Genomic DNA, 60,948 nt, shown 5'->3' on the forward strand with positions numbered 1-60,948 from the left:
ATGGGTATGAATGGAATGCTTATGTTACTAACATAAGTGTGTGTGTGTACTTTCGAACAGCTACACTGCTGTAAGCCTATAGTCAACAACGTGAGCAGAGCAGCACAACAACCAGAGTACTTTTTTTAAAGTTGCACCCTTTAAGTCTGCAAACTAGTAGGGTTATAAGTGCATGTTTATAGTTGGCTCTTGTTCTGGCAAGAGGAACCATGTTATGGGTACAGGCTTTAATTCTGTATGACGAGGCTTTTCTTTACATGTACAGTGCCTATAGAAAGTCTACACCCATGTGAACCTTTTTCACATTTTGCTGCCCCAAAAAGGGATTTGATTTTAGTTCCCTACAGATCTACACAACCTACTCCACATTTTAAGTGGCGTAGGTTGTGTAGCTCTCTGTCCATCAATGATCCCCAACCAAATTGACTGAGCACGAGTATAGGAGTGGGAGGGCCAAGAGACCAGAGGTGGCAGAACGGATTGCTCGGGTTTGGCCCCCCCTCTGAAAGACACACACATAATACAGAGGTGAACGAGGGCGAGAACATAGAAAGCTGCAGAGAAAATTATAGAAATGAATACGAATATTAGCACTACCACTTGAGAGTTCATTGGGGAGGTTGGAGGAGGATTTAAAATGACTAGGTGAGCATTTCTGCACATCCGGTTTGTTCTTTTACGCGGTACACAACCCGGCACGGTCACGAGCCAGCCTCCCTAGACCTCTTATTATGCACATGACGATCACTGCCCACTGATGAAGTGCCCTGACTACCAATATCATGTGTATAAGGAGCACAGTGTTCCCCTCAACAGACCTAGGCCATTCAGTCCCACAAGCAAGCATACAAGGCCCTCCATCATCCCCGCCTTTGACAAATCAGATCATGACTCTATACTCCTGCTTCCTATTTACAAGCAAAAGCTCAAACAGGAAGTACCTGTGACGCGCTCTGTTGAGAAATGGGCCTTCTTTTCGGTGGGTATGCTACAAGACTGCTTTGCTAGAGCTGACTGGAATATGTTCCGGGACTTCGCCGATAGCATTCACGAGCTAACCACTTCCGTCACCGGCTTCGTTAGAAAATGCATCGCCAACGTTGTCCCCAGAGTGAAGGTTTGCTGTTTCCGCAATAAAAAGCCCTGGATTAACACTGAGGTTGTCGCACAGCCAACCCAGAGGCTATGGCTCAGAAAACTAATAAGTACAAGAAGTCCTGCTGTGACCTCCGCAGAGCCATCAAACAAGCAAAATAACAATATAGGAACAAGGTGGAATCCTATTACACAGGCTTCAATGCCAGACACGTGGCAGGGGCTATAGTCCATTACGGATTAGAAAGGAAGACCCAGCTGTGATCTGCCAAATGATGCCTCTACGAACGCAATTCATTTTATGAACACTTCAACAAAAACAACACCAAGCCATACACTAGGGCCCTCGCTGACCGAGGGGACTGGGTGATCTCGCTTTCCGAAGCCGACGTAAGGTTTTCAATCAGTTCAACACTTGTAAGGCTGCAGGTCCGGACGGAATTCCAGGGCGTGTTTTCAGAGCATGCGCAGAACGGCTGTCGGGAATATTCAGTCACCTTCAACCTCTCCTTGTCCCAGTCTGTAATCCCCACGTCTCAAGCTGACAACATCATTCTAGTTCCCAAGAACTCTAAGGCTACCTGCCACAATGACTACCACCCTGTTGCACTCACATCTGTAATCATGAAATGCTTCGAGAGGCTGGTTATGGCACACATCAATTCCATCATCCCAGACACCCTAGACCCACTCCAATTTGCATACTGCCTCAACAGATCCATAGACGATGAAATCTAAATTGCACTCCACACTGCCGTCTCCCACCTAGATAAGAGAAATACATGACCTATGTGAGAATGCTGTTCATTGATTACAGCTCAGTGTTCAACACAAGTCCCCTCCAAGCTCGTCACCAAGCTTGGGATCCTGGGTTTGAAAACCTGCCTCTGCAACTGTATCCCGGACTTCCTGATGGGCCGACCCCAGGTGGTGAAGGTAGACAATATTACCTCCGCCACACTGATCCTCAACACGGGGCCCCACAGGGGTGTGTGCTTAGTCCCCTCCTGTACTCTCTGTTTACCCACGACTGTGTGGCCACGTATGACTCCTACACCATTAAGTTTGCTGACGACAAGACAGTGGTAGGCCTGATCACCGATGATGATGAGACCAAGGAGCTGATCGTGAAATACGGGGAGGGGAGAGCACGCCCCCTTCCGCATCGACGGGGTTGTAGTGGAGCGGGTCGAGAGCTTGAAGTTCCTCTGTGTCCAAATCAGTAAGGACTTAAAATGGTCCACACAAACAGTCGTGAAGAAGGCACAACAGAACTTCTTATCCCTCAGGAGGTTGAAAAGATTTGGCATGGGCCCTCAAATCATGAAAAAGTTCTACAGCTGCACCATTGAGAGCAACTTGACTGGCTGCATCACTACTTGGTATGGCAACTGCACCGCCCTCGATCGCATGGCTCTACAGAGGGTGGTGTGGACAGCCCAGTACATCATTGGAGCCGAGCTCCATGCCATCCAGGACCCCTATAACAGGCGGTGTGAAACGAAGGCCCGGGAAAATTGTTAGACTCCAGCCACCCAAGCCATAGACGGTTCTCTCTGCTTCCGCACGGCAAGCGGTGCCAGAGCATCAAGTCTTATACCACAGCTTCTATCCCCAAGCTATAAGACTGCTAAATAGTTAACAGCTACACGAACGATCTGCATTGACCCTTCTATTTTATTTTTGTACTGTCTCTATGCACACTCACTCTATGCACAATCTACACACTCTCTACCCATATTCTACTGCATTGTTGTGGAAGAGCAAGCAAGAAAGGCATTTCACTGTGCTAGTGCACGTGCCAATAAAAACAGAAACTACACTGTAGCACAGCACCATTCTACAGACACTCAATGAAGAGGGGATAGATATCTTCCTCTCCTCCCTCTATCTGTTAATATAACTGAGGATAGTCTTTACTGACCGACATAACGTCTGAGTGTGTAATATAACAGGAAACAGGTCTGACAGTTCATTCCCTCTGAGCGGTCTAGTGCAATGAAAGATAAAACAAAGTGAGGGATGAAACGGAGGATACAACCAAGAGGTGGGCAAAAGAACAACAGGTGTGCTCCTAGCTGGTCATGTGACAGATGTCACGAGCCGCCAGTCGTGGAGCAGCTGGTAGAGGAAAGAAAGACACAGACCCCCCACAGTGCACACACACCTCCTCAGAACTCTTTGTTCTGTCTGCAATAATGTCACCGTTACCTGGCAACAGACAGACATTTGCACAAAGAGCAGAGGAAGACTGCCCCCCTCTCCCTCTCTTTTCATCTGCTGATGTTTTTCCTCGTACAGTGGGAGTGGTTACGCAGAGGGGAGAGGGGGTGGCAGAGTCCAATTCAGTTTCAATAGGGCAAATGCAACACAGTCATAAAAACCCCTCTGTTCTCCCCCTCCTCCTTGGCTCTGGCCATGTTAACTGGCGGTGTGATTTCTCCTGTTACACAAGAGCAGCTGCACAGAGACACTGGGTGGAGGAGGGGCAGGGGAGAGGGGGCATATGGTCATGAGGCTGTCTGCTAGCAGGCTTAAGTCCTGCCCCCTCCCCTTAACACCACTCATACCCCAGAAGGCCCCATATTCAGAGGGTGGATGGTGTGTGTGTGTGTACTGTATGTGCGACTTTGTGTGAGCATGCCTCTATGTTTGTGTGAGGGCATTGTGCAGTGGTCAGCAGTCTTTTGGCACCAGGGAATGCACAGCCAGCCAGCAGTGTGAAAGTGCGAGGGGTGGGGGGGCACCTGCTAGTGTACATAGGAACACGGCTATATCATACTAACAACTCAATTAGCTCCGGTCTCCAGGGCCTCAAATACATCAAGGGGCGGATATGGTGATTTCACAGCTTGTAGTGTGTGGGTTGTGCTTGCCTCTGTCTTTATGCAGCCCACATCAGTCTGAGATGCTGCTGAGTCCAGCTCACCACTGGCACAACACAGTGTGTTGTAGGGACTGTGACTGACACAGCTAGCTACAGTATGTCTCATCTCCAGCCCCACAGAGGGGCAAGGCTGTTCCCCTGCTGGTCTTCCTACATTCATCCTCAACTCCCTGGGAGGGGGCATGGCATCTGATTTGGTGAACTTGTGACCCTCTGCAACCTTCACTGCCACCACTCGACAGATCAGATCGCTCCGATATTCTCCAGGGTGCGGACACCGGCCTCACAAGTGTACCTGCATACACACACACACAGTTCAGCTAGCATCAGCATCAATCATGATGGGAAAAATGACTGAGTGTGATGTGTTTGAGACAACAGTATTTAATAATGGAACACCACAGTCTCCCCCCAGGCCATGTCTGATAGGTACTGGCCCCATCTGCAGCATGCTCTGACCTCCACTCTCTTTGTTCTTCAGCCAGCCAACCCCAGTGGCCTTCTTTCTTCTATGCCCAACTACTCACATTTAATGAAGCTACGGTGGAGGTACGTATGTAAAGATGTCTGGACTGAACCGGGAATGTATGACTCTATACTGACAGCCCCTGTTGTTTATGTTAACATTATGACTCAAGTCCATCTGGGTCTACTGGGGTGTCTCTAGGTTTATTACTGTACTGCCAATCTATTTGTTTTGGTCTAATTATCTGTCTGTGTGTCTGTCAGTATGTACCAGTAGGTGCCCTCTGTGACCCGTCTTAAACTGTCTGGCTCTGGTAATCTCCCCCTTCTGTCCTGCTAGAAAGATAATCACTCCCCTCATCCTGTCTTTGACCTACCGCTCCCCTATGGTGCGTGCGTGCGTTTATGTTTGTGTCTGCATACCTGCTAATGATGTCCTGAGGTATCTGGAGCGGTTGGGGGGTGAGACCATGCTGTTGTAGCTCGTCGTTACCTGATTCCCCATCAGCTATCTCCACCGTCTCCTCCTGAATGTACATTGAGAGGACATTATACACATCCATACAATAATCTAATACACACTTCTTCCTGACAGTCCATTACCATATTTATCCAGGTTAACATCTTATCAATCTGAGGGGATCTACCAATGCCATGAAGTGTGCTATTCGTCTGTTAATAATCAGTTACATTAATTATACATAAATCAATAGCTAAGACATGTTCCGTGCCTCTTTAGCTGACCAACCTGAACCTTGACCATTGACCCCTGGCTTTTGACCTTACACCTGTAGGACCTCCTTCCGGTCACGTTAAGGTAGTGGTCTGTGAAGCTGTGGTTCTGCTCTTGGTCCAGGACCTGGTGGTAGTCAGGACAAAGAACAAATTGACTACAAGGAACAATGCATATTTCAATGTACTCAACTGGTTAGTGACTGTCTAGTCATGCGTTGCCACACTTGCAAGTCTAGTCTTCTTTCGGTTATTTAGCACAGTAATAACTCATATTTCAATATATGCAACTGGTTAGCGACTGTTACTAATGACCTGCATGTCTACCAGCTGCAGTTGTAGAAACACTGACACTGTGTGTGTCTGTGTATATGTGTGTTGTTGGGTCAGACTTCACACTGCCTGAGGCAATTTACAAATCATTCTGCCTTGCTTCCTCTGCCATGTCCCTTCTGTTCCTCCCTGCTATGCCTCTCTCTCTCTCTCCCTCTGGGCAGCCAAGCGGTGAGGGAGAGACAGAGCAGAAGAAGGAGAGAGTAAGAGGCAGAGCGGGAGAGGAAAAGTGGGAGTATCAAATCAAAATCAAATCAAATTTTGGAATAAGGCGGTGGAATGCAGCAGAACACGGTGCACCTGGTGGGTAATTCTGCGACTGAGCCTGAGATTTCGGTTTGGCTGTGCCGTGGTCTGCACACACTGCCTCCTCAGAAAGCATGACTACATAACCACACACGTCAATATATAAGAGGATTAAAGCAAAACCAAACAACACCAAACAAACAGACCTACAGAGGGAGCCTGTAGAAGCATGCCATAGTGTGTTTGAACTAGGAATGTGCAAGTGTGTGTGTGTGTGTGTAACTGAGAGAGACAGTGTGTGTGTGAGACATGTCTGAGTAGTGAGCACCATTCCTACTGGAGGGTCAAGCTTAGGCTTGAGGCTAGTGGGGCTGTTATCTTAACTAGCTGTAAGCATTCTTACTGAGATTAGTCTTCTATCACACTGCTGGAAGGTAGGTATCCCTCACCTAAATACATCGTCTTCAGACCATCTGTGACTCAACATTCAGTGCCTTCAGAAAGTATTCACATCCCTTGACTTTTTCCACATTTTGTTGTTACAGCCTGAATTTAAAATTGAAATTAATAGATTTTTTACACAGAATAAACCATAATGTCAAAGTATTTTTTTTATAAATGTTCAATCACCGAGACTAGGGAGGGTTTCAAATACCTCACAAAGGGCACCTACTGCATTGGTAGATGGCTAAAAACAAAAAAGCAGACATTGCATATCCCTTTGAGTATGGTTATTAATTACACTTTGTATGGTGTATCAATACACCAAGTCACTACAAAGATACAGGCCCCCTTCCTAACTCGGTTGCCAGAGAGCAAGGAAATCGCTCAGGGATTTCGCCATGAGGCCAATGGTGACTTTAAAACAGTTACAGAGTTGGCTGTGATAGGAGAAAACTGGGGATGGATCAACAACATTTTAGTTACTCCACAATACTAACCTAAATGAGAGAGTGAAAAGAAGGAAGCCTGTACAGAATAAAAATATTGCAAATCATGTATCCTGTTTGCAACAAGGCACTGAATGAAAACTGAAAAAACTGTGGTAAAGAAATTCACTTTATGTCCATGGTGGTAGCTGCATCATGTTATGGGTATGCTTGTCATCAGCAAGTACTATGGAGTTTTTTTTATGAAAAGAAATGGAATAGAGCTAAGCACAGGCAAAATCCTAGAGGAAAACCTGGTTAAGTCTGCTTTCTAACAGACACTGGGAAACAAATGTACCTTTCAGCAGGACAATAACCTAAAACACAAGGTCAAATATACACTGGAGTTGCTTACCAAGACGACATTGAATGTTAACTTAAATTAGCTTGAATATCTATGGCAAAACTTGAAAAAGGCTATCTAGCAATGATCAACAACCAACTTGACAGAGCTTGAAGAATTAAAAAAAGAATAATGTGCTAATATTGTACAATCCAGGTGTGCAAATCTCTTAGAGACTTACCCAGAAAGACTCACAGCTGTAATCGCTACCAAAGGTGATTCGAACATGTATTGACTCAGGAGTGTGAATACTTATGTGAATTAGATATTTCTGTATTTCATCTTCAATAAATGTGCAAACATTTCTAAAAACATGTAAATTAGTGAGAGAAAAAAATCAATTGAATCCATTTAGAATTCAGGCTGTAACAGGTCAAGGGGTATGAATACTTTCTGAAGACACTCAGTGGTGTGTATATGTGGACACTATAGCATGTGTGTGGGAATGGGGATACCTAGTCAGTTGCACAACTGAATGCATTCTACCGAAATGCGTCTTCTGCATTTAACCCAAACCCTCTGAATCAGGGAGGTGCTGGGGGATGCCTTAATCAACGTCCACGGCACCAGTTGTTGGGGGTTAACTGCCTTGTTCAAGGGCAGATTTTTCCACCTTGCCGGCTCAGGGATTCAAACGAGCAACCTTTCGGTTACTGGCCCAGCTCTTTTAACCGCTAGGCTACCTGCCACCCGTGTGGAGACTACAGTGCTCATGTTCTCTGTCCATCACTGCGATGGGGATTCTTAATGCCCCCTCCCCTATTGTGTTTCCAGGAAGTGTTTTGTCCATTGTGTTTTGCTACACTCGCATTAACATCTGCTAACCATGTGTATGTGACCAATAAAATTTGATTTGAAGTGAATTGGAACAGTGATGCACCATGGGAGCTGTTAACTCCAACAGGAAGTGGAGCAGGTCCAGTTGAACCAGACCAGGTCACATACCTACCTCCAGTGGGCTACTGGGTCTTTCCAGAGATCAGACAGATTTTGACTTCTTACGTGCAAACTTTTTGTTTACTCCATCCTCCTCTATGATGGTATTATCTCTCTCTGCCTGCCTATCTGGCTGTGTCTCCTGTCTCTCCCTGTATCACTCAATCCCGCTCTCTTTTCCTAGCAGCAGTCAACCTCCTCCTCCCTGTCCTCTCCATATGTTTTGTATCAGAGAGACTACTAGGCTGCCCCCTGATCTGGTTACTAGTCCCATGTGTCTCACTTCCTGCAGGCCAGAGGCAGGGTCTCCCTGCAGACTATTGCCCAGCTTGTCCACCTCATCCAGCAGGAAGACAGGGTTGTTGACTCCCACCGTCTTCAGCACGTTGATGATGTGGCCGGGCATGCTGCCCACGTAAGTCCTCCTGCAGCCAGAGGGAGTCAGGGCACGTCAGACACAGAGAACAGTGCAGCGTGGAGAGAAAATAGGGCACAGAAAGGAAATGAGAGGAAAAGAGGTGAAAGGAGGGAGAAAAATAGAGGTAGATAAGGGAAAGGAAGCAAAATGAGAAAGATGTGCTTTGAGATAGGAGAAAATCAATGGAAGGGGAATAATAAAATAATGTGGAAAGATTAAAAACAAGGAAGGTTAAGGCCAAAACAGGATGTGAAAAAGCTCATTCTTCATCGTTAAGTTAATAGCACTTGTTCTGAGGTGTCACAGCAGCAGCACCCAAGAATAGTTCCTACAGACACAGACAAGACAGTAAGGTACAGTTGAAGTGGGAAGTTTACATACACCTTAGCCAAATACATTTAAACTCAGTTTTTCACAATTCCTGACATTTAATCCTAGTAAAAATGATCTGTCTTAGGTCAGGTAGGATCACCACTTTATTTTAAGAATTTGAAATGTCAGAATAATAGTAGAGAGAATGATTCATCTAGAAGTCTTTGCTAGGTAAAGCCCCGCCTTGTCAGCTCACTGGTCACCATAGCAGCACCCACCCAAAGCATGAGCTCCAGCAGGTATATTTCACTGGTCACCCCCAAAGCCAACTCCTCCTTTTCCCATCTTTCCTTCCAGTTCTCTGTTGCCAATGACTGGAACTAATTGCAAAAATCACTGAAGCTGGAGACTCATATCTCCCTCACTAACTTTAAGCATCAGCTGTCAGAGCAGCTTACAGATCATCGCACCTGTACATAGCCCATCTGTAAATAGCCCACCCAACTACCTCATCCCCATAGTGTTCTTTTTTTTCTCCTTTGCACCCCAGTATCTCTACTTGCACATTCATATTCTGCACATCTATCACTCCAGTGTTTAATTGCTATATTGTAATTATTTCACCACTATGGCCTATTTATTGCCTTACCTCCCTAATCTTACTTCATTTGCACACACTGTATATAGACTTTCTATTGTGTTATTGACTGTACCTTTGTTTATTCCATGTGTAACTCTGTGTTGTTTGTGTCGCACTGCTTTGCTTTATCTTGGCCAGGTTGCAGTTGTAAATGAGAACTTGTTCTCAACTGGCCTACCTGGTTAAATAAAGGTGAAATAAATAAACAAAACATTGATTTCAGCTTTTATTTCGTTCATCACATTCCCAGTGGGTCAGAAGTTGACGTACACTCAATTAGTATTTGGTAGCATTGCCTTTAAATTGTTTCACTTGGGTCAAAAGTTTTGGGTAGCCTTCCACAAGCTTCCCACAATAAGTTGGGTGAATTTTGGCCCATTCCTCATGACAGAGCTGGTGTAACTGAGTCAGGTTTGTAGGCCTCCTTGCTCGCACACGCTTTTTCAATTCTGTCCACAAATTGTCTATAGGAATGAGGTCAGGGCTTTGTGATGGCCACTCCAATACCTTGCCTTTGTTGTCCTTAAGCCATTTTGCCACAACTTTGGAAGTATGCTTGGACTCATTGTTCATTTGGAAGACCCATTTGCGACCAAGCTTTAACTTCATGACTGATGTCTTGAGATGTTGCTTCAATATATCCACACAATTTTCCTGCCTCATGATGCCATCTATTTTGTGAAGTGCACCAGTCCCTCCTGCACCAAAGCACCCCCACAACATGATGCTGCCACCCCTGTGCTTCACGGTTGGGATGGTGTTCTTCGGCTTGCAAGCCTCCCCCTTTTCCCTCCAAACATAACGATGGTCATTATGTCCAAACAGTTCTATTTTTGTTTCATCAGACCAGAGGACATTTCTCCAAAAAGTGCAATCTTTGTCCCCAAGTGCAGTTGCAAACCGTAGTCTGGCTTTTTTATGGCGGCTTTGGAGCAGTGGCTTCTTCCTTGCTGAGCGGCCTTTCAGGTTATGTCGATATAGGACTCATTTTACTGTGGATATAGATACTTTTGTACCGGTTTCCTCCAGCATCTTCACAAGGTCCTTTGCTGCTGTTCTGGGATTGATTTGCATTTTTCACACCAAAGTACATTCATCTCTAGGAGACAGAACGGGTCTCCTTCCTTAGCGGTATGATGGCTGCATGGTCCCATGGTGTTTATACTTGCGTACTATTGTTTGTACAGATGAACGTGGTGCCTTCAGGTGTTTGGAAATTGCTCCCAAGGATGAACCAGACTTCTGAGGTCTTGGCTGATTTATTTTGATTTTCCCATGATGTCAAGCAAAGAGGCACTGAGTTTGAAGGTAGGCCTTGAAATACATCCACAGGTACACCTCAAATGATGTCAATTAGCCTATCAGAAGCTTCTTAAGCCATGACATCATTTTCTGCAATTTTCCAAGCTGTTTAAAGGCACGTCAACTTATTGTATGTAAATTAATGACCCACTGGAATGAAATAATCTGTAAACAATTGTTGGAAAAATTACTTGTGCCATGCATAAAGTTGATATCTTAACCGACTTTCCAAAACTATAGTTTGTTAACAAGACATTTGTGGAGTGGTTGAAAAACGAGTTTTAATGACTCCAACCTAAGTGTATGTAAACTTCCGACTACAACTGTATATTTGGAAGAGAAACCACAAGAGGAAGACTAACATAGAGGTCTCCTCCCACACATGTCTGGCCCTGGGGCTCCAAAGACAGGATGGAGAAAGGCAGGAAGCAGATTAAAGCTAATTAGAGACATGAGGGGGCAACACAACACGGATATCATTAGACTTCACTCAGACACTACACTACACTACACCACACAAACCCTACTAGATGAGCCTGAACCAGCATGAACCCGGTTCCTCCCTTACACACTTATTAGGATATACACACACACTAAGCACACCTGAAACCACATCAAAACACACAACAGGCAGCTTCCTAAACTGCAGTGGTGGGTGGTGTTGTGTGGTGTCACGGTTAATGTATGAGACTGGAGGCTAGGGGTTATGGATGAACTCAGAGACTGGCTGAGAGACACAGGATGGACATGCCCGGGCCTGTAGGCCATGATGTCATCGCCCCACCGAGTCTCCATAGTGACAGGAGATCAAAGGAACATGAAAGATGACATCATGCTCCCACTCCTATGTTTCACTCTCAGGTTTACTCACCTTGCAGAGGGCGGTATGTAACGTCTAGACAGATAGCACTATTCTACCTGAACCTTTTTATCTGCTGCTGTTGACCCACGTCTGTCTCCACCTATCAACCATGACCACTGGTGAGTTAGTCAAGGCTTCACACATGTTGAACTACTTGTACCTTGACAAGTACTGCCTTCTGGACAAATCATGTCAGTACCTTCGTTATTATGATATACAGTGAGCTCCAAAAGTATTGGGAGAGTGACACATTTGTTGTTGTTTTGGCTATGTACTCCAGTACTTTGAATTTTAAATGATACAATAACCATGAGGTTAAAGTGCAGGCTGTCAGCTTTAAGTTGAGGGTATTTTCATCAATCGTGAATAATGATGAGTGAGAAAGTTACAGAGGTATAAATATCATACCCCCCAAAAAAATACTAACCTCCCCTGTTATTGTAATGGTGAGAGGTTAGCATGTCTTGGGGGTATGATATTTGTGCATCTGTAACTTTCTCACTCATCATTATTCACGATTCATTCAGGATTATCTGTAATCATGGTAGCATCCACATTAATGTAGAGGTGATTATAAACATTGTATATTCTTATTTACAATAAAAGTGACTCCACAATGATACAATACATTATTTATCATTAATTTATATTGGGCACAAAAGTTTGTAGAGTCACAAGCTTGATGTAATCATTGAGTACAAGGAATATGGGACCAAATAATAAACTTTTAATTATATACTTGAATACACATAAGTGAATTTGTCCCAATACTTTTGGTCCCCTAAAATGGGGGGACTATGTACAAAAAGTGCTATAATTTCTAAACGGTTCACCTGATATGGATGAAAATACTCTCAAATTAAAGCGGACAGTATCCACTTAATTTCAAGGGCCCACACTGGTCTTTCCCACCCCTGGTGGACCCACGAAGCACAGAATGGGCCCCTTCAGGGTGCTCTCTAGCTGGCTCCCAGCCAGGTTCTCCAGCTTCTCCATGGCATAGTTTTCATTCTTCAGCACCTGAGCAGTGAGGATATCAAGACAGTCTGCAAAGACAGGAGAATGGCTTAATTCTCACACCATAAACATTGTAACTTTATCTAATGTAAATCAAGTGTTTCAATTAATCACTTTTTTTACTATTTAATTAAAAAGAGTTTTAGCCAAGATGGAAATAAAATAATTGACTAACGGAGGGGTTAGGTCATGAATGTACATATTTAAGCAGATGTACAGTTATGGACTCCCCCATGCGGTAATGCTGTATTATATAAGCACATTTCCAGTGTCTAATTACTAGCTCCCTCTGCTGGTTCTGCTTAGTAGAGAAGACCAAGCAGCCAGTGGAGAATTATGATATGGAGCTCTCGCCAGTGGTAGAAGCCTTCTGTTCCATTTTGAATAGAGTTCAAGAGAGAACTGTGGTGATGGCCTCCCTCTTGTGGTACATAATACATAATTAAATGTCACTTTGGTTACACCTCGCGCAAGAAAATACTCTATCCCGTTACAGAGATTGTTAAGGTATAACCTGAAACGTGAATATGGTGTGCTCTCTGTATTTATGGATGTGTACATCTATGAGTTTAATGAATAAAGTGTATATTAATAAAGACATTAACAGAGATTGTAGTGGTGTACTGCGTATAGAAATCCCACTATAAACTCCAGGTAGTTTCGGGTGAGAGCGTACTCTGGCATGGACTCTGGCATCTTCTTCAATCTGTGAAAAGAGACAGAAGAGAGACTTTGTAAGCATCGTTGCACAGCTGAAGTAGAGGATGAACAGCCCTCCATACTCCACTAATCCAAATATGCTTCATTCAGAGGTATTTATCTCATGAAATTTGTAGAACTAATTGCAGGATTTCTTAAACTACTTGTTGAGAAGAATATCCACTTTTCTGGGAGAAAATGTAGAGACAGTTGCTGCAGAGTATGTCCTGGCCTGTCATACTATTAGGGAGACAACTGTTCCCACCATTTTACACACATGAGCCCTGTAGATTTAATGTCTCAATGTTGCTTGTTTGTTTTATTTTTAGTGTATTGTTATTTCATGTATGTATTAATATTGATATAATATTAATATTGTTGCTCAAATATATTGTTCATTTTTGTAATACTTCATATACATTGCTTATGGTAACAATGACAACAACCATTCATACCAATAAAGCATGAGAGAGCGAGAGAGAGAGCGAGAGAGAGAGCGAGAGAGAGAGCGAGAGAGAGAGCGAGAGAGAGAGCGAGAGAGAGCGAGAGCGAGAGAGCGAGAGAGCGAGAGAGCGAGAGAGCGAGAGCACAAACCCACTGTCGCTGGACCAGACAGGACTGGCAAAAAGTGCTCTTCACTGACGAGTCGCAGTTTTGTCTCACCAGGGGTGATGGTCGGATTTGCGCTTATCGTCGAAGGAATGAGCGTTACACGAGGCCTGTACTCTGGAGTGGGTTCGATTTGGAGGTGGAGGGTCCGTCATGATCTGGGGGCGGTGTGTCACAGCATCATCGGACTGAGCTTGTTGTCATTGCAGGCAATCTCAACGCTGTGCGTTACAGCTCATCCTGACATGACCCTCCAGCATGACAATGCCACCAGTCATACTGCTCGTTCTGTACGTGATTTCCTGCAAGACAGGAATGTCAGTATTCTGCCATGGCCAGCGAAGAGCCCGGCTCTCAATCCCATGGAGGACGTCTGGAACCTGCTGTTTTGTACGGTGAGGGCCAGGGCCATTTCCCCCAGAAATGTCCGGGAACTTGCAGGTGCCTTGGTGGAAGAGTGGGGTAACATCTCACAGCAAGAACTGGCACATCTGGTGCAGTCCATGAGGAGGAGATGCACTGCAGTACTTAATGCAGCTAGTGGCCACACCAGATACTTTTGATACTTTTGATTTTGACCCCCCTTTGTTCATGGGCACATTATTCCATTTCTGTTAGTCACATGTCTGTGGAACATGTTCAGTTTATGTCTCAGTTGTTGAATCTTGTTATGTTCATACAAATATTTACACATGTTAAGTTTGCTGAAAAAAAACGCAGTTGACAGTGAAAGGACGTTTATTTTTTTGCTGAGTTTATATCCCATATCTGCATAAAATTGAAAGCTCTCTCTCACAACCCCTGCTCGCAGACATACAGTACATGGGGTCTGGAATTTGCATTCACTTAACTCCACACTTTTCCAAACATAAAAACACACACCCCACCTTCTATCACAATACACCCGCACATACCGTGCCTTCTATGTCCTCTGTTTGCTGTTTTTATCCCTACCATGTTGATTCTGAGTACTTTTGTTTTCCAGTTCCTTATTTTTGAATATGTATTATTTTGCTAATTATCCTTTCTTCTAATGTTGTCTTATCTATTTATAAAATACTATAAATAGATAGTTGAATAGTAATTATTTTACAACATTCCCTATTTTGAATGGTATAGTGTAGTTGTAGTTTAAATCTGGTTAATTATTTTGGTCATGTTGCTACAGATGTCACCCAATCATTAATTATTTTTGCATAGTTGCTAAGCAAAAGGACTGGTCATCCATTCTAAACAAAATGGTTGCTATGCAGGCTGGATAATGTTTAATGTATTTATTTATTTAACATTTATTTAACCAGGAAGGGCTCATTGAGATTTGAAATCTCTTTTTCAAGAGCATCCTGGCCAAGACAATTACAGACAAACGACATGAAAACTACAGGTAATCTAGTAAAAAAACATAGAATTCACAGGAGTATAACAAAATCATTAAACAGCAAATTAAAAACATTGACAGGTCAAGGAATCAGCCTCAAAATCTTTCATCAATGATTTAAAAATGTCAATTGGGACAAGTTCTTCCAGTTTAAAAGTATTTTGTAATGCGTTCCAAGCCGATGGCACAGAGTACATAAAAGCCCTTTAACCAAATTCAGTTTGGACATTTGGAACAGTTAGCAGGATAAAGTATTGCGAACAAAGAGAGTACCCACCACATTTCTGAACAATAAAAATGCCAAAATAAAATGGTAGTAACCCCATAATGGCTTTGTAAAGAAAAGTATACCTGTGACTGAGCCTACGATTAACTAGAGAAGGCCAGCCAACCCTGGAATATAAAGTGCAGTGGAGCGTAAAGATTTTGCAGTTTAAAATAAATCTCAATGCTCCATGGTAAAGGGTGTCAATTGATCTCAAACACTGAACGGAAACATTCATATATAAAATATCACCATAGTCTAGTATAGGCATAAATGTAGCTGATACTAGCCTCCTTTTGGCTTCAAAAGAAAAACAGGCCTTATTCCTAAAATAAAATCTCAACTGCAATTTAAAAGAGAGGCCGTCATCAATTAAAATGTCAAGATATGAGATTACAGCCTCAATCTCATTGCCCTGACACATAATAGGTGATAAAAGGTCTATTTCTTGCTTTAGAAAACACCATTAGTTTAGCTTTGTCAGCATTGAGGATACACTTTAATTGACACAAGGTATGTCGAACAGTATAAAAAGCAGTTTGCAAGTTCTGGATAGCTTTTGTGAGAGATGAGGCACAACAATATATAATGTATCATCAACATAAAAGTAAAGTTGTGCATTTTGCATATTTTTGTCTAAATTATTTATATAAATAGTAAATAAAAGGGGACCAAGTACAGAGCCCTAGGGCACACCATGACAGACATTTTTAATTTAACACCCGACTCATCCCAAACCATCTCAATTTTGTTGAGGTCGTGGGATTGTGGAGGCCAGGTCATCTGATGCAGCACTCCATCACTCTCATTCTTGGTAAAATAGCCCTTACACAGCCTGGAGGTGTGTTGGGTCATTGTCCTGTTGAAAAACAAATGATAGTCCCACTAAGCCTAAACCAGATGGGATGGCGTATCGCTGCAGAATGCTGTGGTAGCCATGCTGGTTAATTGTGCCTTGAATTCTAAATAAATCACTGACAGCGTCACCAGCAAAGCACCCCCACAACATAACACCTCCTCCTCCATGCTTTATGGTGGGAAATGCACATACGGAGATCATCCGTTCACCCACACCGCATCTCACAAAGACACGGCGGTTGGAACCAAAAATCTCAAATTTGGACTCCAGACGAAATAACAAACTTTCACCGGTCTGATGTCCATTGCTCGTGTTTCTTGGCCCAAGCAAGTCTTTTCTTCTTATTGGTGTCCTTAGGTAGTGGTTTCTTTGCAGTTTCCTCTGAACAGTTGATGTTGAGATGTGTCTGTTACTTGAACTCTGTGAAGCATTTATTTGGGCTGCAATTTCTGAGACCAGTAATTCAAATTAACTTATCCTCTGCAGCAGAGCTAACTCTGGGTCTTCCATTCCATGAGAGCCAGTTTCATCATAGCGCTTGGTGGTTTTTGCGACTGCACTTGAAGAAACTTTTAAAGTTCTTGAAATGTTCCGTATTGATGTCACGAACATCGTCAGGGAAATGACCGGACCAAGGTGCAGTGTGGTGAGCGTACATTTTCTTTTAATGTTATAAATGTCGCCAACAAAAACAAGAAACAACAAAAACGAACGTGAAGCTGACTAGGGCTATACAGGCCACTAACACAGACAACTATCCACAACTAAGGTGAAAAAACAGGCTGCCTAAGTATGATTCCCAATCAGAGACAACGATAGACAGCTGTCCCTGATTGAGAACCATACCCGGCCAAAACATAGAAACAGAAAACATAGAAATAAAGAAACTAGAATGCCCACCCTAGTCACAGTTAACTGACCTTCATGTCTTAAAGTAATGATGGACTGTCATTTCTCTTTGCTTATTTGAGCTATTCTTGCCATAATATGGACTTGATATTTTACCAAATAGGGCTATCTTCTGTATAGCCCCCCTACCTTGTCACAACAAAACTAATTGTCTCAAACGCATTAAGAAGGAAAGAAATTCCACAAATTAACTTTGAACAAGCCACACCTGTTAATTGAAATGCATCCCAGGTGACCACCTCATGAAGCTGGTTGAGAGAATGACAAGAGTGTGCAAAGCTGTCATTAAGGCAAAGGGTGGCTATTTGAAGAATCTCAAATATAAAATATATTTTGATTTGTTTAACACTTTTTTGGTTACTACATGATTCCATACGTGTTATTTAATTGTTTTGATGTCTTCAATGTAGAATATAGTAAAAATTAAGAAAAACCCTTGAATGAGTAGGTGTTCTAAAAGTTTGGACCGGTAGTGTACATATTACCTCAATTACCTTAACTAACCTGTGCCCCTGCACATTGACTCTGTACCGGTACCCCCTGTATATAGACTCGCTATTGTTATTTTACTGCTGCTCTTTAATTATTGGTTACTTTTATTTCTTATTCCTATTTATTTTAGGTATTTCTTTTTTTAAACTGCATTGTTGGTTAAGGGCTTGTAAGTAAGCATTTCACTGTAAGGTCTACACCTTTTGTATTTGGCACATGTGACAAATAAAATTTGATTTGATTAAAGGGGCTATGCTCACTTCAAGGCAAGTAACACTGAAACATGCATGAGAGCATCAGCTGTTCCGGACGACTTGGTGATCACGCTCTCCGCAGCCGATGTGAGTAAGACCTTTAAACAGGTCAAGCTTCACAAGGCCGCAGGGCCAGACGGATTACCAGGACGTGTACTCCGAGCATGCGCTAACCAACTGGCAAGTATCTTCACTGACATTTTCAACCGCTCCCTGTCTGAGTCTGTAATACCAACATGTTTCAAGCAGACCACCATAGTCCCTGTGTCCAAGAAAACTAAGGTAACCTGCCTAAATGACTACCGACCCGTAGCACTCACGTCTGTAGCCATGAAATGCTTTGAAAGGCTGATCATGGCTCACATCAACACCATTATCACAGAAAACCAAGACCCACTCCATTTTGCATACCGCCGTAAATGATACACAGATGATGCCATCTCTATTACACTCCACACTGCCCTTTCCCACCTGGACAAAAATAACACCTATGTGAAAATGCTATTCATTGACTACAGCTCAGCGTTCAACACCATAGTGCCATCAAAGCTCATCACTAAGCTGAGGACCCTGGGACTAACACGTCCCTCTGCAACTGGATCCTGGACTTCCTGACGGGCCGCCCCCAGGTGGTAAGGGTAGGTAACAACACATGCGCCATGCTGATCCTCAACATGGGGGCTTCAGGGGTGTGTGCTCAGTCCCCTCCTCTACTCCCTGTTCACACTGACTGCGTGTCCAAGCACAACTCCAACACCATCATTAAGTTTGCCGATGACTAAACAGTGGTAGGCCTGATCACCGACAACGTCGAAACAGCCTATAGGGAGGAGGTCAGAGAACTGGCTGTGTGGTGCCAGGACAACAACCTCTCCTTCAAAGTGATCAAGACAAAGGAGATGATTGTGGACTACAGGAAAAGGAGGACCGAGCACGCTCCCATTCTCATCGATGGGGCTGTAGTGGAGCAGGTTAAGAGCTTCAAGTTCCTTGGTGTCCACATCACTAACAAACTAACATGGTCCAAGCACACCAAGACAGTCGTGAAGAGGGAACGACAAAACCTATTCCCCCTCAGGAGACTGAAAAGATTTGGCATGGGTCCTCAGATTCTCACCATCGAGAGCATCCTGACCGATTAGCTCACTGCATGGTATGGCAACTGCTCAGGCTCTGACCCCAATGCACTACAGATGTTAGTCTGTACGGCCCAGACTGGGGCCAAGCTTCCTTTCATCCAGGACCTCTATACCAGGTGGTGTCAGAGGAAGGACCTAAAAATTGTCAAAGACTCCAGCCACCCTAGTCATAGGCTGTTCTCTTCCCTCATGGCAAGAGGTACCGGAGCGCCAAGTCTAGGTCCAAGAGGCTTCTAAACAGCTTCTACCCCCAAGCCATGAGACTCCTGAACATCTAATCAAATGGCTACCCAGACTTTTTGCATTGCCCCCCCCCCCCCATATTTTACACTGCTGCTACTCTGTTATCTATGCACAGTCACTTTATTAACTGCACCTACATGTATATATTACCTCAATTACCTTGACTAACCTGTGCCCCGCACATTGACTCTTTACCAGTACCCCCTGTATATAGCCTCGCTACTGTTATTTTACTGCTGCTCTTATTTGTTACTTTTATTTCTTAGTCTTATATTTTTGGGGTATTTTTTTTTTTTAACTGCATTGTTGGTTAAGGGCTTGTAAGTAAGCATTTCACTGTAAGGTCTATACAATTGTATTTGATTTGATTAAAGGGACACATAGAGTGGACTGGGGACATGTTTGCATCGTATCCTGCAGAATGCAAGTTTAAAGTCCAACTGAAGTTTAATCATCCTTTCCAGAACAACTTACAGGAGGGATCAGTGGAAAATGTTTCATTTCAACCTAAAATAATAAAAAGCCCGATTTACCTACCATGTAGGAGTCTTATTTTCAAGAATCAAATTAATTTATTCTGAATATTTGGTATTTTATTAGAATCCCCATTAGCTGATGCGAAAGAAGCAGCTACTCTTCCTGTGTTCCACACAAAACATGACATAATACAGAACATGAATAAACAAGAACAGCTCGAGGACAGAACTACATACATTTAAACAGCACACAGCCTACATATCAATATATACAGACAAAATATCTAGGTCAAATAGGGGATAGGCACTGTGCCGTGAGATGTTGCTTTATCTGTTTTTTTAAACCAGGTCTGCTGTTCATTTGAGCAATTTGAGATGGAAGGGAGTTCCATGCAATAATGGCTCTATATAATACTCTACGCTTTCTTCAATTTGTTCTGGATGGAGTAAGTGTGTGTGTCAGAGTTGTGTGTAAGTTGACTATGCAAACAATTTGGAATTTTCAACACATTGTAACGGTGTTCCTCCTCCTCTTCATACGACGAGGAGGAGTAGTGATTCGACCAAGGCGCAGCGTTGTGATATGACATGATATTTATTTAAACAAGACGAAAACAAACTATACTTGACTAACTAACAAAACAATAAACGATGTAGACTGACCTGAACGTAAGAACTTACATGTAACACGAAGAACGCACGAACCTGGAAAACAGACTACACAAAAACCATACGAACAAACATACCGAAAACAGTCCTGTGTGGCACAACATACACAGACACGGAAGACAATCACCCACAAACTAACAGTGTAAAACAGCCTACCTATATATGATTCTCAATCAGAGGAAATGAATAACACCTGTCCCTGATTGAGAACCATATAAGGCTAATTAACCAACACACTCCCACATAGAACAAACAACACAGACTGCCCATCCCAACTCACGCCCTGACCAACTAAACACATACAAAACAAGAGAAAACAGGTCAGGAACGTGACACACATTCATGTTTCTAAGAAAAATAAGAAGTGGTGTAATCAGTCTCTCCTCATCTCCTAGCCAAGAGAGACTGGCATGCATAGTATTTATACTGAACAAAAATATAAGCATAACATGTAAAGTGTTGGTCCCATGTTTCATAAGGTGAAATAAAAGATCCCAGACATTTTACATACGCACAAAAGGCTTATTACTCTCAATTTGTTTGCACACATTTATTTACATCCCTGTCAGTGAGCATTTATACTTTGCCCTGATAATCCACCTACCTGACAGGTGTGGCATATCAAGAAGCTGATTTAAACAGCATGATCATTACACAGATGCACCTTGTGCTAGGGACAATAGAAGGCCCCTCTAAAATGCGCAGTTTTGTCACACAACACAATGGCACAGATGTCTCAAGTTTTGAGCGAGCATGCAATTGGCATGCTGACTGCAGGAATGTCCACCAGCGCTGTTACCAGATAATTGAATGTTCATTTCTTTACCATAAGCCGTCTTCAATGTCGTTTTTGAGAATTTGGCAGTACGTCCAACTGGCCTTACAACCGCAGACTATGTGTAACCACGCCAACCCAGGACCTCCACATCTGGCATATTTACCTGCGGAATCATCTGAGACCAGCCACCTGGACAGTTGATGAAACTGGGGAGTGTTTCTGTCTGTAATAAAGTCTGTAACGTCTGTAATGTAAAAAACTCCTCATAATTGGCTGGGCCTGGCTCCCCAGTGGGTGGGCCTGGTGCCCAACTGGGTGGGCCTATGCCCTGCACCCCTGCCCAGTCATGTGAAATCCATAGATTACGGCCTAATTTATTTATTTAAATTGACGGATTTCCTTATATGAACTGTAACTCAGTAAAATCATTGAAACTTTAGCTTGTTGCATTTACATTCTTGTTCAATATACATCATATTAGCCTTGTGATTATAATGAAGAGCAAGATGTGCTGCTCTGTTCTGGGCCAGCTGCAGCTTAACTAGGTCTTTCTTTGCAGCACTTGACGACATGGCTAGACAGTAATCAAGATAAGACAATACTAGAGCCTGCAGGACTTGCATTTTGGAATGTGGTGTCAAAAAAGCACAGTGTCTCTTTATTATGGGCAGACCTCTCCCCATCTTTACAACCATTGAATCTATATGTTTTGACCATGACAGTTTACAGTCTAAGGTAACACCAAGTCATTTAGTCACCTCCAAAACTGACTGCAACTCCTTGTTGAGGGTTTCAGTGACTTCATAAGCTGTGGTTGCTGACGTGTATATAGTTGAGTTGAGTTATCAGCATACAGCATACAGCATACATGGACACAGGCTTTATTTAATGCCAGTGGCAGGTCATTGGGGAGGCAGGGTAGCCTAGTGGTAAGAGCGTTGGACTAGTAACTGAAAGGTTGTAAGATCGAATCTCCGAGCTGATCGAATCTGTCGTTCTGCCCCTGAACAAGGCAGTTAACCCACTGTTCCTAGGCTGTCATTGAAAATAACAATTTGTTCTTAACTGACTTGCCTAGTTAAATAAAAAATTGGTAAAAGTAGAGGCCCTAGAGAGCTGCCCTGTGGTACACCACACCCTACATTTTTGACATTAGATAGGCTTCCATTTTTTTTTAAACTCTGAGTTCTATTAGATAGATAGCTCTGAATCCACAATATGGCAGAGGTTGAAAAGCAATAAAACATATGTTTTCTCAACAATAGGTTATGGTCAATAATATCAAAGGCTACACTGAAATCTAACAGTACAGCTCCCACAATATTCTTATCAATTTATTTCAACCAATCATCAATAATTTGTGTCAGTGCAGTACATGTTGGGTGCCTTTAGAAGAATGCTGAAAGTCTGTTGTCAATTTGTTTGAAGAGAAATAGCATTGTATTTGGTCAAACACCATTTTTTCCAACAGTTTGCTAAGAGCTGGCAGCAAGCTGATATGTATGCTGTTATTACCAATAAAGGCCGTTTTACCACTCTTGGGTAGCAGAATGTTTTTGGCTTCCCTCCAGGCTTGAGGACAAACACCTTCCTTAAATATATGATAGATAGGAGTGGCCATAGAGTCAGCTAGCATCCTCAGTAGCTATCCATCTAAGTTGTCAAAGCCAGGAGGTTTGTCATTATTGATCGATAACAATAATTTTTTCACCTCTCCCACACTAACATTATAAAATGTTAACTTACAATGCTTGTCTTTCATTGTTTGTTTTTGTATGCATGAATACAATGTCTCACTGTTCCTTTAGACATAATTTGCCTAAATTTGCCCACTTTGCCAATTGAGAAATTATGTAACTAAACTCAACACAAAGAAGACAAAACTATTATGAAGTCAATATCAGAAGAAAAGCTGCATTATTGTCACGAATCCCGCCGAAGATGGTGCCTCTTCCCGTTCTGGCGGCGCTCGGCGGTCATCATCGCCAGCCTACTAGCTGCCACCGATCCCCTTTTCTGTTTCATTTAGTTGTGTCTGATTTGTTGCACCTGTTTCGTGTTTAGGTTTGATTGTGGGCTATTTAAACCCAGTTGGCCCGCCGACTTTTGTGCGGGCTTGTTTTTCTGTTTGTGGTGTTTCGTTTATTCTTGTGGTGTCTGTTCCTGTTCAGTTTAGTCCTGTTTGTTTGGACTGGGACTTTACGCGCCCTTGTGTGTGTGGCGTGACCACGTCTTTTGAACTACCCTGCTCTCTGCGCCTGACTCCTTCACTCACCACTTTTGAAATCCTGACAATTATCTAACTACAGTTGACAAACAAATGGCCTACCAAACATCAGAAAATATAATATGGCCTACCAAATATCAGAAATTATTAGCAGAAAGTTGTCTAAATTATGGGTGAAAGTAGCCAGTTTGGAGTATCAGCAAAATAAATTATTATGGAATTATGGTGGATTGAACTGCGTAGATAGCTTACTTTTGAAGTGATTTGTTTGACAATCAGAAGAAAACATCACACAACACCCATGATATGCGAAACTGAGCCTGTGCAGACACCGCTAAAAACAGCAGCAAACGGGATTAGATGTTTACATGCCACAGTATCCTGTCTAAAATCAGCAAATCCCAAGCATCTTATCCGAGTTTCTCATAACTGGGATACAAACCTTTTCGGGTTATTGTAAACAGGATATGATGTTTATATGTCAACTCAAAAACAGAATACTTTAACAGGATATTGGTGGACATGTAAACCTGACTATTGAGATAAAATGTGCAGTGCTCAGTGGGAATAACTTTATGCAGTGGAGTTTTGCAATGTTTCTAATTGACTGAAATTGATCCAATGTTCTTTTTTAAATACATGGCCCAATCATAGCTATGTAGGAGACATTAAACTTATTTTTAAACATAAAAAAGAGAACACAATGTCCAGATGGTCAATGGCATGTATTTTTCACAATGGCTGTCACATATTATATTAATAGCTTTCCAAATAAATAACTTGACACTGTCTTGTGTATATAAAAACTCTTTATTTTAATGTAACCATACAAGGAATGCAGCATTTCCCAACTCTCAACATGTTGAACCTGTGAATAGATTGCACAAATAGCTTTTTTTCAGCATCAATAAGCAGTGACAAAACCATGAGTGGCTGGACATTGTTGGAATTCACTGACAAAGCCTGCAAGTCAGCAAAATATCTTAAATCAATTATAAAAACATAGAACAAAGAAATATCATAATTGTCCAAACGTCAAACACATTCACTATAATATTAACGCAACATGTAAAGTGTTGGTCCCATGTTACATGAGCTGAATTAAAAGATCCCATACATTTTCCATACGCACAAAAAGCTTTTTTCGCTCAGATTTTGTGCACAAATTTGTTTACCTCCCTGTTAGTGAGCATTTCTCCTTTTCCCTGAAAATCCATCCACCTGACAGGTGTGGCATATCAAGAAGCTGATTAAACAGCATGGTCATTACACAGGTGCACCTTGTTGTGGGGACAATAAAAGGTGAGTGTGCAATTGACATACTGACTGCAAGAATGTGCACCAGAGCTGTAGCCAGAGAATTTAATGTTAATTTCTCTACCATAAGCCACCTCCAACGTCATTTTAGAGAATTTGGCAGTATGTCCAACTGGCCTCACAACCGCAGACCACGTGTATGGCGTTGTGTGGGCGAGCGGTTTGCTGATGTTAAAGTTGTGAACAGAGTGCCCCATGGTGGCGGTGGGATTAGGGTATGGGCTGGCATAAAATATGGACAATGAACACAATTGCATTTTATCTATGGCAATTTGAATGCACAGAGATCCCGTGACGAGATCCTGAGACCCATTGTCGTGCTATTCACCCGCTGCCATCATCTCATGTTTCAGCATGATAATGCACTGCCCCATGTCGCAAGGATCTGTACGCAATTCCTGGAAGCTGAAAATGACCCAGTTATTCCATGTTGCATGTTGCGTTTATATTTTTGTTCAGTATATGCCATTTAGCGGACGCTTTTATCCAAAGTGACTTACAGTCATGCGTGCATACATTTTAAGTATGGGTGGTCCTGGGAATCAAACCCACTATCCTGACATAGCAAGCGCCATGCTCTAAAAACTGAGCAAAAGAAGACGACAACAGTCTTGAAAGTAGCTATGTTTGTGTTCTGTTCTTATTTTTGAATATATTGGCAACAGTTGCTAATACCTGTCACCAAAAAGTGTTCCCAGATTGCAAAAAAAGGTATAGAAATGCCATACTCTGTAGCTCTCTGCTTGAGCATAGCCACCTGCGCTATACCATACAACTGTCTAAACACATGTAGAAACCACAATCAAAACACAGAACATAAACATCAGCAGACAATATATTATAAGTACACATATGAAAACTATAAAATATCTCTTTCAAAGTACTATACAACATAGGAGGCAAAGTATGATAAGTAAACAAAACTGTAGGCAAGCTGTGACAATAACAGTGAGTGGATAAAGCTGCAAAGTCCACAGGGAATGTATTTACTGTGGCATCCATAGCAACAGATGAAGTTTGGGTTGCATACCGTTGGTAATAGTTTTCAGGGCATATTGTTGGTGCAACAACATCAGAACTTCACACGGGAGGGTTATGACATACAGATCAACTGCAACATTGGACATACAATGAGTGTACAAAACATTATGAACACCTGCTCTTTCCATGACATAGACTGAACAGGTGAATCCAGGTGAAAGCTATGATCCCTTATCGATGTCACGTGTTAGCTAAACCCACTTCAATTAGTGTAGATGAAGGGGAGGAGACAGGTTAAAGAATGATTAAGTCTTGAGACAATTGAGACATTGATTGTATATGTGTGCCATTCAGAGTGTGAATGGACAAGACAAAATATTTAAGTGCCTTTGAACAGGGTATGGTGGTAGGTGCCAGGTGTACCGGTTTGTGTCAAGAACTACAACGCTGCTGGGTTTTTCACGCTCAACAGTTTCTTGTGTGTATCAAGAATGGTTCACCACCCAAAGGACATCCAGCCAACTTGACACAACTGTGGGAGGCATTGGAGTCAACAAGTTCTAACGAATTGAGGCTGTTCTGAGGGCAAAAATGGGTGGGGTGCAACTAAATATTAAAAAGGTGTACTTAATGTTTTTTACACTCAGTGTATATTTGCAGTGTTTGGAAATAGCGTCCTCCTCAGGTTTCCTGTAGTTGTCTCTTTCTGCCCTTCCGCCAGTGAAGAGTGCTACAATCTGAAGTAAGAAAATAGTTTAAGTGACTGAGATCAATCATCTTAAAATCATGTCTAAATATTTCTGATAAAAGCATACCAACTATTTTGAATGATCAGTGACACTTCATTAAACGTTTATGGGCCTGCTTTGAACATCCTAGCCATGAAGTAAGCACTAAACCAATCCAACACGTGTGTTACAACGTTGTTGCTGTTTTTTCTTCTCATCATTTTTTATATTCATGACTCATGTTCTGCACGAGTGCTTTATACTCCTTCATGCCTTACGTTTTCCATATGTAAGGCCTTCTATTAAATTGTTAACAGATGTGCTCTAACCTCAACAACTCTACTGATCTCTCTGTAAAACAAGGAACAAATATACCTTAAGAGGTGCTGATGCAATTAACCTGTGTGGTTAAAAGTGAATGATACAGTCATGTGTTAACCTATATAGGATGTGTATGGGCTAACAGGAGATATCAACAGGCCTGTCCAAGTCCCTCTCCTTTTAAGGCAGAGACCTCATGGGTACCTGTGGCACAGACAACTATCTCTCTTTAAACAGTGTTGAATAAGAACAACTTAGTGTCTACAGACACTGAAGAGATACAATTGACACAACATGCCAAACCAGTTGAGTAGGTTTGTGTTCCTGGGGAAAATACCAACATAGAGAGGTTAGGGTAGAGGTAAGAGAAGACAGGAAATATAATAAAGGAATGAAGTGCACTCACACTCTTGCTCTCCATCTTCACTGGGAAAGCAGTTTTTGAAGAGACAGTGCATTGTCCTATAGCAGTTATCCAACAGGGATTTGGGGGTCACGAACCTCCACCCTTTTGAGTTGGGCTCCTTCACTCGATTGTAGATCTCCTCTATTCGCTCTGGGGGCTCTCTCTGAGAGATAAACATTCAGTACATGACCATTATGAGTTACGTTTGTCCACAGAGAGATGAGCAGAGCAGTGACAGTGACACTATGGCCAGTCTTACACACCTCATCACTCTGTGGTGGGAACACCTGCTGGATCTTCCTGAAGAGATCTTCCAGATCGGAGGTGTACTTGTAGGAGGGATGTCTCTCTGGCAGGACCCTCAAGATCCTCTTCAACACCTCCTGGTTGACCAACAGCCACACATCCTGCAGGTCCCCCTCCTCCAGATCCACCACCCTCGCCCTCTGGAGGGACACAGAAAAGAGATAAAGTGACGTAGTGGGGAGCGGGATAGGAGGAGGAACAGCTAGAGATGTATAGAGTGATAAGAGTGAAGGTTGAAGATAAAGGAAGGAGAATAAGGAAGCAAAGTAGACAAAGGGTGAGTGAGTGGATGGTATGATATGTTGATTTTTCATATGACTAAACAAGTTAGAAGAGTGATAATGATAAGGGTTAGGAAACAAAGGGAGGGACTCACCAGCCTGCTGATGTTGCAGAGTTTGAAGACCTCTTCATAGTGAACTCTGATGGTGTAATTAATGGGGAAATTGTGCTTCTGTTAAAGACAGGAAAGATTTTGGTGTCAGATTGTGTTTGTACAAAGAAATACCACCTTTCTTTTCCACATATACAGTGGGGAGAACAAGTATTTGATACACTGCCGATTTTGCAGGTTTTCCTACTTACAAAGCATGTAGAGGTCTGTAATTTTTATCATGGGTACACTTCAACTGCGAGAGACGGATTCTAAAACAAAAATACAGAAAATCAAATTGTATGATTTTAAAGTAATTAATTTGCATTTTATTGCATGACATAAGAATTTGATCACCTACCAACCAGTAAGAATTCCGGCTCTCACAGACCTGTTAGTTTTTCTTTAAGAAGCCCTCCTGTTCTCCACTCATTACCTGTATTAACTGCACCTGTTTGAACTCGTTACCTGTATAAAAGACACCTGTCCACACACTCAATCAAACAGACTCCAACCTCTCCACAATGGCCAAGACCAGAGAGCTGTGTAAGGACATCAGGGGTAAATTGTAGACCTGCACAAGGCTGGGATGGGCTACAGGACAATAGGCAAGCAGCTTGGTGAGAAGGCAACAACTGTTGGCGCAATTATTAGAAAACGGAAGAAGTTCAAGATGACGGTCAATCACCCTCGGTCTGGGGCTCCATGCAAGATCTCACCTCGTGGGGCATCAATGATCATGAGGAAGGTGAGGGATCAGCCCAGAACTACACGGCAGGACCTGGTCAATGACCTGAAGAGAGCTGGGACCACAGTCTCAAAGAAAACCATTAGTAACACACTACGCCGTCATGGATTAAAATCCTGCAGCGCACGCAAGGTCCCCCTGCTCAAGCCAGCGCATGTCCAGGCCCATCTGAAGTTTGCCAATGACCATCTGGATGATCCAGAGGAGGAATGGGAGAAGGTCATGTGGTCTGATGAGACAAAAATAGAGCTTTTTGGTCTAAACTCCACTCGCCGTGTTTGGAGGAAGAAGAAGGATGAGTACAACCCCAAGAACACCATCCCAACCGTGAAGCATGGAGGTGGAAACATCATTCTTTGGGGATGCTTTTCTGCAAAGGGGACAGGACGACTGCACCGTATTGAGGGGAGGATGGATGGGGTCATGTATCGCGAGATCTTGGCCAACAACCTCCTTCCCTCAGTAAGAGCATTGAAGATGGGTCATGGCTGGGTCTTCCAGCATGACAACGACCCGAAACACACAGCCAGGGCAACTAAGGAGTGGCTCCGTAAGAAGCATCTCAAGGTCCTGGAGTGGCCTAGCCAGTCTCCAGACCTGAACCCAATAGAAAATCTTTGGAGGGAGCTGAAAGTCCGTATTGCCCAGCGACAGCCCCGAAACCTGAAGGATCTGGAGAAGGTCTGTATGGAGGAGTGGGCCAAAATCCCTGCTGCAGTGTGTGCAAACCTGGTCAAGAACTACAGGAAACGTATGATCTCTGTAATTGCAAACAAAGGTTTCTGTACCAAATATTAAGTTCTGCTTTTCTGATGTATCAAATACTAATGTCATGCAATAAAATGCAAATTAATTACTTAAAAATCATACAATGTGATTTTCTGGATTTTTGTTTTAGATTCCGTCTCTCACAGTTGAAGTGTACCTATGATAAAAATTACAGACCTCAACATGCTTTGTAAGTAGGAAAACCTGCAAAATCGGCAGTGTATCAAATACTTGTTCTCCCCACTGTATCAACTTTCAGTAGTCTTCCCTAATGTGTGTCTAATTTCATTCATATTCCAAACTTGCAAGTCACTGTCTTGATATCTTGAACCATTCTTACAAAGTTACGTCTTCTGTCGGTGAGTTTTGTTCCCAACGTCTTCAACGACGTGCACTGGGCCAATGTTGTCGGTGTCATCAAAACCGGTATTACCCACATCAAACCTACAGGGGGCACAACATACATATCATATAATACAGGGCTCTCCAACACTGTTCCTGGATAGCTACAAAAGTATTTTTCTCTGCTCATCCCGGAGTAATAAAGGCCTAGTGCACTAATTTTGTTTTATTTAAAAAAATATTTGTTTTTACCACCACCATTGAAGTGGTATAATGGTGTGAGAATTGAACTCAGATGAGTAAAGACATTGAGACATCTCTCACAGTGCAAAGACAGACCATCACTCCTAGCTAGACCTCTGTGGCTAGCTGGCTACTGTGCTAAAATTAATTACGCTGAAATATGACCTCCTCTTTCCATCAGACTCATTATCTCACTGAGAATCCACCAATCTAAGGGAGAGCCCCATCTGAGCCAGATTATAATACTGAGTAAACACCTTAATTTTCACACAATAATCTCCTCTAAAACGCTTCACCATAATCAATGATGTACACTCTTAGAAAAATGGGTTCAAAAAGGGTTCTTCGGCTGTCCCCATAGGAGAACACTTTTTGGTTCCAGGTAGAACCCTTTTGGGCTCAAGGTATAATAACCCTTTGGGGTTCCGTGTAGAACCCTCTGTGGAAAGGGTTATACGTGAAACCCAAAAGGGTTCTACCTAGTACCAAAAAAGGTTCTACAAAGTGTTACCTTATGGGGACAGCCAAAGAACCCTTTTAGGTTCTAGATAGCAACTTTTGTAGTGGTAAAAAAAAAGCCTGTCGCAGTGGGGAAAAAAGTAGCGCTGCCTAAACTTATACCTATACTTTCAATGCATTTTTCTGCAAAAGGTGGGTAAACTGTTGGGCAAAAAGAAAAGGTGGGTAAACTGTTGGGCAAAAAGAAAAGGTGGGTAAACTGTTGGGCAAAAAGAAAAGGTGGGTAAACTGTTGGGCAAAAAGAAAAGGTGGGTAAACTGTTGGGCAAAAAGAAAAGGTGGGTAAACTGTTGGGCAAAAAGAAAAGGTGGGTAAACTGTTGGGCAAAAAGAAAAGGTGGGTAAACTGTTGGGCAAAAAGAAAAGGTGGGTAAACTGTTGGGCAAAAAGAAAAGGTGGGTAAACTGTTGGGCAAAAGAAAAGGTGGGTAAACTGTTGGGCAAAAGAAAAGTTGGTAAACTCCATTATACCACTGACCATAATCTGCATGTGGTCAAGGGCAGGAGACATCCAATACACAGTCACGGTCAGCAGAACATTCTTGCTATTATGTTTGAGAACACAGGATTGTTCGGTTTGGTCCTGTGGTCTAAACTCAGATTGAGACAGTAGTGCCTATTTTGACGAAAGGGTATTTTTTTCTCAGGAGTAACTAGCTCTGACTGTACATAGCCAGGGGCAGAATGAGTGGTGGCATGCAGTCCAAAGCCAGTCTGTTGTTGATCACTGTGTGGTTAGATACTGTGGGCCAGGGCTTGGATGCAGACGGCTGTATAGAGACTCAGAGTCAGCAAAGTCTCCAAGACCTCACAACACACTTCACAAAGCACTAGGAATATGCCTCACCACACAATCTGTATACACCAAACAAGTCCATGTACAGTCAGGAGCTCAAACATCAGATATTCATATACCTCACTCACCCCACCTCCCCTCTATTGTCTTCAATAATTATACCTTCTTCCTATCTTTCTTTTACTCCTGTATGTGTCTCTCTCTCTCTGTTACAGGACGTGGTTAGATACAAAGATACCAAGATTTAACTGCTATCTTTTTTTTTGCAACAGAAACCGGACCTACGCAATAACTTTTTGGGGGGGGGTTTCTCTATCTGAGATAGGAAATACCCATAGATGTTCTCTACTGTCTCTCTCCTTTGAAACCTTCTAGCTTGAGCTCTTTGCAATATACATTGTTTGTCAGTGATGATTTATGGTAATAGTTCTTCAGTTTACAGAGAGCACTATCATCTCTTAAATCTTAATTAGATTTAGCACTCTCACTCTCCAAAGACAAACTGGGGCTCAGTTGCTCAACGTGCGCATGGTACAAACAATTCTCAATGGTCTCCACTGACAGATGTACTTCCTCACACTATTAAGGGCCTCTTAGCTTTAAACTTATAAGTGGTTGATGTGATGAGGTCTCACCCAGCCCATTTCAACAAAAGCATAACTTATTAATGAAACCAGGAATAACATCCATGATGTTGGAAGCTAGATTATTTCCCAACAATATGTCAAGAAGACGCTAGCCTTTGGCTTGATACGTAATTCTTCACACATGAACATACACCACAGCACTTCTCTTACCGAATAGCCCACCCAGGAGCCAGGCTGTTGGCCGGCCCATACTCCAACTGAGGTCCCTGTCTCAACACGCTGGAGGCCTCCGACTCAGAGCCCACACTGTTCCAGAGCACCACCAGGCCCTTTTCGCTCCTTGTTAGCCTGTAACAGCAACACAGAGAGGCATTTTTAGACATTTCAACATTCACTTTCTTCATTGGTATTAATTCGATTTTTTCTGAATAGCTACAAACACTGTACCCTTGTCAGGTTGAAAGAACAGAGAATACATAAGAAACCCCACACTGTTCTTGCTTGTATCACTGCTCTTTATTACGCTTTATGTATCAGCCTCAAGGCCTTCCTCAGAGATTTTGAGGTTGAACGGACAGGAAATAAGCAATGTACAGTTTAAGCTGATATTTCATGGCAGACACAAGTGTGTACATCTAGGGCACCAACCACTTTATGTCAAAAGGAGACATGGGTCATTAGCTGAGTTTGAACTTTAAAGTACTGCATTGCCAAAACCAGTGCATAAAGAACTCCACTCTAGTAATGACTTTCCCTCACTTAACCAGGAATTATTACAATAAATGTCTGTAAATGCTCTGCCATCTTTGTCAATTAAATAATAATTCGAATAATGTATCTATAACGCACATTCACTTGCAGTAAGGCCAATATAATACGGTTATTACAGACTTATAAATACAACGTTGTTAAGTAAGATTAATATATCAGTGATACAATCTATTAATAATTCATTTGCAATCTAGAGAGACCGTCATCAAGTTCAAATTTGGGTCTGTGTACACCGAATGTGAATGATGTGATTATTCATTCACATGTGAATTTCCATGATCAGTTTCCCCCCCCCCCCCCCCCCCCCCCCCAAAAATATGGAAAATTATAAAATTGTTATCAAGAAAATTAATCACACATCATAGCTGTAATTTATAGAAAGGTGGAGGACAGTGCCAAAATAAATGACACATGTCTGGACACACATGGTACTGTATATAACAATAAAATGCATAGCATAATATCGTCAGCATACACTGGCAAATAACAACGCAACACGCCTCTAAAGAATGAGGGCAAATGTTACATTCTCTATCCAATGGATGGATGGATCCCAGGAGTCTTTATTATATATCCATATAGCCTACAATATCAAAAGACCACCTTCGGGTTTCCAGCGTCAATATTCCGTAATAGCCTGCTAGTCCTATTTATTATCTTTTAATAACAATATGTATGACTGTATAACAAAAGTGGGCAGCGCAGCAGCCTATGAAGCGCAGCAGTTCCAATATTTGCGCAAAGCGTAACAAATTCGAATTCAATATTCAAATTTGCACAATCACACCTGTAACAACCGAAACCCGTCACTTCAACACTCCAGTATCTTCAGAATAACCCGCAGCAGCAACGATCAAAAGCACACATGCCCAGCACAAATGATTTACAAGTCTGGGAAACAACGCATGCGTTAATCCGGTCAGTGACATTGGCACGATGTGTCGTCTTCAACAGATTATCTGAGTGTGGCAACACCCAGAACAAAACCCCGTCTCAGACCAAAGCGAATTTTGGAAAATAACCTCCCTTTCTTGCCCTCTTTGGCCCCCAGCTCTCCAAAATGTGAAAATATTAATTGCGAATCTGTTCGTCTCCAGCAGCAGCTCCGAATGAGGGCAGAGCCTGTTAAAAAAACATGCTTCTACAGGCCCAGATGTCACGGGTTTTTACTTTCACTTTCCAACCAATGCACCTACCTCTCTCCGAAATAATGCTATCTCATCCCTGACCAGACTGCCCTCTGAAACACATTCTTTGCGTTTAATAATTGTAGGTGAGGACAGGACTCCACGTTAGTGTCCATATAGGTTTACAACTTTTAGCATGTGCTCAAAAGTCACTGGTCCAGGCATGTATGCGATGTATTCACAATCACATCATTGCATGACATTCACACATCACTGTCTCGCATCTCTCTCTCTCTCTCTCTCTCTCTCTCTGGCCACCCCGCAGAGGCTGGTTCCTCTCTAGGTGTCATCCTAGGTTCCCGCATTTCTCGGGAGTTTTTACTAGCCCCAGAGCTTCTTCATCTGCGTTGCTTGCTCTTTGGAGTATTAGGCTGGGTTTCTGTATAAGCACTTTGTGACAACTGCTGATGTAAAAGGGCTTTATAAATACAACTCTAGGTCATCTGTGTGGCCAGCATACACTGTCATTTAAAAAAAATAGTTTCAACTAAAATATTATTAAGTAACTGGTTCCACAGCTTTGTTTGTTTACTCAACTTTTCAGTCAAAGTATTACCTGAACTTAAAGGGATACTTTGCCATTTTGGCAATGATGCCATTCATCTACTTCCCCAGAGTCAGATGATACAATTCTTATGTCTATGTGTCCAGTATGAAGGAATTTAGAGGTTGTCTCACGAGTCAATACTAACTAGCGTTGATGCAATGAATGGAAGTCTATGGGCATCTACTAGCATTCCAAACTTAGCTCTAACATGAAGAAATGTAGGAAAGAACATAGGCAAAAATGTAGTCAATTTAAAATTATGTGTTTGCTCAATTTGTCTGATATGTTCATTCACGTATAAATTATTATTTTGGCATCTACACACAGTTACACACACACACACACTAGTTACACACACACAGTTACACACACACACTAGTTACACACACAAACACAGAGCTTTTAACATACAATGTTTTCCATTTTCAATTTACATATTTGAATTCCGAGCCTTTACTTGGTACTTTGTTGAAGCACCTTTGGCAGCGATTACAGCCTTGATTCTTCTTGGGTATGACGCTACAAGCATGACACACTTGTATTTGGGGAGTTTCTCCCATTCTTCTCTGCAGATCCTCTCAAGCTCTGTCAGGTTGGATGGGTAGCGTCACTCCACAGCTATTTTCAGGTCTCTCCAAAGATGTTCAATTGGGTTCAAGACCGGGCTCTGGCTGGGCCACTCAAGGACATTCAGAGACTTGTCCCAAAGCCACTCCTGCATTGTCTAGGCTGTGTGCTTAGGGTCATTGTCTGTGGTCCTAAGTGCTCTAGAACAGGTTTTTGTCAAGGATCTCTCTGTACTTTGCTCCGTTCATCTTTCTCTCAATCCTGAATAGTCTCCCAGGCCCTGCAACTAAAAAACATCCCCAAAGCATGATGCTGCCACCACCATGCTTCACCGTATGGATGGTGCCAGGTTTTCTCCAGAAGTGACGCTTGGTATTCAGGCCAAAGAGTTCAATTTTGGTTTCATCATTCCAGAGAATCTTGTTTCTCATGGTCGGAGTCCTTTAGGTGCCTTTTGGCAAACTTCAAGTGGACTGTCATGTGCCTTTTACCGAGGAGTGGCTTTCATCTAGCCATACCATAAAGGCCAGATTGGTGAGTGCTGCAGATATGGTTGTCCTTCTGGAAGGTTCTCCCATCTCCACAGAGGAACTCTGGAGCTCTATGAGAATGACCATTGGGTTCTTGGTCACCTCCTTGACCAAGGCCCTTCTCCCCCAATTGCTCAGTTTGGCCAGGCAGCCAGCTCTAGGAAGAGTCTTGGTTGTTCCAAACTTATTCAATTTAAGAATAATGGAGGCCACTGTGTTCTTCGGGACCTTCAATGCTGCAGAAACGTTTTTGTACCTTTCCCGAGATCTGTGCCTCGATACAATCTGTCCGGAGCTCTACGGATAATTCCTTTGACCTCATGGTTTGGTTTTTGCTCTGACATGCACTGTCAACTGTGGGACATTTTATAGACAGGTATGTTCCTTTTCAAATCATTTCCAAACAATGAATTTACCACAGGTGGACTCCGATCAAGTTGTAGAAACATCAAGGATGATCAATGAAAACAGGATGCACCTGAGCTCAATTTCGAGTCTCATAGCAAAGGGTCTGAATACTTACGTAAATAAGGTATTTCTGTTTTTTTTGTTTTTTTTTATACATTTGCAAAAAAATGTAAAAACCTGTTTTTCGCTTTGTCATTATGGGGTATTGTGTGTAGATTGATGAGGATAAACAAATATTTTAGCAATTTTAGAATAAGGCTGTAACATAACAGAATGTGGAAAAATTATTAATACTTTCTGAATGCACTGTACAGTCGTGGCCAAAAGTATTGAGAATGACACAAATATTAATATTCACTAAGTTTGCTGCTTCAGTGTCTTTAGATATTTTTGTCAGATGTTACTATGGAATACTGAAGTATAATTACAAGCATTTCATAAGTGTCAAAGGCTTTTATTGACAATTACATGAAGTTGATGCAAAGAGTCAATATTTGCAGTGTTGACCTTTCTTTTTCAAGACCTCTGCAATCCGCCCTGGCATGCTGTCAATTAACTTCTGGGCCACATCCTTACTGATGGCAGCCCATTCTTGCATAATCAATGCTTGGAGTTTGTCAGAATTTGTGAGTTTATGTTTGTCCACCCGCCTCTTGAGGAGTGACCACAAGTTCTCAATGGGATTAAGGTCTGGGGAGTTTCTTGGCCATGGACCCAAAATATCGATGTTTTGTTCCCCGAGCCAATTAGTTATCACTTTTGCCTTATGGCAAGGTGCTCCATCATGCTGGAAAAGGCAATGTTCGTCACCAAACTGTTACTGGATGGTTGGGAGAAGTTGCTCTCGGAGGATGTGTTGGTATTATTCTTTATTCATGGCTGTGTTCTTAGGCAAAATTGTGAGTGAGTCCACTCCCTTAGCTGAGAAGCAACCCCACACATGAATGGTCTCAGGATGCTTTACTGTTGGCATGACACAGGACTGATGGTAGCGCTCACCTTGTCTTCTCCGGACAAGCTTTTTTCCGGATGCCCCAAACAATCGGAAAGGGGATTCATCAGAGAAAATGACTTTACCCCAGTCCTCAGCAGTCCAATCCCTGTACCTTTTACAGAATATCAGTCTGTCCTTGATCTTTTTCCTGGAGAGAAGTGGCTTCTTTGCTGCCGTTCTTGACACCAGGCCATCCTCCAAAAGTCTTCGCCTCACTGTGCATGCAGATACACTCACACCTGCCTGCTGCCATTCCTGAGCAAGCTCTGTACTGGTGGTGCCCCGATCCCGCAGCTGAATCAACTTTAGGAGACGGTCCTGGCGCTTGCTGGACTTTCTTGGGCGCCCTGAAGCCTTCTTCACAACAATTTAACTGCTCTCCTTGAAGTTCTCGATGGTCCGATAAATGGTTGATTTAGGTGAAATCTTACTGCCAGCAATATCCTTTCCTGTGAAGCCCTTTTTGTGCAAAGCAATGATGACGGCACGTGTTTCCTTGCAGGTAACCATGGTTGACAGAGGAAGAACAATGATTCTAAGCACCACCCTCCTTTTGAAGCTTCCAGTCTGTTATTCGAACTCAATCAGCATGACAGAGTGATCTCCAGCCTTGTCCTCGTCAACACTCACACCTGTGTTAACGAGAGAATCACTGACATGATGTCAGCTGATCCTTTTGTGTCAGGGCTGAAATGCAGTGGAAATGTTTTTGGGGGATTCAGTTCATTTGCATGGCAAAAGGGACTTTGCAATTCATTGCAATTCATCTGATCACTCTTCTTAACATTCTGGAGTATATGCAAATTGCCATCATACAAACTGAGGCAGCAGACTTTATGAAAATGTATATTTGTGTCATTCTCAAAACTTTTGTCCACGACTGTACATGATTACATTGTGCATGTTAATTTATACAGTAATTCGTATTCAACATGTCTTCAACTGGGATTTGATCTCACTACCTCTTGGTTCACAGCATTCCAATCTTCCTGCTACGCCACCATGTCTGTATCAATAACTGATGTCATCTGTATTGCTACACTTTGTACTTCGAAGTAAATCTCAGCTCTGTTAAAAGTACACTAAAAAAACTGTTTTATTTATCAGAGTGATTAAGGAGTAACATTAAAACAAATTAATTTGCCCCACTAACATTAGACAACTATACAGAAATAAATGGTACAGTTAGGGTACCAAATTATCCCACCTCAAACACACGTGGATCATTATGGATTCTTTGGCCTTTATCCCGCGGTAGTGAGTTGGGCAGGAATGACAAGATCTGGCAAATAATACAATACCTCAATGGCTTCAGGAGTGGTTAGTTGGTTTTAGTCAAATTTCTAAAGCTGAATGTTGCAGTTTAAGGAATATTCAGTTATTGGCTGAAATGAATTTGCCCTCTGACCCAAGTCCATTCATTATTATAATCCGTTAGTTAGCTGTAAGATCAAAGTCTAGTCATAATTAGAATTTAATAAATGTCATCATCACACTAGTAGGAGTGGGTAGCTAACAGTCTTAAAGTGGCATCATCACCCCCTTGTTTCCTTCCCATCATTTGCTCTGTGTGAAAACATGCTGGTGAAAGCAAACACATCGGATACATAATATTGTTTTATTTTATGTTTTCACATCAAGATCAATGAAAATCAAGGAGAGGAAGCCCCTTTAGACAATTGAGATGCACCCTCATTTGAGATTTCAGGCAGCGGGCCAAGAGACATTCTCTTGACATCATCTGCTAGTCCAGACTAACTGACATCAGGGAAGTCCCAGAAGATGGAGACCAATGACTCTCCAGTGATGGAAATGTCCATCTTCAGCATCCTTACACCCTCAAAATAGGGGCAGGTTCTAAGTGGAACGACCCTGGTGCTCAGTAGTGTAGTTAGTCTTCTAATGTTTGAATTATTGCTTGCAGTTACAACATCAGGAAGTTTGAATAAAATTAAGTTACTTTAGAACACATTGAAGTAAATAAGAAGACACATTATAACCTATTGAACTGAAGAAATGTCTGAGACAGCTTACGAAGTACAACTTTTTATTTCCAAAAATGCATGCATTTGTGCATATTTGGTAAGTCTTTCCCTGGCCAGCAGAAATGATGTTTTAACATAATCTTGAGAGTACACAATGACATGGCACAGATCTGGTGAAGGGTACAAAAACATTTCTGCAGCATTGAAGGTCCCCAAGAAGACAGTGGCCTCCATCATTCTTAAATGGAATACGTTTGGAACAACTAAAACTCTTCCTAGAGGTGGCCGACTGGCCAAACTGAGCAATCGGGGGAGAAGGGCCTTGGTCAGGGAGGTGACCAAGAACCCGATGGTCACTCTGACAGAGCTCCAGAGTTCCTCTGTGGAGTTGGGAGAACCTTCCAGAAGGACGACCATCTCTGCAGCACTTCACCAATCTGACCGTTATGGTAGAGTGGCCAGACTGTGCCTTTTACTGAGGAGTGGCTTCAAAGACAGCCCGCTTGGAGTTTGCCAAAAGGCACCTAAAGGACTCTCAGAACATGAGAAATAAGATTGGTCTGATGAAACTAAGATTCAACTCTTTGGCCTGAATGCCAAGTGTCACATCTGGAGGAAACCTGGCACTATCCCTACGGTGAAGCATGGTGGTGGCAGCATCATACTGTGGGCATGTTTTTTAGCGGCAGGGAGACTAGTCAGGATCGAGGAAAAGATGAATGGAGCAAAATACAGAGATTCTTCATGAAAATCTTCTCCAGAGCACTCAGGACCTCAGACTGTGGCGAAGTTTCATCTTCCAACAGGACAACAACCATAAGCACACAGCCAAGACAACGCAGGAGTGGCTTCGGGACAAGTCTCTGAATGTCAGTGAATGGCCCAGCCAGAGCCCGGACTTGAACATCTCTGGAGAGACCTGAAAATAGCTGTACAATTACGCTCCCCCATCCAACCTGACAGAGCTTGAGAGGATCTGCAGAGAAGAATGGGAGAAACTCCCAAAATTCACGTGTGTTAATCTTGTAGCGTCATACCCAAGAAGAATCAAGGCTGTAATCGCTGCCTAAGGGGCATCAACAAAGTACTCAGTGAAGGTTCTGAATACTTGAGATATGTATTTTTATACATTTGCAAAAATGTATAAAAACCTGTTTTTGCTTTGTCACTATGGGGTATTGTGTGTAGATTGATGAGGGATTTTTTAAAATCCATTTTAAAATAAAACTTGAACATAACATTTGGAAAAAGTAATGGGGTCTGAATACTTTCTTAATGCATTGTATGTTCCTGGAAATCTCACCAGCCTCAAGAATGGCACAACACAAACCTCAACAATGGCATGATAGTATAATGTTCTGCTGTTGAATGACACGTTGAAATGAAAAGGAGAAGTGACTCAGCATAACCCACTGCTAAATCGATGTCAGTATAGTTGTTGGGCATCAGTGCCTTATCTGGAAATATAAAAGATGATATTTGAATGTCCTAATACACGTCACAACATTGACAAATTGCCTTAGTAACACCCACATTGATAATCAAGTTTAAAAAATGTTTTTTTAAGTCACATGCTCTCACATTTGCATTTTATCTGACCTCATGACAATAGGTCTGTGTCGGTAAAATGAATTATGCTAGAAATGTCGGTTGAGACGCTTTAAATGCGCAAATATTTATTTAATAACCATCATATTGAAGTAAACTTGTAGTCGAGGTGACATGTAGTCTTCCCACTATAGCCGTATTTGGACGGGATTACTTTTACTGGGGGAGTTCAGGTAATGTAATTATGTACACAAGCACAAAACACATCTGTAATCTGCCATGTCAGTAATTTTTACATGGCAGGAGAGTTTTGGCAAACTCCAAAGTCCTCTGATAATACTAGTCCAGTGCAAATATACATCCCTATGGTTTGAGAGAAATGCCTGAGTTTGACAGGTGTTTTTCGCGGTTTGAACAAGAAAACAATAACTGAATCAATAAATTGAGGCAAAGTGCTGCGCATATCCTATATATGAATAGTCTACATGTATCAACTTTCAGTGAAGATCACCTCTACCTTACCTGTCACTCTAGACCCACTTCAATCTGCTTATGATGCCATCAATTTGCTTATAATCCACAGACGATGCCATCGCACTGCACACTGCCCTGTCCCATCTGAACAAGAGGAATACCTATGTTAGAATGCTGTTCATTGACTATAGCTCAGCATTCAACACCATAGTACCCTCCAAGCTCATCATTAAGCTTGAGGCCCTGGGTCTTAATCCCGCCCTGTGTAACTGGGTCCTGGACTTCCTGACGGGCCGCCCCTAGGTGGCAAAGGTAGAAAACAACACCTCCACTTCACCGATCCTCAACACTGGGGCTCGTGCTCAGCCCCCTCCTGTACTCCCTGTTCACCCATGACTGCATGGCCACACACGTCTAAACTCAATCATCGAGGTTGCAGACAGTAGTAGGCTTGATTACCAACAATGACCAGACAGCCAACAGGGAAGAGGTGAGGGCTCTGGGAGTGTGGTGCCAAGAATATAACCTCTCACTCAACGTCAACAAAACGAGATGATCGTGGACTTCAGGAAACAGCAAAGGGAGCACCCCCCTATCCACATCGACGGGACCGCAGTGGAGAAGGTGGAAAGCTTCAAGTTCCTCGGCGTACACATCCCTGACAAACTGAAATGGTCCACCCACACAGACAGTGTGGTGAAGACAGCGCCTCTTCAACCTCAGGAGACTGAAGAAATTTGGCTTGGCACCTAAAACCCTCAAAGTTTTACAAATGCACAATTGAGAACATCCTGTTGGGCTGTATCACCGCCTGGTACGGCAACTGTACCGCCCGCAACCACAAGACTCTCCAGAGGGTGGTGCGGTCTGCCAAACGCATCACTGGGGACAAACGACCAGCCCTCCAGGACACCTACAGCATCCGATGTCACAGGAATGCCAAAAAGATCATCAAGGACAACAACCACCCGAGCCACTGCCTGTTCATCCCTCGATCATCCACAATGCCAGGTCAGTACATGTGCATCAAAGCTGGAACTGAGAGACTGAAAAACAGCTTCTATATCAAGGCCATCAGACTGTTAAATAGCCATCACTAGCACAATAGAGCAAGGGGGGGGCAAAGTACAGCCCACGGGCCATATCCGGCCCGCCGGGCACTTCAATCCAGCCCGCGAGACATTACCCCTTTATTGTCCCCAATATCATGGTATCCAATTGGTAGTTCCCGAGTGGGCTCCTGAGTGGCGCAGCGGTCTATGGCACTGCATCTCAGTGCAAGAGGCATCACTGCTGTCCCTGGTTTGAATCCAGGCTGCATCACATCTGGCCGTGATTGGGAGTCCCATAGGGTGACGCACAATTGGCTCACTGTTGTCCGGGGTAGGCCGTCATTGTAAATAAGAATTTGTTCTTAACTGACTTGCCTAGTTAAATAAAGGGAAATTTTTATTTTATTTTTTAAAGTTAGTCTTGTCCCATCGCTGCAACTCCCGTACGGACTCGGCAGAGGTGACGCTCGAGAGCCGTGTGTCCTCTGAAACACGACCCAGCCAAGCCGCACTGCTTAACAGAATGCCCGCTTAACTCGGAAGCCAGCCACATCAATGTATCATCCCTGCAAATTGATTTTAACAATTTGTCCTCAACAAAAATGGGGCCCTCTTGGATTTCAAAATCCCGATGTGGCCCTCGAACCAAAAAGTTTGCCCACCCCTGCATTAGAGGCTGCTGCCTACAGTATACACACTACTGTTCAAAACTTTGGGGTCAGTTATATATACACACACACAACCATTCAAAGGTTTGGGGTCACTTAGAAATGTCCTTGTTTTTGAAAGAAAAGCACCATTTGTCCATTAAAGTTACATCAATTTGATCAGAAACACAGTGTAGACATTGTTCATGTTGTAAATGACTATTGTAGCTGGAAACGGCTGATGTTTTATGGAGTATCTACATAGGCGTACAGAGGCTCATTATCAGCAACCATCACTCCTGTGTTCCAATGGCACGTTGTGTTAGCTAATCCAAGTTTATCATTTCAAAAGGCTAATTGATCATTAGAAAACTCTTTTGCAATTATGTTAGCACAGCTGAAAACTGTTGTCCTGATTAAAGAAGCAATAAAACTGGCCTTCTTTAGACTAGTTGAGTATCTGGAGCATCAGCATTTGTGTGTTCAATAACAGGCTCAAAACGGCCAGAAACAGAGACCTTCTGAAACTCGTCAATCTATTCTTGTTCTGAGAAATGAAGGCTATTCCATGCATTCAGATAGACCAGAGTGGGCACACTCGCTATATAACGTAAACATTTTTTGTGAGAAAACCATCAGTAGTTGAAAATGCAATAGAATCCCATTAAAATAATGTTTGGGGGACATGGGAATTTAATCGCAAAGGTATTTTTTTGTGCACCATCATGCACAGGCTTTTATCTGCAACAAGTCCATTTGATGGAAACATCTTTGGTGGGAAACTGCACATTATTTTGGAGGATTTTAAAATATTCACATGAAAATCTTGCCAATTGGATGGAAACCTAGCTACTGTAGGTTGTGAAAGAATATTTTTTTTGTGTGACATTACGACCAGCTGTTTTTATGGACAAGATAGTTAAATGGAAACACCCTAGCAGGCGGTTGTCACATTTTTTATGCAAACTTTCTAAAAAGAATTGAATTAAAAAAACACTAGGCTAGTTAATGGGAACATAGCTATAGGGACACAGACAAGGCAGTACTTTATTTACAAAATAGCCTGCTCCCCTTTTCCCATGACTAATATGGAATGGTGTCTCATCTAGTGTGGTGATTGTGGTTGTTATTTGAAGTTTACAGGACTATTAAGGGGAAAAAGGTTCACCATCCAGCTGTATTACTTGCTATTGTACACAATCCTGTAATCTTGTACAATAGATGTGGACAATTTGTCCAGCAAGGAATATACCTTTTAAGCCCATAAAAAAAGAGCTGTTTGAGAATCCAAAATCTTTTTAGGATTAAAATTGACATCAAAAAGAAAACAAAGTCCTTTTCATTTGTGGCACTCAATTACAGCAAAAAGACTCAAAATGGATCATTTCAAAAACAGTTGACCTAATTATATCAAAGGGTTTACTAGGCCATGCGTCACACGCATTAAAACCCAATCAATGCTCCTGTATGCGTCGATAGCAGTGATGATATACACATGATACATTCTAAAGAATCCAGCTAGGTTTGAATGGCATCCTATGAGTGAAAACCACAGGGTAAATATTCACCATAGATTATTATTAGTATTATAGTATTTATAGGCCTAAAACAAATCAGGGCCTAAAGGACAAATCTGAGCACCTACAGATGAAGACTTCGAGAAATTTGTTCTGCCGACTTCTCGTCAGCTCCCACCTCCTCTTCATGTTAACACAGCGGAACAGGTGTGCTGCTGATTTCCACCACGCAGCACAGTCTCAACATGTCAGTTGTTGTAAATGACAGTTTGTATGTGTGAGTGTATTTGTGCATGTACAGAACACGAGGGTTCTAGAAGGCATAACGTGTGCGGATGTCCTCCAGCTTCTTTGAGACCTCAGGTGGTGTACGGTCCAGCTCTTCAGCAACACTCTTCTGCTTGTGGGGGTCCATGGAGTTGAACTGCTCACACAGATCTCCATCTATCACATTCTGCAGACACACAGATAGACAGGACAGAGGAAGAAGATCAGATACAGTTGGCAGACTGTCTGGATGGCCAAAGAACAAGGCTTCTGATTTATTTCTGCTATCATGTTCGACACAGACTTAATTCACAGCATGTCTAATGATCTTGCCAAATATACTGGACTTGGAAAGAGCCCCCCCCCCCACACACACACACACACACACACAACAGTTGGTTCTTGGCATAACATTTCACCCAGTGGATTTGGTACCAGACACCATTTGTAAACATAGTGGTGTCCTCTGTACACATTCCATTTACATGCTGAGGAATTAGTAGCAGGGAGTATAATGTGTGGCTTTCTTTGTCCCACCATCCTATGGAAATAGTAAGTCATCTTAAATAAGTTAGTACCCACCTTTACAGGGAAGTAGTAGGAGCGGAAGCTGAGGTGGTCCCTCCCACACAGAGGGGGGAACTCTGAGCGCATGTGCATCCCTAAGTGCTGAAAGAAGTCATGGTCCTGAGGACAGATAAGAGGCACACCATAGATTAATAAGTGCCATCAATATATCAAAACATTCACATACATTATATTAAGTCAAATGGTTCAGGAATGAATGAGAAAAAGACGAGGGATGATCTGTGTATATGCTGACATCAGAGATGTTTAAGCTCTCTTCATTGGTTTGTCAGAGAAGAGACATGACATCACTTCAACAACATAGCCATAGCCTATTAAATTACTAGAGGGGCTATGTCATCAACCTTCAAAGTTCCAGAATGGGATGAAAATGGCAGCCATATTGGTCAGGGACAAATCCAAACCACTCTAATAGGAATTAATGGCAGTAGTGGCATAAATCCTGATTTTACTTAAAGGAAAATAAAATGAATGTGATAACAGAAATTGTGTAATAGAATTGTCAACCTAAAATAGTCATAATTATAAATACAGTTTATAAAGGTTTTATACAAATGTATACAAATAGCCTCTAAAATATATGTAAACAAATTACAAATGTCAAAAGTGTTGTTTTCTTGGAAAGCTGTGGGTACCATTATATGGTACAATATCAGTACTTGTTGCATTACAACTTGTCGAAGTCCTATCATCAACTGATTTCAGCCAGGCTGTGGATTGAATTTATTGTTTGAATGGAATATGTTGGCAGTTAATTAGAAAAATGTATGGAAACATTCCTCAAACTGTCTGGCTAGCTAGCTAACAAACATACAGTGCTGATAAATTCATCAAATTCATTATTTTACACAATATCTTATCACAGCACTGGCAAACCATGGTTGACCAACTCCCTGACCTAGATCCCATCATAAGAAGGTTCATGTACATTCTAGTATTCTAATTCCTTATTCTATGAACATAACTCCCCTGTTTTCAAGTTCTGCCAATGAAGACAGTTCTCAATACAGATGATGTGTACTTTAGGTCTTTAACTTCTTTGGGGTCGGGGGCAGTATTTTCACGTCCGGATGAAAAGCATGCCCAGAGTAAACGGCCTGCTACAAAGCCATAAAAGCTAGAATATGCATATTATTAGTAGATTTGGATAGAAAACACTCTGAAGTTTCTAAAACTGTTTGAATGATGTCTGTGAGTATAACAGAACTCATATGGCAGGCAAAAACCTGAGAAAAAATCCAACCAGGAAGTGGGAAATCTGAGGTTGGTCGATTTTCAACTCAGCTCCTATTGAAGATACAGTGGGATATTGGTAATGTTGCACTTCCTAAGGCTTCCACTAGATGTCAGTCTTTAGAACCTTGTCTGATGCTTCTACTGTGAAGTGGGGCCGAAGGAGAGGGGAATGAGTCAGAGGTCTGCCAGCAGCCACGAGCTGACCATGCTCACATGAGAGGTAGCTCCTGTTCCATTTGCTTTTCTGAAGACAAAGGAATTCTCCGGTTGGAACATTATTGAAGAATTATGTTAAAAACATCCTAAAGATTGATTCAATACTTCGTTTGTCATGTTTTTACGGACTGTAATATAACTTTTTTAAACTTTTCGTCCGTACTTTCCGCTGGACTTGCATCGTGAGTTTGGAAAGTGTACTGAACGCTAGAACAACAAGGAGGAATTTGGACATAAATGATGGACATTATCGAACAAAACAAACATTTATTGTGGAACTGGGATTCCTGGGAGTGCATTCTGATAAAGATCATCAAAGGTAAGTGAATGTTTATAATGTTATTTCTGACTTCTGTTGACTGCAAAATATGGCGGATATATTTGTGTCTTGATTGGGCTCTGAGCGCCGACTCAGATTATTGCATTGTTTGCTTTTTCCGTAAAGCTTTTTGGAAATCTGACACAGCGGTTGCATTAAGGAGAAGTGCATCTAAAATTCCATGCATAACAGTGGTATCTTTTAGCAATGTTTATTATGAGTATTCCTGTAAATTGATGTGGCTCTCTGCAAAATCAAAGGATGTTTTTGAACTTCTGAACGTAACGCGCCAATATAAACTCAGATTTTTGGACATAAATATGAACTTTACCGAACAAAACATACATGTATTGTGTAACATGAAGTCCTATGAGTGTCATCTGATGAAGATCATCAAAGGTTAGTGTTATAGAATTTTGTAATCAATGTTCATAAATTTCAATTATCTTAAATCGGTCTGCAACCCAGAGGTTGTAAAGTTCTGGTTTTAAATGAAACAGACAGAATTCCCAGCTCACAATTGATCAAATCCAAGTTTATTTGCGAGAGCTCTCCTGTACATATACAAAGACGTTCCTTTTATAACCTTCTCTTAACCTACGCACATACATACACACTAACATTTGGATTCTCTCTTTTTCTCCTGGAGTCTCACCACAGTTTATTACCACTCAGCTGACAGTTCCAGTCCCCCCCAGATACGGGAAACCTGGAGGGGCGCTCCCTGTCCTATCTCCCCAGAGTTATAGCTGGGTCGGTTCAAACATAGGTTAAGGCTCCTCTTTGTTTTCTTTCGGCACACACATACATTCCTCTCTTCCCAGTCCAACCTATTTGGACTTAAGTTTATCAGCTTTAATTACTCCTTGTCCATGCTACATAACCTCTAATCCTAATGGTTAAGTTTCCGGGTAGAATTATTTAATCATTTATCTTAAACCTTGATAAAATCTTTTAACAGAGTGATTAATTTGATCTATATTTCTGCTTTTTGTGAATCCTCTCTTTGGCTGGAAAAATGGCTGTGTTATTCTGTGAATAGGCACTCACCTAACATAATCGTTTGGTTTGCTTTCGTTGTAAAGCCTTTTTTGAAATCGGACACTGTGGCTGGATTTACAACAAGTGTATCTTTAAAATGGTGTAAAATGCATGTATGTTTGAGGAATTTTAATTATGGGATTTCTGTTGTTTTGAATTTGGCGCCCTGCAGTTTCACTGGCTGTTGAAGAGGTGGGACGCTACCGTCTCACGTACCCTAGAGAGGTTAATGTGTGTGTGTGTGTGTCAGGTACCTCATGGGAAGTGAAGGGCACCAGGATGCCGATGCCTCCAGACAGTGTTGTGTAGACCAGAGACTCTGAGCCGCCGGGGATCAGTGTGGTCTTCTGCAGTGACAGCACCGTCTCCCCGATGTGGTAGTTCATGATCACTTCAGCCTGACACAGAACAAGAGACATGGTACAGGGTCAGACAGACATGGCCATTACAGAAACATTCTTACTCACTTCACACTCCCCACCCAGAAAACACTGCTTACATGCACCCTTTTTACCACTTGCCCATAATAAGTCAAAGTGGAGGGAATTTCCCACTGACTACCTAAAAAAAAGGTTACTCCTAAAAACAGCAGGTCTGTTATAGGCCGGGTCTGGGATGAGGCAAACCACAACACCACCACGACAAAGACTGCAAGAATGTGCACCAGAGCTGTAGCCAGAGAATTTAATGTTAATTTCTCTACCATAAGCCACCTCCAACGTCATTTTAGAGAATTTGGCAGTATGTCCAACTGGCCTCACAACCGCAGACCACGTGTATGGCGTTGTGTGGGCGAGCGGTTTGCTGATGTTAAAGTTGTGAACAGAGTGCCCCATGGTGGCGGTGGGATTAGGGTATGGGCTGGCATAAAATATGGACAATGAACACAATTGCATTTTATCTATGGCAATTTGAATGCACAGAGATCCCGTGACGAGATCCTGAGACCCATTGTCGTGCTATTCACCCGCTGCCATCATCTCATGTTTCAGCATGATAATGCACTGCCCCATGTCGCAAGGATCTGTACGCAATTCCTGGAAGCTGAAAATGACCCAGTTATTCCATGTTGCATGTTGCGTTTATATTTTTGTTCAGTATATGCCATTTAGCGGACGCTTTTATCCAAAGTGACTTACAGTCATGCGTGCATACATTTTAAGTATGGGTGGTCCTGGGAATCAAACCCACTATCCTGACATAGCAAGCGCCATGCTCTAAAAACTGAGCAAAAGAAGACGACAACAGTCTTGAAAGTAGCTATGTTTGTGTTCTGTTCTTATTTTTGAATATATTGGCAACAGTTGCTAATACCTGTCACCAAAAAGTGTTCCCAGATTGCAAAAAAAGGTATAGAAATGCCATACTCTGTAGCTCTCTGCTTGAGCATAGCCACCTGCGCTATACCATACAACTGTCTAAACACATGTAGAAACCACAATCAAAACACAGAACATAAACATCAGCAGACAATATATTATAAGTACACATATGAAAACTATAAAATATCTCTTTCAAAGTACTATACAACATAGGAGGCAAAGTATGATAAGTAAACAAAACTGTAGGCAAGCTGTGACAATAACAGTGAGTGGATAAAGCTGCAAAGTCCACAGGGAATGTATTTACTGTGGCATCCATAGCAACAGATGAAGTTTGGGTTGCATACCGTTGGTAATAGTTTTCAGGGCATATTGTTGGTGCAACAACATCAGAACTTCACACGGGAGGGTTATGACATACAGATCAACTGCAACATTGGACATACAATGAGTGTACAAAACATTATGAACACCTGCTCTTTCCATGACATAGACTGAACAGGTGAATCCAGGTGAAAGCTATGATCCCTTATCGATGTCACGTGTTAGCTAAACCCACTTCAATTAGTGTAGATGAAGGGGAGGAGACAGGTTAAAGAATGATTAAGTCTTGAGACAATTGAGACATTGATTGTATATGTGTGCCATTCAGAGTGTGAATGGACAAGACAAAATATTTAAGTGCCTTTGAACAGGGTATGGTGGTAGGTGCCAGGTGTACCGGTTTGTGTCAAGAACTACAACGCTGCTGGGTTTTTCACGCTCAACAGTTTCTTGTGTGTATCAAGAATGGTTCACCACCCAAAGGACATCCAGCCAACTTGACACAACTGTGGGAGGCATTGGAGTCAACAAGTTCTAACGAATTGAGGCTGTTCTGAGGGCAAAAATGGGTGGGGTGCAACTAAATATTAAAAAGGTGTACTTAATGTTTTTTACACTCAGTGTATATTTGCAGTGTTTGGAAATAGCGTCCTCCTCAGGTTTCCTGTAGTTGTCTCTTTCTGCCCTTCCGCCAGTGAAGAGTGCTACAATCTGAAGTAAGAAAATAGTTTAAGTGACTGAGATCAATCATCTTAAAATCATGTCTAAATATTTCTGATAAAAGCATACCAACTATTTTGAATGATCAGTGACACTTCATTAAACGTTTATGGGCCTGCTTTGAACATCCTAGCCATGAAGTAAGCACTAAACCAATCCAACACGTGTGTTACAACGTTGTTGCTGTTTTTTCTTCTCATCATTTTTTATATTCATGACTCATGTTCTGCACGAGTGCTTTATACTCCTTCATGCCTTACGTTTTCCATATGTAAGGCCTTCTATTAAATTGTTAACAGATGTGCTCTAACCTCAACAACTCTACTGATCTCTCTGTAAAACAAGGAACAAATATACCTTAAGAGGTGCTGATGCAATTAACCTGTGTGGTTAAAAGTGAATGATACAGTCATGTGTTAACCTATATAGGATGTGTATGGGCTAACAGGAGATATCAACAGGCCTGTCCAAGTCCCTCTCCTTTTAAGGCAGAGACCTCATGGGTACCTGTGGCACAGACAACTATCTCTCTTTAAACAGTGTTGAATAAGAACAACTTAGTGTCTACAGACACTGAAGAGATACAATTGACACAACATGCCAAACCAGTTGAGTAGGTTTGTGTTCCTGGGGAAAATACCAACATAGAGAGGTTAGGGTAGAGGTAAGAGAAGACAGGAAATATAATAAAGGAATGAAGTGCACTCACACTCTTGCTCTCCATCTTCACTGGGAAAGCAGTTTTTGAAGAGACAGTGCATTGTCCTATAGCAGTTATCCAACAGGGATTTGGGGGTCACGAACCTCCACCCTTTTGAGTTGGGCTCCTTCACTCGATTGTAGATCTCCTCTATTCGCTCTGGGGGCTCTCTCTGAGAGATAAACATTCAGTACATGACCATTATGAGTTACGTTTGTCCACAGAGAGATGAGCAGAGCAGTGACAGTGACACTATGGCCAGTCTTACACACCTCATCACTCTGTGGTGGGAACACCTGCTGGATCTTCCTGAAGAGATCTTCCAGATCGGAGGTGTACTTGTAGGAGGGATGTCTCTCTGGCAGGACCCTCAAGATCCTCTTCAACACCTCCTGGTTGACCAACAGCCACACATCCTGCAGGTCCCCCTCCTCCAGATCCACCACCCTCGCCCTCTGGAGGGACACAGAAAAGAGATAAAGTGACGTAGTGGGGAGCGGGATAGGAGGAGGAACAGCTAGAGATGTATAGAGTGATAAGAGTGAAGGTTGAAGATAAAGGAAGGAGAATAAGGAAGCAAAGTAGACAAAGGGTGAGTGAGTGGATGGTATGATATGTTGATTTTTCATATGACTAAACAAGTTAGAAGAGTGATAATGATAAGGGTTAGGAAACAAAGGGAGGGACTCACCAGCCTGCTGATGTTGCAGAGTTTGAAGACCTCTTCATAGTGAACTCTGATGGTGTAATTAATGGGGAAATTGTGCTTCTGTTAAAGACAGGAAAGATTTTGGTGTCAGATTGTGTTTGTACAAAGAAATACCACCTTTCTTTTCCACATATACAGTGGGGAGAACAAGTATTTGATACACTGCCGATTTTGCAGGTTTTCCTACTTACAAAGCATGTAGAGGTCTGTAATTTTTATCATGGGTACACTTCAACTGCGAGAGACGGATTCTAAAACAAAAATACAGAAAATCAAATTGTATGATTTTAAAGTAATTAATTTGCATTTTATTGCATGACATAAGAATTTGATCACCTACCAACCAGTAAGAATTCCGGCTCTCACAGACCTGTTAGTTTTTCTTTAAGAAGCCCTCCTGTTCTCCACTCATTACCTGTATTAACTGCACCTGTTTGAACTCGTTACCTGTATAAAAGACACCTGTCCACACACTCAATCAAACAGACTCCAACCTCTCCACAACGGCCAAGACCAGAGAGCTGTGTAAGGACATCAGGGGTAAATTGTAGACCTGCACAAGGCTGGGATGGGCTACAGGACAATAGGCAAGCAGCTTGGTGAGAAGGCAACAACTGTTGGCGCAATTATTAGAAAACGGAAGAAGTTCAAGATGACGGTCAATCACCCTCGGTCTGGGGCTCCATGCAAGATCTCACCTCGTGGGGCATCAATGATCATGAGGAAGGTGAGGGATCAGCCCAGAACTACACGGCAGGACCTGGTCAATGACCTGAAGAGAGCTGGGACCACAGTCTCAAAGAAAACCATTAGTAACACACTACGCCGTCATGGATTAAAATCCTGCAGCGCACGCAAGGTCCCCCTGCTCAAGCCAGCGCATGTCCAGGCCCATCTGAAGTTTGCCAATGACCATCTGGATGATCCAGAGGAGGAATGGGAGAAGGTCATGTGGTCTGATGAGACAAAAATAGAGCTTTTTGGTCTAAACTCCACTCGCCGTGTTTGGAGGAAGAAGAAGGATGAGTACAACCCCAAGAACACCATCCCAACCGTGAAGCATGGAGGTGGAAACATCATTCTTTGGGGATGCTTTTCTGCAAAGGGGACAGGACGACTGCACCGTATTGAGGGGAGGATGGATGGGGTCATGTATCGCGAGATCTTGGCCAACAACCTCCTTCCCTCAGTAAGAGCATTGAAGATGGGTCATGGCTGGGTCTTCCAGCATGACAACGACCCGAAACACACAGCCAGGGCAACTAAGGAGTGGCTCCGTAAGAAGCATCTCAAGGTCCTGGAGTGGCCTAGCCAGTCTCCAGACCTGAACCCAATAGAAAATCTTTGGAGGGAGCTGAAAGTCCGTATTGCCCAGCGACAGCCCCGAAACCTGAAGGATCTGGAGAAGGTCTGTATGGAGGAGTGGGCCAAAATCCCTGCTGCAGTGTGTGCAAACCTGGTCAAGAACTACAGGAAACGTATGATCTCTGTAATTGCAAACAAAGGTTTCTGTACCAAATATTAAGTTCTGCTTTTCTGATGTATCAAATACTAATGTCATGCAATAAAATGCAAATTAATTACTTAAAAATCATACAATGTGATTTTCTGGATTTTTGTTTTAGATTCCGTCTCTCACAGTTGAAGTGTACCTATGATAAAAATTACAGACCTCAACATGCTTTGTAAGTAGGAAAACCTGCAAAATCGGCAGTGTATCAAATACTTGTTCTCCCCACTGTATCAACTTTCAGTAGTCTTCCCTAATGTGTGTCTAATTTCATTCATATTCCAAACTTGCAAGTCACTGTCTTGATATCTTGAACCATTCTTACAAAGTTACGTCTTCTGTCGGTGAGTTTTGTTCCCAACGTCTTCAACGACGTGCACTGGGCCAATGTTGTCGGTGTCATCAAAACCGGTATTACCCACATCAAACCTACAGGGGGCACAACATACATATCATATAATACAGGGCTCTCCAACACTGTTCCTGGATAGCTACAAAAGTATTTTTCTCTGCTCATCCCGGAGTAATAAAGGCCTAGTGCACTAATTTTGTTTTATTTAAAAAAATATTTGTTTTTACCACCACCATTGAAGTGGTATAATGGTGTGAGAATTGAACTCAGATGAGTAAAGACATTGAGACATCTCTCACAGTGCAAAGACAGACCATCACTCCTAGCTAGACCTCTGTGGCTAGCTGGCTACTGTGCTAAAATTAATTACGCTGAAATATGACCTCCTCTTTCCATCAGACTCATTATCTCACTGAGAATCCACCAATCTAAGGGAGAGCCCCATCTGAGCCAGATTATAATACTGAGTAAACACCTTAATTTTCACACAATAATCTCCTCTAAAACGCTTCACCATAATCAATGATGTACACTCTTAGAAAAATGGGTTCAAAAAGGGTTCTTCGGCTGTCCCCATAGGAGAACACTTTTTGGTTCCAGGTAGAACCCTTTTGGGCTCAAGGTATAATAACCCTTTGGGGTTCCGTGTAGAACCCTCTGTGGAAAGGGTTATACGTGAAACCCAAAAGGGTTCTACCTAGTACCAAAAAAGGTTCTACAAAGTGTTACCTTATGGGGACAGCCAAAGAACCCTTTTAGGTTCTAGATAGCAACTTTTGTAGTGGTAAAAAAAAAGCCTGTCGCAGTGGGGAAAAAAGTAGCGCTGCCTAAACTTATACCTATACTTTCAATGCATTTTTCTGCAAAAGGTGGGTAAACTGTTGGGCAAAAAGAAAAGGTGGGTAAACTGTTGGGCAAAAAGAAAAGGTGGGTAAACTGTTGGGCAAAAAGAAAAGGTGGGTAAACTGTTGGGCAAAAAGAAAAGGTGGGTAAACTGTTGGGCAAAAAGAAAAGGTGGGTAAACTGTTGGGCAAAAAGAAAAGGTGGGTAAACTGTTGGGCAAAAAGAAAAGGTGGGTAAACTGTTGGGCAAAAAGAAAAGGTGGGTAAACTGTTGGGCAAAAAGAAAAGGTGGGTAAACTGTTGGGCAAAAGAAAAGGTGGGTAAACTGTTGGGCAAAAGAAAAGTTGGTAAACTCCATTATACCACTGACCATAATCTGCATGTGGTCAAGGGCAGGAGACATCCAATACACAGTCACGGTCAGCAGAACATTCTTGCTATTATGTTTGAGAACACAGGATTGTTCGGTTTGGTCCTGTGGTCTAAACTCAGATTGAGACAGTAGTGCCTATTTTGACGAAAGGGTATTTTTTTCTCAGGAGTAACTAGCTCTGACTGTACATAGCCAGGGGCAGAATGAGTGGTGGCATGCAGTCCAAAGCCAGTCTGTTGTTGATCACTGTGTGGTTAGATACTGTGGGCCAGGGCTTGGATGCAGACGGCTGTATAGAGACTCAGAGTCAGCAAAGTCTCCAAGACCTCACAACACACTTCACAAAGCACTAGGAATATGCCTCACCACACAATCTGTATACACCAAACAAGTCCATGTACAGTCAGGAGCTCAAACATCAGATATTCATATACCTCACTCACCCCACCTCCCCTCTATTGTCTTCAATAATTATACCTTCTTCCTATCTTTCTTTTACTCCTGTATGTGTCTCTCTCTCTCTGTTACAGGACGTGGTTAGATACAAAGATACCAAGATTTAACTGCTATCTTTTTTTTTGCAACAGAAACCGGACCTACGCAATAACTTTTTGGGGGGGGGTTTCTCTATCTGAGATAGGAAATACCCATAGATGTTCTCTACTGTCTCTCTCCTTTGAAACCTTCTAGCTTGAGCTCTTTGCAATATACATTGTTTGTCAGTGATGATTTATGGTAATAGTTCTTCAGTTTACAGAGAGCACTATCATCTCTTAAATCTTAATTAGATTTAGCACTCTCACTCTCCAAAGACAAACTGGGGCTCAGTTGCTCAACGTGCGCATGGTACAAACAATTCTCAATGGTCTCCACTGACAGATGTACTTCCTCACACTATTAAGGGCCTCTTAGCTTTAAACTTATAAGTGGTTGATGTGATGAGGTCTCACCCAGCCCATTTCAACAAAAGCATAACTTATTAATGAAACCAGGAATAACATCCATGATGTTGGAAGCTAGATTATTTCCCAACAATATGTCAAGAAGACGCTAGCCTTTGGCTTGATACGTAATTCTTCACACATGAACATACACCACAGCACTTCTCTTACCGAATAGCCCACCCAGGAGCCAGGCTGTTGGCCGGCCCATACTCCAACTGAGGTCCCTGTCTCAACACGCTGGAGGCCTCCGACTCAGAGCCCACACTGTTCCAGAGCACCACCAGGCCCTTTTCGCTCCTTGTTAGCCTGTAACAGCAACACAGAGAGGCATTTTTAGACATTTCAACATTCACTTTCTTCATTGGTATTAATTCGATTTTTTCTGAATAGCTACAAACACTGTACCCTTGTCAGGTTGAAAGAACAGAGAATACATAAGAAACCCCACACTGTTCTTGCTTGTATCACTGCTCTTTATTACGCTTTATGTATCAGCCTCAAGGCCTTCCTCAGAGATTTTGAGGTTGAACGGACAGGAAATAAGCAATGTACAGTTTAAGCTGATATTTCATGGCAGACACAAGTGTGTACATCTAGGGCACCAACCACTTTATGTCAAAAGGAGACATGGGTCATTAGCTGAGTTTGAACTTTAAAGTACTGCATTGCCAAAACCAGTGCATAAAGAACTCCACTCTAGTAATGACTTTCCCTCACTTAACCAGGAATTATTACAATAAATGTCTGTAAATGCTCTGCCATCTTTGTCAATTAAATAATAATTCGAATAATGTATCTATAACGCACATTCACTTGCAGTAAGGCCAATATAATACGGTTATTACAGACTTATAAATACAACGTTGTTAAGTAAGATTAATATATCAGTGATACAATCTATTAATAATTCATTTGCAATCTAGAGAGACCGTCATCAAGTTCAAATTTGGGTCTGTGTACACCGAATGTGAATGATGTGATTATTCATTCACATGTGAATTTCCATGATCAGTTCCCCCCCCCCCCCCCCCCCCAAAAAATATGGAAAATTATAAAATTGTTATCAAGAAAATTAATCACACATCATAGCTGTAATTTATAGAAAGGTGGAGGACAGTGCCAAAATAAATGACACATGTCTGGACACACATGGTACTGTATATAACAATAAAATGCATAGCATAATATCGTCAGCATACACTGGCAAATAACAACGCAACACGCCTCTAAAGAATGAGGGCAAATGTTACATTCTCTATCCAATGGATGGATGGATCCCAGGAGTCTTTATTATATATCCATATAGCCTACAATATCAAAAGACCACCTTCGGGTTTCCAGCGTCAATATTCCGTAATAGCCTGCTAGTCCTATTTATTATCTTTTAATAACAATATGTATGACTGTATAACAAAAGTGGGGAGCGCAGCAGCCTATGAAGCGCAGCAGTTCCAATATTTGCGCAAAGCGTAACAAATTCGAATTCAATATTCAAATTTGCACAATCACACCTGTAACAACCGAAACCCGTCACTTCAACACTCCAGTATCTTCAGAATAACCCGCAGCAGCAACGATCAAAAGCACACATGCCCAGCACAAATGATTTACAAATCTGGGAAACAACGCATGCGTTAATCCGGTCAGTGACATTGGCACGATGTGTCGTCTTCAACAGATTATCTGAGTGTGGCAACACCCAGAACAAAACCCCGTCTCAGACCAAAGCGAATTTTGGAAAATAACCTCCCTTTCTTGCCCTCTTTGGCCCCCAGCTCTCCAAAATGTGAAAATATTAATTGCGAATCTGTTCGTCTCCAGCAGCAGCTCCGAATGAGGGCAGAGCCTGTTAAAAAAACATGCTTCTACAGGCCCAGATGTCACGGGTTTTTACTTTCACTTTCCAACCAATGCACCTACCTCTCTCCGAAATAATGCTATCTCATCCCTGACCAGACTGCCCTCTGAAACACATTCTTTGCGTTTAATAATTGTAGGTGAGGACAGGACTCCACGTTAGTGTCCATATAGGTTTACAACTTTTAGCATGTGCTCAAAAGTCACTGGTCCAGGCATGTATGCGATGTATTCACAATCACATCATTGCATGACATTCACACATCACTGTCTCGCATCTCTCTCTCTCTCTCTCTCTCTCTCTCTGGCCACCCCGCAGAGGCTGGTTCCTCTCTAGGTGTCATCCTAGGTTCCCGCATTTCTCGGGAGTTTTTACTAGCCCCAGAGCTTCTTCATCTGCGTTGCTTGCTCTTTGGAGTATTAGGCTGGGTTTCTGTATAAGCACTTTGTGACAACTGCTGATGTAAAAGGGCTTTATAAATACAACTCTAGGTCATCTGTGTGGCCAGCATACACTGTCATTTAAAAAAAATAGTTTCAACTAAAATATTATTAAGTAACTGGTTCCACAGCTTTGTTTGTTTACTCAACTTTTCAGTCAAAGTATTACCTGAACTTAAAGGGATACTTTGCCATTTTGGCAATGATGCCATTCATCTACTTCCCCAGAGTCAGATGATACAATTCTTATGTCTATGTGTCCAGTATGAAGGAATTTAGAGGTTGTCTCACGAGTCAATACTAACTAGCGTTGATGCAATGAATGGAAGTCTATGGGCATCTACTAGCATTCCAAACTTAGCTCTAACATGAAGAAATGTAGGAAAGAACATAGGCAAAAATGTAGTCAATTTAAAATTATGTGTTTGCTCAATTTGTCTGATATGTTCATTCACGTATAAATTATTATTTTGGCATCTACACACAGTTACACACACACACACACTAGTTACACACACACAGTTACACACACACACTAGTTACACACACAAACACAGAGCTTTTAACATACAATGTTTTCCATTTTCAATTTACATATTTGAATTCCGAGCCTTTACTTGGTACTTTGTTGAAGCACCTTTGGCAGCGATTACAGCCTTGATTCTTCTTGGGTATGACGCTACAAGCATGACACACTTGTATTTGGGGAGTTTCTCCCATTCTTCTCTGCAGATCCTCTCAAGCTCTGTCAGGTTGGATGGGTAGCGTCACTCCACAGCTATTTTCAGGTCTCTCCAAAGATGTTCAATTGGGTTCAAGACCGGGCTCTGGCTGGGCCACTCAAGGACATTCAGAGACTTGTCCCAAAGCCACTCCTGCATTGTCTAGGCTGTGTGCTTAGGGTCATTGTCTGTGGTCCTAAGTGCTCTAGAACAGGTTTTTGTCAAGGATCTCTCTGTACTTTGCTCCGTTCATCTTTCTCTCAATCCTGAATAGTCTCCCAGGCCCTGCAACTAAAAAACATCCCCAAAGCATGATGCTGCCACCACCATGCTTCACCGTATGGATGGTGCCAGGTTTTCTCCAGACGTGACGCTTGGTATTCAGGCCAAAGAGTTCAATTTTGGTTTCATCATTCCAGAGAATCTTGTTTCTCATGGTCGGAGTCCTTTAGGTGCCTTTTGGCAAACTTCAAGTGGACTGTCATGTGCCTTTTACCGAGGAGTGGCTTTCATCTAGCCATACCATAAAGGCCAGATTGGTGAGTGCTGCAGATATGGTTGTCCTTCTGGAAGGTTCTCCCATCTCCACAGAGGAACTCTGGAGCTCTATGAGAATGACCATTGGGTTCTTGGTCACCTCCTTGACCAAGGCCCTTCTCCCCCAATTGCTCAGTTTGGCCAGGCAGCCAGCTCTAGGAAGAGTCTTGGTTGTTCCAAACTTATTCAATTTAAGAATAATGGAGGCCACTGTGTTCTTCGGGACCTTCAATGCTGCAGAAACGTTTTTGTACCTTTCCCGAGATCTGTGCCTCGATACAATCTGTCCGGAGCTCTACGGATAATTCCTTTGACCTCATGGTTTGGTTTTTGCTCTGACATGCACTGTCAACTGTGGGACATTTTATAGACAGGTATGTTCCTTTTCAAATCATTTCCAAACAATGAATTTACCACAGGTGGACTCCGATCAAGTTGTAGAAACATCAAGGATGATCAATGAAAACAGGATGCACCTGAGCTCAATTTCGAGTCTCATAGCAAAGGGTCTGAATACTTACGTAAATAAGGTATTTCTGTTTTTTTTGTTTTTTTTTATACATTTGCAAAAAAATGTAAAAACCTGTTTTTCGCTTTGTCATTATGGGGTATTGTGTGTAGATTGATGAGGATAAACAAATATTTTAGCAATTTTAGAATAAGGCTGTAACATAACAGAATGTGGAAAAATTATTAATACTTTCTGAATGCACTGTACAGTCGTGGCCAAAAGTATTGAGAATGACACAAATATTAATATTCACTAAGTTTGCTGCTTCAGTGTCTTTAGATATTTTTGTCAGATGTTACTATGGAATACTGAAGTATAATTACAAGCATTTCATAAGTGTCAAAGGCTTTTATTGACAATTACATGAAGTTGATGCAAAGAGTCAATATTTGCAGTGTTGACCTTTCTTTTTCAAGACCTCTGCAATCCGCCCTGGCATGCTGTCAATTAACTTCTGGGCCACATCCTTACTGATGGCAGCCCATTCTTGCATAATCAATGCTTGGAGTTTGTCAGAATTTGTGAGTTTATGTTTGTCCACCCGCCTCTTGAGGAGTGACCACAAGTTCTCAATGGGATTAAGGTCTGGGGAGTTTCTTGGCCATGGACCCAAAATATCGATGTTTTGTTCCCCGAGCCAATTAGTTATCACTTTTGCCTTATGGCAAGGTGCTCCATCATGCTGGAAAAGGCAATGTTCGTCACCAAACTGTTACTGGATGGTTGGGAGAAGTTGCTCTCGGAGGATGTGTTGGTATTATTCTTTATTCATGGCTGTGTTCTTAGGCAAAATTGTGAGTGAGTCCACTCCCTTAGCTGAGAAGCAACCCCACACATGAATGGTCTCAGGATGCTTTACTGTTGGCATGACACAGGACTGATGGTAGCGCTCACCTTGTCTTCTCCGGACAAGCTTTTTTCCGGATGCCCCAAACAATCGGAAAGGGGATTCATCAGAGAAAATGACTTTACCCCAGTCCTCAGCAGTCCAATCCCTGTACCTTTTACAGAATATCAGTCTGTCCTTGATCTTTTTCCTGGAGAGAAGTGGCTTCTTTGCTGCCGTTCTTGACACCAGGCCATCCTCCAAAAGTCTTCGCCTCACTGTGCATGCAGATACACTCACACCTGCCTGCTGCCATTCCTGAGCAAGCTCTGTACTGGTGGTGCCCCGATCCCGCAGCTGAATCAACTTTAGGAGACGGTCCTGGCGCTTGCTGGACTTTCTTGGGCGCCCTGAAGCC

General features: G+C 42.3%; 2 protein-coding genes across 6 annotated transcripts; both read right to left on the reverse strand.

The window, feature by feature from the left end:
- Nucleotides 1-26,396: 26,396 nt before the first annotated feature.
- Nucleotides 26,397-34,108, reverse strand: LOC120053888 (interleukin-34-like). 2 transcript variants are annotated; one of them, XM_039001175.1, is made up of 7 exons: nucleotides 33,914-34,108; nucleotides 32,157-32,294; nucleotides 29,803-29,906; nucleotides 27,950-28,027; nucleotides 27,531-27,713; nucleotides 27,268-27,430; nucleotides 26,397-26,549 (listed from the first exon to the last, which is right to left on the reverse strand). In XM_039001175.1, exons 2-7 carry the CDS (start codon nucleotides 32,194-32,196, stop codon nucleotides 26,494-26,496), a joined length of 624 nt encoding a protein of 207 aa, XP_038857103.1. In that variant the 5' UTR covers nucleotides 32,197-32,294; nucleotides 33,914-34,108; the 3' UTR covers nucleotides 26,397-26,493. The 2 variants fall into 2 exon arrangements, with proteins under 2 accessions (XP_038857103.1, XP_038857102.1); XM_039001174.1 differs by lacking the exon at nucleotides 33,914-34,108 and adding an exon at nucleotides 33,505-33,867.
- An 8,944-nt stretch (nucleotides 34,109-43,052) lies between these two features.
- LOC120053889 (splicing factor 3B subunit 3-like) lies at nucleotides 43,053-57,751 on the reverse strand. Of its 4 annotated transcripts, none has more exons than XM_039001178.1 (7): nucleotides 57,148-57,510; nucleotides 55,805-55,942; nucleotides 53,451-53,554; nucleotides 51,598-51,675; nucleotides 51,179-51,361; nucleotides 50,916-51,078; nucleotides 48,124-48,238 (listed from the first exon to the last, which is right to left on the reverse strand). In XM_039001178.1, exons 2-7 carry the CDS (start codon nucleotides 55,842-55,844, stop codon nucleotides 48,234-48,236), a joined length of 573 nt encoding a protein of 190 aa, XP_038857106.1. In that variant the 5' UTR covers nucleotides 55,845-55,942; nucleotides 57,148-57,510; the 3' UTR covers nucleotides 48,124-48,233. The 4 variants fall into 4 exon arrangements, with proteins under 4 accessions (XP_038857107.1, XP_038857106.1, XP_038857105.1 ...); XM_039001177.1 differs by lacking the exons at nucleotides 48,124-48,238; nucleotides 57,148-57,510 and adding exons at nucleotides 50,045-50,197; nucleotides 57,557-57,751; XM_039001176.1 differs by lacking the exon at nucleotides 48,124-48,238 and adding an exon at nucleotides 50,045-50,197.
- Between the last annotated feature and the right edge of the window lie 3,197 nt (nucleotides 57,752-60,948).

This window comes from Salvelinus namaycush, chromosome 9 (genome assembly GCF_016432855.1).
Source record: "Salvelinus namaycush isolate Seneca chromosome 9, SaNama_1.0, whole genome shotgun sequence".
Taxonomy (NCBI): Eukaryota; Metazoa; Chordata; class Actinopteri; order Salmoniformes; family Salmonidae; genus Salvelinus; species Salvelinus namaycush.

Bases quoted from the DNA above. Each gene is read 5' to 3' on its own strand.
- LOC120053888 (XM_039001175.1), bottom strand. From the start codon at position 32,196: ATGGGCCGGCCAACAGCCTGGCTCCTGGGTGGGCTATTCG. The intron at 29,907-32,156 runs GTAAGAGAAGTG...TGCCCCCTGTAG, and splicing joins GCTCCTGGGTGGGCTATTCG to GTTTGATGTGGGTAATACCG. The intron at 28,028-29,802 runs GTAAGAATGGTT...TGTCTTTAACAG, and splicing joins CCGACAGAAGACGTAACTTT to AAGCACAATTTCCCCATTAA.
- LOC120053889 (XM_039001177.1), bottom strand. From the start codon at position 55,844: ATGGGCCGGCCAACAGCCTGGCTCCTGGGTGGGCTATTCG. The intron at 51,362-51,597 runs GTGAGTCCCTCC...GTGTCCCTCCAG, and splicing joins TCTGCAACATCAGCAGGCTG to AGGGCGAGGGTGGTGGATCT. The intron at 50,198-50,915 runs GTGAGTGCACTT...TTCTTACTTCAG, and splicing joins TGAAGATGGAGAGCAAGAGT to ATTGTAGCACTCTTCACTGG.